This window comes from Arachis hypogaea, chromosome 11, assembly GCF_003086295.3.
Source record: "Arachis hypogaea cultivar Tifrunner chromosome 11, arahy.Tifrunner.gnm2.J5K5, whole genome shotgun sequence".
In the NCBI taxonomy this organism is placed as follows: Eukaryota; Viridiplantae; Streptophyta; class Magnoliopsida; order Fabales; family Fabaceae; genus Arachis; species Arachis hypogaea.
Window position 1 is genome coordinate 34,440,452 of NC_092046.1, and position 72,089 is coordinate 34,512,540.

The window sequence follows — 72,089 nt, forward strand, 5'->3', positions numbered from 1 at the left end:
TCTGGTAGAATAATCCATTTAAAATGTCTGGTCCTAGAGCTTTCAGGCTGCCCATGTTGAATGCCGCTCTCCTTATTTCTTCATCTGAGACCTGTTGAGTCAGTTTGTTATTCATATCTTTCGTGACCTTTTAAGAATACTTTTAGTGCATTCATCCATATTCACTTTTTCTCTTGATGTGAACACCTTGGAATAATGCTCTTCAATAAGATTCAGGATCCAATTTTGGCCTTGTACCCAATTTCCATCTGCATTCTTTAGCATGTCAATTTTATTCTGATCCCTTCGATGAATGGTTGAAACATAAAAAAATGATGTGTTCCTGTCTCCACACTTTAGCCATTTAAGTCTAGATTGCTGGCACCAAAATTTTTCTTCCTATATCTAAGGTCGAGCAAGGGCCTGTTGTGCTTCTTTTATCTGCTCTTGTGAAAGATTAGAACTTTAGAGTTTTGTAATGGTGTTCTGCTATTTCTGAATCTCCTTATCCACTCTCTTGAACGTTGATCTGCTCTATTTGTTTAGTTCCTCTTTGCAATTTTTTATTTTTTCTAGAACTTTGTTCTATTCACTTATTTTTGTTGTATTTCTTTCCCATCCTTTTTTAACTGTACTGCTGCAATTCTCATCATATTCCCAGTACGCCTCGTGTTTGAACATTTTTGGGACTTTTAGCTTTGGTTTTATAGTTAATACTAGAGGGCTTTGTTCTGATGACACTACTAGAAGCATAGTGAGCGTAGCGTGCTCGTACATTTGCCTCCATGGCCAATTCACCATAGCTCTATCTAGTATCTCTCTTATGATGAAGCCATCCCTCGGGTTGCTAAACCATGTATATTTATTTTCTTTTAGCTCAAGGTTTATGAGTGTCTTCTTGTTTACGAAATTCCTGAACTCCTCAATCTGAATTTTTGGTTTGTCTTACTTCCCTATCTTCTCGTCTTGGTAAAGAATCTTGTTGAAGTCTCCAATTATGTATTCAGGTGTGTCTAGGTCCAAATTGATGTTTACTAATTCCTTCCATAGGCGCCTCCTTTATTTGAAGGCTGGGTTCCCATATAAAAAAGTGCAATTCAACTTGTTACCATCATTATCAGCAATATGAGACATAATATAATTTTGAAACCAAGAGTAAATATTGATATTTAGATTTACTTTCCAAAATATACTTAGACCTCTGGACAAGCTCTGAAGTTCTACACAAAAATGATTATCGAAACGCAACTTACTAGATAATTAACTAATCATATCTACTCTAACTCTAGTTTCAATAAGAAAATCAATGGCTGGCTTAAAAGTTTTACATAAATTTTTTAGCTCAGCAACTGTCAGGGCACCCGCCACACCGTGACAGTTGCAACTCAAGACAATCATGGTAAGGTTGTGGGCTTGCTTAGGCCTGTCTCCTCAGCCATGTGTCGGTGATCTTTTCATTAATGCACTGCATTTTATGTGCTCCTTCCTGGTATTCTTCCCTAGCTTCATCCTCATGGGTGGTTTAGTGTCTCTTGACTTCTTTCCTTTCTTGATTGGTCTTCTCTTGATCAATTGTGGTCCCTCATTCCATAGTTGCTCTTTTTTTTTAGCTGACGTCTGTCCATACCATTAATTCCTTTTCCCATATTTTGATCTTGTTGGTGCTAGATTCTTGTGTCTTCTCCTCCTCCTTATCCTCTGGGACCAGCTCTACATAGTACTGATTTTCTGTCAAATTGGCGTGTATATCAATTTCCTTTTTCTTTTTGTCTCTGATTTCTATTTTGTCTCTTAGCATCCAGATTATCTCCCTACTTACCTTGTTGTCTCAGTTTCTCCTATTTGGGTAATTAAGCATTTTTCACATATTTCTCCAAACAATTCTCTTTCTTGGATAGTAGAAAGATTTGTTTTCGATGGCCCATGTGCTAAATTCAATTCCATGTCTAGCACAATTTTTTCCAGCCCTGTTGCTATGATTTGTGAGCTGCTCCCATTACTTACCTTTGTAGTTATTGGGCTGGTGTCTTGTATTGGGTCTTTTTCTTTGTCTTTGGCATTTTGGTCTATTTAAAAATACTGTTATGCTTTTGGATAGGTACTGGCCTTCCTTGATTTTTGCCTGTGCTGCCCCACTTTATGCTTAGGGTATTTTCTCCCAGGCCTGCTACACATCCATATAACTATATAACCAAGTTGGCCCAAGCCTAAATTGATTTAGGCGCATTAAATGGAAAGTGAGAAACATGCGCCAGACACAAAAAAAGTCTTGTTTTCCATTCGCGCTTTATTATGAAAGAACGTTACATCTTCAACATGAAACCAATATACCAAAACACTCATTCTCCTCGAATCTCTCTGAACATCACACAAACTTCAATCACATTATTTGCGGAAACCACTACTGCAAACGAATCGGAAGAAGATTTCGCAAGCAACAACTAGAAACAAACAAAAACAGCAACAAAGACTACAAAAGGTATGAGAAAACTACTGTTCATTTAAAATCTTTCAATCTCGCGTTTCGCCTAGTTTCATTTTAGGTTTACTGGTTTGATTTGCTTCGTTTAGTGGATTGAACTATTGTGAATACATTTTTACAATATAACTAGGGCTTTAAGATATAGGTGCTTGTTCTTATTGGTGTGGATAGTTTAACTAGTGCTCTGTTACTATCTTCAGTACTTCTTTTGCATTGAAGAACACTATTCTTGTTGATTAAAAATTGATAATGATTTATTAACCACATGAACGTTTTTCGGTTCGGTGGCCTTTGTGATTTTAGTTCTGTGCATGAAGGATTTTCGGTTCGGTGGCTTGTGGCATATTAATTAACTTGATTAAGATATACATGCTTGTGATTGTTGATGTATTGAATGAGTTTTTTTAGGACAATTGATATTAAAGACAAATCTTTCACTTTGATAAGCCATACTTCTGTAAAATTGTCTCATTATATTTGATTAAGATATATGTAGTTGTTCTTATTTGTGTCAATAGTTATATGCATCTTTCGGTTCGGTAGCCTTTGTGATTTTGGTTCTATGCATGAAGTATTTTCGGTTCGGTGGGTTGTGGCATTTTAATTGACTTGTTTAACATACACATGCTTGTGGTTGTTAATGTATTGAATGAGTTTTGTTTAGGACAATTCACATAAGAGACAACTCTTTCACTTTGATAAGCCATACTAATATAATAGTATTCTTGTTGATTGAAAGTTGATCATTATTTATTAAACACATGAACATTTTTCGGTTCGGTAGCCTTTGTGATTTTGGTTCTGTGCATGAAGGATTTTCGGTTCGGTGGGTTGTGGCATTTTAATTGACTTGTTTAACATACACATGATTGTAGTTGTTTATGTATTGAATGAGTTTTGTTTAGGACAATTCACATTAGAGACAACTCTTTCACTTTGATAAGCCATACTACTGTAATAGTATTCTTGTTGATTGAAAGTTGATCATCATTTATTAACCACATGAACATTTTTCAGTTCGGTAGCCTTTGTAATTTTGGTTCTGTGAGTGAACAATTTTTGGTTCGGTGGGTCGTGGCATTTTAATTGACTTATTTAATATATACATGCTTGTGCTTGTTGATATATTGAATGAAATATTGACCAAAATTTTTTATTACAGCAAAACACAACAAGAAAATGGCAACAATGAAGGAGAAGGCACATTATAACGTAAGTAGATTAAATATATTTATTCACTTTCATTTGAATAATATCTATTTTGTATTATAAATATATCCTCACATTCTGTTTCAAAACTTGTAGAAAACTTACTATTGCAGATGCCAAACAAAGGCAATAGCAACAGTGTATAGGGAAATGAGTCAAGAAAAGAAAGATATTGTGGAAGAAATGGGATTTGGTGCCCTGGCACATGCGCCAGGAATGAACGTCTCTAATACACTGTTGATAGAATTGCTTGACCAGTTTGATGTGGAGAGAGGATACCTGAAAACTCTATAGGGGACAATATACATAACTCATCGGAAAGTAGCAGCTACCTTAGGCATAACCAACGGAGGTAATACATTTTTCACTTACTTCTTATTTTCAGTTCATTGGTGTCTGGAAAATTAAACTGATCATTTTTGTCTGATTTTTGCTATTAAAATATTGTAGGGAATCTTTTTCCTGGAAAGGTTGATTACAACAAGCTGAATCCAGCAGACAAGAAAATATTTGATAGCATAAAAAATATTTCCTTGGTGACTTGGCAAGAAATGTGCTGGATATGAGTGTAGAAGGGGAGGAGAACCAGAAAAATTCAAGAGGACTTTTGTTATCTTCATACAAAAGTGCTTCTTGCTCCCCACAATAGTAAGTGTGGCCTCCCCAATCCACAAGCCACCGATCTTTCATGTGGACAACATTAGGGAATGGGATTGGGCAAAGCATGTTCTCAACTTCTTAATGAAATGAGTTGAAAACAAGAGAGAGGGGAAGAAACAGTCTATTGATGGCTGTATTTTTGTATTAATGTTGATATACTTCCATGAAACAAAGTTTCCCCGCCCGTTTGCACCTGATGCTCCCCCTGCATCATGGGTGGCCTATTGGACAAGGGAAATGATCATTGAACGGATTTCATCCGAAACAACACAACCATTGGTAAATACTCTACCAAAATTCCCCGAATAATTTGCTTTGAAATGCTTTTAGGTTATAATTAAATTATTTGTTCTACTTGCAATTGTTAGTTTGTTCATTTGAATGTTTCTACATTAAGAAACATTTTTCTTGATGAATAAATAGTTGTCATGTACTATTCACTATATGAATATTTTTCAGTTCGGTAAGATTACTTTATTCGGTTCACCGTATTGTTAATTTGTTATTTTGATGATTAAATAATTGAAACTTTGTTTCTATTTTAGGGACTTCTGTATAGAAAGCAAAAAAAGAAATAAAAACAAAAATAAGTAACTTGGACAAAAAAGAAAAAGGAAAGAAAATAAAAAAGAAAATTGTTGAGATGGATTCTTCTTCAGAAGAGGAAAGACTTTCCGAATCTGAATCCGAAAGGCAGTAAGTTTAATTTTCATATCAATTTCATTTAATTTGTATTTGCTTAAATTTGTTCTTATGCGCTTATTCTTATATATTGCAGAGAAGAAGAAATAAAAAAAACCACAACAAAGAAAAGAAATCAACCATTTAAGGTGGTTAAAAAACAAACCAAAAAAACAAAGCCTGTGCCTATAGATTCAGAGAGCACAAGCGAATCTGAAAACGAGTAAGTATTGCATAATTTCTGTGAGACGTTTTGTTGATTGCATATATATTTATTTTCGGTTCGGTTGGCTTCTAAGTTTCGGTTTAGCAATATAATTTATTTCGGTTCGGTGGTATCTGTGGGTTTGATTGACTTCATTGTTAGTGTCTTTTCTCCGGTATAAATTCAATATGTTTATCTATTTTACAGAGAAAATGAAATTGAGAAAACACCCATAATAAAAAGAAAACAACCAGAAAGGGTGGCAAAAATACCAACCCAACCTAACAATGAGTAAGTTTCTCGAATCATATTTTCTTTTACTGATACTTACATTTTAGGTTCCTCGATACTTATTTTATGAACTTTCAGAACTGAACAAGCAAAAGACAATGCTGCCGAAAAAAGAAAACGAGCATTGGAGATGATAAGGGAAAAAAGATCAAAGAAAAGAAATGATGGAGCTCAGTCAACAAACATTGCTCTGGATCAATTTGACTCTCCACAGGCACAAAATGATTTCTCTCAGACGTAAGATTCAGTTTATTATTCCAGAATTCTTTTTCTTACTTTGCTTACTTTTGCTACAACCTTTTCTAATTCCTCTAGATTCAATTACAAATATTTATTTATATTGTTTAGGGTGCCGACTGTAAATATGGATAGTGAGCAAGTCTTACAGACTCAAGGAAGCTCTACAGCTTCTGTAAATGCTGCGAGCAATACCAAGTAAATTGGTTCACTCCATATTGTCGGTTCGGTGGTTACCCAAAAATGAATTTAATGTCTTTCTAGACCTCTGCTTTTAATCTTAGTTTCTAATTTTAATTTGTTATTTTTTTTAAGAAAAATACCCCGGACAGCCCGGTCAAATATTTTAGAAAAAAGAAAATCTTCCCAAGAAAGACGTCCAAAACTCCACGAGTATAAGTTAAAAATATTTATGTTACCCTTTTAGATTTAGTTAATAATTTTTGTTTAATTAATCACAAGGAAATTGTGTTTAAATGTCACTAGAGCTACACCTGAATCTGAAGTACAAATCGTTGAGTTTCAACAACAAACTCGTTCTGAACCTTTGGAAGTGTGAGTTTTTCAATATGTAAATTCCTATTTTTCAAAAGAAATTCTAATTATTCAACATTAACTTTATTTTTGTTTACATTCCTTAGACCTCCTCTTGTATTGTCTCTTCCAAGTTCAGTTTAGGAAGAGTTGATGAAGGATGACTTCATCTATGTCCCTCCACAAGAGGAAACACAACAAACTTCTAATAATGAGTAAGTTAATAAATATTTATTCACCACATGAATTTTGTTCAATATTTACTGCTTATAAATGGTTTAATTATGGTTCAGTTGAAACCAGAAATGACTTCAATGTGTTCTTGTCTTTGGATTCTCTTTTGCTTATTATAGCTCCCCTCAAGAAGCTGAAAAACAGGGTGTTACAGTATCTCTTACGAGTTCTGTAATTGAAGACTTATTCAAAGATGACTATGTGTATGAAGTTTCTAATGAAGAGTAAGTTTCACATAAAAATTCTTTTTATTAATTTTAATGGTTGTTATTGAACTGTTTTCTATTTAATGCAACAGCCCTGCAAAAGAACAACAGCAACAAGCCCAAGAATCACCGGTGCAACAACAATCAAAATAAGAAGCACCTGTTAATGTGTAAGCATTAAATTCTTTAATATCACTTTTGTTTAATATAATTTTGGTTCGCTGTAAGTTTGGATTTTGGTTTAGTATACCTTTGGTTTTCGGTTCACTATAATGATTAGTGTAATTTCTGTTAAATATCATTGTTAAATATGATAATAGTTTGGGATAATTATAGAAATATTTACTGTTTAATGAAGCAGACCTCTGGAACAGCCCTGCGAAGAACCAACAGCGCAACAATCCAAACAAGAAACACCTGTTGATGTGTAAGTTTTACTGCTTATATAAATATCGATAATGTTTACTGCTTATACATGGTTTAATTATGGTTCGATTGAAACCAGAAATGAATTCAATGTGTTATTGTCTTTGGACTCTCTTCTGTTTCTTATAGCTGCCCTCCAGAACCCAAAAAGCAGGCTGTTACAAGGTCTCTTACAAGCTCTGTTATTGAAGAGTTTTTCAAGGATGCCGATGTCTATCAAGTTTCTGATGAAGAACAATCACAAGAACCTCAAGTGGCACGGCAATCAGAAAAAGAAACTCTAATCTTGTCATCATTTGACAGGTATGTTACTTGCTTTTCTTTAATATCATTTTTGTTTAATCTAATTTCGGTTTACTGTAAGTTTGGATTTGGGTTCACTATTTGTTTAAATTTTGGCTCACTATAGTGATTAAATATCATTTTTATTTAATATCATTGTTAAATATCTATCATCCTGCAGTGCTACTCAACATAAGGAAAGGGAAGATGAAAGGCCTTCCTTTAGCCTTGGGATAAGTCCACCAGCATCTCAACCAACTCAGCCCTCTCAAGAGAGTGATTCACAGCTTGAAATCCTGGCAGAGGCAGTGGTAGATACTGGAGTGGCAGCAGCATTAAAATTTGCTGAAGGAACATCTTTAGAACCAACCTTAACAGCGGCTCAAGTTTACAAAACCCCGTAGAAAAAGACAAAAATCACAAACGAGCTGATCGAAAAGTGTTATCATTGGATGACACATGTGAAAAAGACAAAAGATGGTACCAATGAATATGAAACAGTATTTGTCTTGAAATATGAGAGACTTTACGAGGGATTAAGAGAATATTTTATATCTCTAATGCCCAAAGAAGATGTGCATGCCGTGGTAAATTCTTTTCCAATTGCGTTAATATTAATGATTTTTTTAAACACTCTTATATAGTATATCTCATAAATTTTCATCCTGTAGGTGGTTAGTATACACAACATGATTCTCAACGAAATAAAAACTAAGCGGTATCAGGAACAAATATGTATTGTGCCGCAGGATATTGTGGTAAGCTAAATTTCCTATTCACTGCTGATTACTTTTTGGTTCGGTCAGAATGTAAATATTGGTTCACCTGATTCTTATGTCTTCTGTTGAGTTCTTTTGTATTAAAAAAACTTTTCTCTTGATGATTGAATGTTTTTCATGTTTTATTCAGCATATGATTTGTGTTCGGTTCGGTAGAAATGTGATTTAATTGATGTTCATTTTGCAGAATTTTATGTTTGGAAGATATGGCATGAAGTACACTGATGAGAGGACAAACAAAGCCTACAGGTTTGATATTGACCAGTATGCCCACCACCGCCAGTTTCTTGACAAAAGGAAACTTGCATCGCATCCATTTTTAAGTTGTAATTTCTAAAAATTCTTTGATAATTCTCTTGTTTGCTATTGTTTCGACTGAAATATTCTATAATTTTCCAAAAATTCAGCTATTTGTCCCAATTTGCAATGGAGGGCATTGGTGGTTGTGGATTGCTGATGTAAACAAAAAGAAGTTCTATGTCCTTGACCCTATCAACAAGAAGCCAGAAGATATACCTGATTCGAAAAAGGAACTGAACAAATTTGTTGTAAGTTATTTTCTTGTAAATTATTCAAATTATTCTGTACATGAAAGGAGTTTTGTTGATTGTTTTTGGTTCTATTTATTTACTTTTTTTTGTCTCTTTCAGGGTTTAATAATTTTCCAGATGAGGGTGTACGCTAGGGCGAAACCCTTAATGGAGGATGGACTGGGAGAGGAAGCAGAGTATATCCAATTGACTGGTCAACGTACAAAGTAAGAATCTTTCTCTTCTATAATACTATTTTTAATCTGTTTTATTTTAGATACTATTGATCGTATTATACTCAATTCTTGCTTAGCTATGATTGTGGAATATTCGTGATGAAATGGCTCGAAACAATAGATCCACAAAAAATAAAAAGCGGGAAGGGATATAAATATAAAGCTTGGACACAAGTAAGTACTTTCTAAATTAATAAACTTTTTTCTTTTCTTATTTCATTCAGTTAAGTTGATATTGTAACTAGAGCTTTGAAGTTGGTTGTTACTCTGTTCAATAGTTTTTTTTCCATGCATAAAACTATTCTTGTTGATTGAAATTCATCAACAAAATTCACCACATAAACAATTTTCGGTTCGGTAGCTCATATAATTTTGATTCACCAAGTGAATGTTTTTTGATTCGGTGGACTCCTTTTAATTTGTTCAGGATTTAGGGTAACTGTGATTGTATTTTTACAGTATGACTAGGGCTTTGAATGAAATTTGTTGTTATTTAATGTGATTTTGATTTACTTGATATTTAATGTGTTTAGGGTTTATGGTTATTGTGATTGCATTTTTACATTATGATTAGGCCTTTGAATGATATTGTTCTTATTTCATTTGGGTTCATTTCTTATGTAACTAATTCATTTCAATTAAAATGCAGAAAGACATTGATGACTTCAGATACCAATATGGTCCAAATCTTCTCTTGCATGAAATGAACAAAATCAGAGACCAAGTGATTTCGAAATCTGAAGCAATAAGACTCACCAAGCCATCTGCTTTCTTCTCCAACCCTTATTGTAAATACACATCTGGGGATTTAGATAGCAAATAACATATACTAGTTGTAATTAACAATATTTTGTTTAACTTGTTTAAAAAGCAAAAAATGCATACTTCAAATGTATATATGTCAATGTATGTATCAAACAATGCATATAGTAGTTGTACATATTTTGTATAACTTGTTAAAAAAGCAAACAATGCTTCTTTCAAATGTATATATGTCAATATTAATGTGTATATCTATTCTTATTATCAATGTATGTATCAAATGTTAATATTTATATAACTGTTCTTCAAATGTATATATGTCAATGTATGTATCAAACAATGCATATAGTAGTTGTACATATTTTGTATAACTTGTTAAAAAAGCAAACAATGCTTCTTTCAAATGTATATATGTCAATATTAATGTATATATCTATTCTTATTATCAATGTATGTATCAAATGTTAATATTTATATAACTGTTGGAACTGTTTGGCTGCTGTTTTATTCCATGTTCTCAGTGATTGCAATCACTGTATTTACCAATACATTAGAACTCCAAAAGAACACAGTGAATCGAAATTCATACACTGGGCGAACTGAAAGTTAGAAAAACACTGAACCCTTAAACTCTAAACCCTAAAAACTAAAACCAGAACCGTGAACACTAAATCCTGAACCCATAAACCCTAAATTCCTAAAACCCTAAACCATGAATCCGACCCTGAACTCTGAACTTGAACCCTTAACACTGAACTTTGAACCCTAAATGCTAAACCCTAAACCCTAAATCCTGACCCATACGGTAAACCCTAAACCCCCAAAACCCTAAACCCTGAACTCTAAACCCTAGACCCCTAGATTTTGAACCCTAAACCCTCAACCATGAACATAGTGAACCAAAATTAATACACGGGGCGAACCCAAATCCCTAAACCCCCAAAACATACTGAACCCCTAAATACTGAACCCTGAACCCATAAACTCTAAATCACAAGTTGACCCAAGCCCAAATAAATTTACCCACCTCCAACGTCACTAAAATAAATGTGACTTCCACACGCTTCATTATAATAAAACATTCCTTTTTCAAAATGCATGAAACCAATCATTCTCTTCGAATCTCTCTCAAAATCACTGAAATTTCAGTCACGTTCTCTGTAAAAATCACTACTGTAGAAGAATAGCTAGAAGATTTGGCAACGAACAACCACAAACGAACAAAAAAACTACCAAAGGTGTGAGAAAACTACTGTTCACTTGAAACCTTGCAATGTCGCGTTTCTCCTAGTTGCATTTTAGGTTTACTAGATTGATTTGCTTTTTTTAAAAGATCGAACTATTGTGAATGCATTTTTACAGTATAACTAGGGCTTGGAATAAAATTTGTTGTTATTTTCAATCAGTTCAGTGGATAGTGTAACTAGGGCTTTAAAATTGGTTGTTACTCTGTTCAGTACTTCTTTTACATGGAGAAATACTATCATTTAGCAACATTGTTCAAGAATATGAGTCAGGAAAAGAAAGATTTAGTTAAAGAAATGGGATTCGGTGCCCTGGCACATGTCCCAGAAATTAGGGTATCTCACGCCCTCTTAAGAGAATTGATTGATTGCTGTGAGGAGTATCATGGTTACCTGAAAACTCTCCCTGGAAAAATATACATAACACCTGCCAAGTTAGCAGCTGCGCTGGGGATAAGCCATGGCAGTAATACACTTTCCACTTTTTGCTTATTTTCAGTTCATTCCTCCCTTAAATTTCAGTTCATTGCTTTCTTTAATTTCGGTTCATTGGTATATAAAAAATTAAATTGAACCTTTTTGGCTCATTTGTTGCTATTAAAATATTGTAGGGGATTGTTTTCCTAAAAAGGTTGACTATCGCAAACTGAATGAGGAAGACAAGGCAATATTTGACAGCCTCAAATGTGTTACGTTAGCGACTTTGACAAAGTCTGTCCTAAATATGAGTGTTGAAAGGGAGGAGAACCAGCAAAAATTTCACAGGACTTTTGTCATCTTCGTACAGAAGTGCTTCTTGCTGCGGACGACGGTAAGCATGGCCTCTGGGATCCATAAGCCACCTATCTTTTATGTGGACAACATCTGATAGTTGGATTGGGCAAGTCATGTGCTCAGCTTCTTGAAGAATGGAATTGAAAACAAGAGAAAGGGGAAGAAACAGTCCGTTGAGGGCTGTGTTTTTGTTTTGATGCTAATATACTTCCATGAAACCAAGTTCCCTCGCTTGGATGGACTTGATGCTCCCCCGGCACCGTGGGTGGCCTATTGGATAAAGAAGATGATGCTCGACTGGATTTCTGAGGAAGTAACAGACACAATGGTAATGTGTTTATTTGAATCATTGTACATGCAGAAATATTTTTCTTGATAATTGAATGTTTATCACGTATTATTCATCACATGAATTGCGTTCCGTTCAGTGTTTATGGTCATTTTGATTCACCTTATTATTTTTGTATTTCCTCATTTCAAATACTATGCTAACTAAATAATTTTGTGTTTTAGGGACTTCTGTATAGAAAACAAAAAGAGGGAAAAGAGAAAAGAAAAAGGGAGAAAGAAGAAAAGAAATTTTTTGTTGTGGATTCTTCTTCGGAAGAAGAATCCTTTTCAGAATCCAAATCAGAATCGGAATTCAACAATATAACGCTGGCAGAAAGAACAAGACAAAAGAGGCTCATGAAAAAAGAAAAAATTGTTCTGACGATTTAGAAATATCAAGTGAATCTGATTAACAGTATTTTGTTATAACTTGTTTTCAATGCAGTTTGAATGGTTCTAATTAACAATATTTTGTTTAACTTGTTTAAAAAAGCAGACACTACTTCTTTTGAATTTATATATGTCAACATTAATGTAAATGTTAATATTAATGTATATATCTAATGTTAATGTATATACTAATTCAAGATGGATTACTCCTTGTCTTGTTATATACCTGTTGGAACTGCCTAGCTGCTGTTTTGTTGCAGGTTCACAGTGAAAGAAATCAGGGTGATTACCAATACATTATGAACTCTAAAAGAACATAGTGAACCAAAATTAATAAACTGGGCGAATCGAAAGGTAGAAACACACTGAACCTCTAAACACTGAACCCTAAACCCTAAACACTAAAACCAGAACCCTGAACCCATAAACCCTAAATCCCTAAAACCCTAAAAACTAAACCCTAAACCCTAAACCCTGAACCCGAACCCTGAACTCTGAACCTGAACCCTAAACACTGAACTCTGAACCCTGAATGCTAAACCCTAAACCCTAAACCTTAAACCCTGAACCCTACCGTAAACCCTAAACCCCTAAAACCCTGAACAATGAACCCTAAACCCAAGACACCTAAACCCTAAACCCTCAACCATGAACACGGTGAACCGAAACTAATACATAGGGTGAACCGAAAGTTTGAAACACACTGAACCCCTGTACACTGAACCCTGAACCCAGAAACCCTAAACTCTAAAACTCTAAACCCTGAAACCCTAAACCATAAACCCTAATCCCTAAACCCTGAACTCTGAACTCTGAACCATGAACCAAAAAACAAATTATAATTATTCAACTTAGAAATTAATACACTAGATGAATAAAAAAACTGCATATATCAATATAGAATTTCACAAAAAAGTGACTATTCATTAAAGACTATCAACATTTAGAAATTAAACCTGCTATAACCATGGTGAACCGAAATTTGCTCATGGGTGAACAAAAATTTACATTAATAAAAAATAAAACTTGTAAAATCCTCTCTTGAATAATTCATATCTGGTGTATTGTAAAGAGTGGAGCTTGACTAAATCGATGATCCAGAGTCTAAAAGGTTCAATTACAAAAGACATAATTGTGTATTAGCAAAATGAACATTTAAATTTTTAACTAATCAAAATCAAGTCAATTTTACCTCGCTTGGAGCTGTCTTTTTCTTTTTCTTCAAGGCATTTGAGATCTTTTTTTCCAGGTTTGATCCAAGTCTGTTCTTGGGCCGACCTCTTGTTTTGACACGTGGTGGGCTTTGAAGGTCATTCACATTGCTTAATGTCGCTTCTTCGTGGTTTAACAAACTTTTTCCTTTGCTTCTCCCTTGATATTCTCCCATCTCCGCCATGACCTTGTCAAATGCTCGGTGCAAAATTTCGGTCAACTCTTCAGAATCAGATGTAAATTCACATATATTGTGTGACCGAAACACCAATTCGTCAAATCTCTTACTTCTTGGCTCTAGTAGAGGTTCATCTTGGCTACTCTTACTGTGTGTATGCCTCCTCTTTATGTTCTTGCTCCAACGTTCCAATATGTATTTCGATGCCACGTTATCCACTCGCTCAAAGCTTAGGACACTTAGGGGATGGCGGCACAATATACCCCTAGACTCAAACAGCAAGCAATGGCACTTTACATCTTGTGATACTGCGTTGTAGGTGACAACAAACTTATTGAATTTGGAGTTGGAAACCTGCTCTATTACTTCATATGTTGTAAAACCTGGGGTAGAATGCATTGATCTTGTGATATAGTTTACTTTACCTCTGAATTGAGCTTGAACTTTCTTGAACTTCTCATGGGTATATACATGCTGAAACTGTGCCTCTATTGCTGATTTTGTTGCACACGGTATCACGATGTGAAAATCTGCAGCATCGAATTCTCTCTCTGCTTGCTCTCTGCTTGCTAGGCAATTGTCGTATTGCTTTACAAATTGTCTCAACGAGCTATTCCGTGTGATGAACTTGTTGAAAAATGAATGCATACTCTCGCTCCTTTGCGTGCTTCTCATCCCGGCCCAAAAGTGGTGCTCCAAGTAAACCGAAATTCATATATGGCGATCCTCGTACAGTTCTGTATACCAAACCGAAACTATAAGGTCTGGTGAACCGAAAACAGTGCATGCTTTGGGAAAATAAATATGAGCATAAAAATAATTGAAATTGAAACCTCAATTACCTGAAAGCCACTTGTTGCCTCCAAGGCCACACTTTGTAAGAAAATCGTTCCAGTTTCTGTCAAATGCGTCTTTTGTGTAAGAGTTTCAAACAACATGGCTCATCTCTTGTTCAATATCAATGTGCCCCTTGTAGCCATTTAATTTTCTTAGAATCTTCTTCATAATGTTCCAGATGCACCAGCGGTGAATTGTTGTTGGCATGCACAGCTCAATTGCCCTTTGAATCGATGCGCATTGATCAGTAAAAATACCTTTTGGTGCCTTCTCTCCCATGCAATGTAACCAACACTCAAGTAGCCATTTGAATGATTGGATGTCCTCTTTTTCATCAGCGCGCATCCAAGAAGTGTCAAGTGATCGTGGTGATTCATGCCAACAAAAGAACCTAAAACCAAATTGTACCTGCATAAATAAAAATCACAAGATGGTGAACCGAAATATATACACTCACTGAACATAAAAAATATGTTTGAATGAACCAAATACCTGTTTGTGTTATAGGTGGTGTCAAATGAAACCACGTCTCCGAAATAATCAAATGCAGGCTTACTTCTTGCATCAACCCCGAATGCATGTTTAATGCAGTGATTGCCTTCAAGGTTGAGCTCAAAGAAGAAATTTTGGTTCTTCTCTTTCATTCTAACTAGGTACTTCCCAAATTCTTTGGCATCGTCTTCTTCGGAAATATTCCGTACTTCCCTTGTGATGTAATTTTTTAAGTCTTTTTCTATAAAACCTAGTTCACGGTGGCTGCCAGCTGCTACCATAAATGATTGGTAAGTTTTGCTCGATCTGATTCCAGCTTCTTCGTGGGTTTCAATGGTGCGACGCACGAACATGCTAAGTTCCCTGTGTTGTTTGAGCATCTTAGCCTGGTCTGGACAACAAGGATATGAGTGATTCAAAATAACTTTGGAAATTGTCCAAAGACTAACATCCTTCATTATAAGTACGTAAATTTTGGCCGGGCAATTTAACCCAGCTGAAGGGTTTGTCTTCAAAGTTGGAGATATCTTTGATTTCCACCTCCCCTCTCTCAAGCATACAATTAGTTGATTCTTAATCTTGTCTCCGTCCCGAGTCGTGTTCCTTATTTTGGTAAAAAAAAACTAACAAGTTTGGAATAATGTTTGTAGAACTTTCCAGCTTCTTCTAATGTCTTGAAAATCATTCCCACCTTTGGAACAAATTTTTCATCCACAACACAGCTGGTCTACATAGTGAACCAAAATCTTAATTATGGTGAACCGAAATCTTAATTACGGTGAAACAATTATATAGTGCTTAGGGAACAAAATAGAATATATTCGTCCAATTTTTTTTAGACTCCTTTCTGCTTACTAAACCGAAAACATGAACATGGTAAATCAACTCTTTAGTACTCACCGAACCGAAAAGTTACTCACAATTACTCACAGTTAGTAACAGTTACTCACACTCACAGTTACATATTATCAATTTAATTCAATTCAATTCAGATAAAGATCACCTCAATCCATTCAATTCTCTTCAAATAAAATTAGCAATTTCATTCCATTGAATTAGATTCAAAATTCAATAATCCAAACCTCATCAAATTGATACGTTTCGGAAGAATTGTCCAAATTGCACTCATTCAACTGATTTGAAGTTGATTCATTCATTGTTTCAATTCAGAAGTGCAGATCGAAGAAGAAAACGAAGAAGAAAATAAACGGCAAAGCTAATTACGTTGAAGTCAATCCAAATCCATAATGCAGAGAAGAAAAACGCGAATAAAGGAGAGCAATGAATTTAATTAGGTTGAAGAAGAAGAAGGAGAACATAAAGAAGAACGCGAAAAAGGTTGACGTTGTATGGAAAGGTTTACGTTGAGAAATGTTAGTCTCGCAAAATAAGGATTAGGTTATATACGTTAGGATTAGGCGCGTGTCACACAAACCACTGTGTAGGGCGTGGAGTGAAAAGAATTTGGATAACATGCATGTAATTTTTACATGGATGTAGAGCTTTTTCGATTTTCTCCTACCTCACTCTTTTCAATATTTTTTTTTTACTCTCTCTGATGTTAAGTATGACTTCTTTGAGATGATTGATGATTGCTGCATCTCCCTCTCCTGCTATTCTTCCTTGTGGTAGTGGATTAGCTATACCATCGCCTCTATTTTCCTTTTCCCCGCCCCGAATAATGACCCCTGTACCTATCCATATTTTCTTTGAGGTAACTTCTTCCCCAACTTTCCCTCTTAACCACTGGATTTTTTCACTGTCCTCGCTTCCTTTGTTTCTCGCACTTTCAGTGAACAATGTTTGCCTTACACGCACTTGTTCTTCTTCCTCTCCCACTGCATTCTCTGTATCTTCATCCTTATCTCCATAGCTGACGTTCAGGGCTTTTACATGCTTGGTTCCAATCCCCATCGTGTATCGAGGCTGGCTGGGGTCCCACATCGCCATCGCGGTTGGTTCTGGCAGCTTCTCTTATCGTGGCCTATTATGCCATAGTTAAGGCAATATGCATCTAGTAGCCTTTCATATATCAAGCTAATTCACGCCTTAAGACGCTCTCCTCTCTTTATCCAGAAGCCTGTTTGTAGTGGTTTGGTGACATCTCTCGCTTCTTCGAACTTGAGAAACTCTCTCATTAGTACACTATCCACTATTGGGTTCTCGACTTCTGCCAATATTCCCATCATATTGCCTATGGCTCTAGTTGTTTCCACTCTCATGTAATCAACTGGAACTCTATGTACCTGAATCCAGAATTCCATGTATTCATGACTTACCTCATAGATTGAAACATCTTGAGACCAATACTGTAGGTTTATTAGACTATCCCTGATATTCCACAAGCCGTTGCGAAGAATCTTTAATCCATAGTTAATGTCTTTAAAGCTAATGAGCATTTTATTTCTCCCCGCTTCTGTGATAGCCACTCCAGTCGGATTGTCCCAGAGGCCGAGTAAGGTATTTTTGCATATCTTAAATTTTACTTCCTTATCTGACAACACTTTCCCCACTAAGTTGAGCTGGTCTGGAACATATCCTGCATTTTTGTTGAGAATCAGACAGATCGTCTTCCCTTCAATTGGATGTATTCCAAAGTTGTCCATTTGACTTGGTTAACACTTTGATTTTGCTCTGATTTGTAGTGATCTGCTCCTTGGAACAATGCCTGGCTGCTATGATGGTGACACGATAGTGTTATGCGGTTGTTACTGCTGTGTTTTGGTGGTCTAACAAGAAGCAATGCTGGCGACGAATGTTACTTGGTGAGGGTGATGATGGGTGGAAAGTCTATGGGTGAAAAGCTCTCGGTGAAGGGCTTTAAGTAAAGGGTTATTGCTATTCTTCCTCTATCCTAGTATAGTATATGGTCTAAGTGATGGAATGGTAGAATGGTTCATGATTTGGATATGTTTGTGTTGGGATTGTGCTTAATTTGCTTGTTTAGAACCTGGCGTTCTGGGTTGACTTTCCAGACGAGAGAAAAATCTCTTCAGCTGAGAGTTGCATTACCAGCTTGTATCCCTTGTATTACCATGCGGATTTCTTCTGGGCCTTTAGCCCTGTTATTCATAAAAAAGAAAACATTTGAAGTATAGAGCCCCTCGTAAAAATAAAGATAAAATAAATAGTATAGAAATTATGTGTTTGTTTTGGTGTCATTATTTTGATAAAAAAAAATCTTTTTTCATATCTTTTTTCAATGAAAAAAGCTTTTTTTTTTATTTTTTAGCATGTTTGGCAAATTTTGAGTAGTAAAAGTAAAAGCACTAAAAAAATCAAAAAAATATTTTTTTGAGAAGCTATAATTTACATCTTTTTTTAAAAGATCTTTTTTCTTTAAAAAAAATATGTTTTTCATGTAATAAATAAACAAAAAAATATTTTTATATTGTTATATCCAAACATAATTAATAGATAAAAAGATCTTTTTGCATGAGATACCCAAACATAAAATTACTTATACTTTTTCATAAGATCTTTTAAAAAAAAATAACTCGAAAAAAATCTTTTCTTAAAAGATCATCCAAACAAACCCTATATACAATTCTCTATTTCTTTTTCATTTATATAAAAGTGTAAAGTTAATGGTCCATTTATACAAATCCATAAGACTTCTAACATTTATATTCTTGTAAAGGGTGTATTTAACTATTTAGTTAGTTACATATCACCTTTTTTTTCATCCTGAAGGACATTTTGTTCTTCTTTCAAAAGCATAATATATTAGAATCATAGAAATAAACGGGAACTCGATCTATTTCAGTTACATATGGTTTTTCTTTCTCTTCAGGGTTAGATATTTTATAGAAATATTATACAATTTTGAGATTAAAAGAAAGGATAAATTACACCCATATATATCACGCTCTCCGCACTGTACTTTTTATATTTCAACAGAAAAATGCCAACAATGTAACTTTAAGTCATGAATTAACATTGCGGTCAAAGGTAAAGATAGATTATTAGGGCTGGAAAAAAAAATAATTACTCCTTTACAATTTAAAATACAGTTAAAAAGTAAAAACACATTGAATCTATGCTATACTGGATGACAGGAATTTCTTTTACTGAAATCCTCTTTGCCCAAATTATTAGGTTCTCATAATATGCTACTTTATTTTCTTTATTATTACTGCAACTCCCCAACCGGTGCCTCATTGAGCCACAAGAAATGAATGAAGTCATATAACTTTGCACTTACACTAACCTGCTCATAAACGAGGAAAAAGGAATTCAGATTCAAAATCATTCAAGAAGAAAAAAATAAAATAAAAGAAGCATATAATAGTTTCTGTGACCTTGTATGGAGTTGGATTAAGCCTCCTCATGTGATCAGGTCGCATTTGTTCGAGTTGCTGGATGCATCGCTCCCTAATGTCCCTTAGAGTTGGCAAAGTTTCCCGTCTTTTATCTTCAAAATAAAATCATTAAGTTACTTAATTGCATATCTGAAATGCAGATGAATGAATGCTCATAAGCCATTTCAAATACTTTTGAAAACCTGATAACACATGATCATTTCATTTCATGTGTGAAATGATACATTTGACAACTGTATCATTGCCATATGAGAGAATATCTTTCATAAAATTCTTTAATGTCTTAGCTTATGGTGTAACAGCGTGTAGCAAATGTAGCATGCAAACAAATTACAATAATTAATAAGAAATCATTGAAGTGGAAAGAAAATGAGGGGAGGAAAATGGACAAAACTTCACATTTCAACCTCTATTTCCCTCCAAAATCAAAACTCAAACATAGCTGAGCATACAGAGAATTTTAGTTATCAATGACCACCAAATTGATATCCAGATTTTTGGTAATTTGTTCTCACCTGAATTACCAGGCCAGTAGCACCTTAGAAGCTCCTCAACTTGCTGTGGCACCACATATGCTCTCTTGGATTCTTGGAAGGGATGACGGCACAGGATCCTTTCTCCCACCTATGAATTATAAGAATAACTAAATTATGTTTGTGCCGCCATTTTTTAACTACACATGGCTAGCCAATAGGATTAAACCATAGTGTTGCAAGGGCATGAGACAATTCAATAATGCAACACTTCCTAATCATTAATTGATTTTAGACTAAACTTGCTGATAGTCCCTCAAAGATACATGTGATATGATATCAATTGAGTACTCAATATTGTAACATCAATTTACTCCCTCAAGAATTCACGTCGTATCAATTTAATTCTTAAAAGATTTTTTACATCAATTTAGTCGATGAAAAAGACACCAAGTAGATATCATATTCATTCTTTTAAGGACTAAATTGACGTGGAATTTACTTTTTTCAGGGACTAAATTAATGTAACAAATCTTTAAAGAACTGAATTGATGTGATGTATTCTTTTAGGGACCAACTTAACGTCAAAAATCTTTCAGGGACTATACTGAATTCGCATGTATCTTTACAGAACTAAATAGATAATTTAGTCTTGATGATTTATATTATTCAACAGAGTGAAGAATAGCCACTGGATATGGATTTACATGAATGAAAGTTCACTATCAATAATTGCACAGAAAAGGGGTATTCTTTGTCCAGCTCACCCTAAGGTAAGGCTGGACCAGAAGGGACCTTATCAGTGTGGCAGAGAGACGAGAGTAACTCAATAGATAAATAAGTATAGGCTTCAACCCAAACATTACAATTTTCTCGTTCTTCTCGTACAATAGTGTAAATAAGTATAGGCTTCAACCTAAATAAGTTGGTTATTGTACCCAGGGAAAAGAAAGAATATAGTATGACCCATAGTGTAAAAAAAAATACCTTAGGAGATGGTTCGTTTTCCCCAGTCATGATGTCTACCAGGGGATAACCTTCTTTACCATACAACCTATAGCTTCGTTTCTTACATGGAATAGAGACCTAGATTGCAGAAGGAACAGAGAAAAGGATTATAATTAACAATCAACATGTGATTACAATAACATTTACAATTCAGCATATTCAAACCTTCGACACATCTTCAGAAAGTTTGATACGAGGCTGATTATTTATGTCAACCAACTTGAAAACTACACCTAAAGCAGCTTGAGCATAACATGTGACCAGGTATGTACCAATTCCAAAGGCATCGACCTCATGACCCTGTAGAGTAAATCAAAAACAAATGCGAAGGGTAGGATGATTAATCATTTACCTTTGTTAATTTTTCAAGACACAATAACCAACTAAGTCCCATTATTGAGGCTAGACCTGTTGTTAATCCCCCCGCCACTTTTTTCCAAATCACTAAATAAAATTGTTTTCATTACACGTAATGATACTTGCACAACCAATTTGGGGTAAATTTTACCACCTGAGATCTAAAGGTAGAGAGAGTGGGTAAGTGAGAATCAAGTGGGGTCCATAATTAATCTAATGGTGATAAAGTTGGTGTGCAAATGAGAAACACCTCTTTGAACGTAAAGATATCATTTTCCTTCCATTACATCATCCACTCTCACACAAACACAAACAAAACCAATCAAAGAGAGGATATCTTCTGAAGAAAGTAATGACCTCTATATTCTCTTTAATAAGTCAGCATTACACATTTGGATTGAGAACTATCACTTATTTTGCCAGTAGACTCACCAAAGAGACTAGATTTTTCGATTTGGGCTATCTGGCTGGGGGTTACGGTCTATTCACCTTTAACTAGTTTTGTTTAGTTGCAGATTAAGGACTGGATAAATCAAAAAGTAAATTGAAGGAGGCAAATCAGATAGTATACATAGTTCCTGAGCACTTATTATAGTAACCAAATGTCCAAATTCAATTCTATATTATTAACATCATCTGGTGCTAGGAATCTAGGATACAGCTTCCCATTTGATAAAAAATTGTAAGTTCTACACTTAAATAACGAGGTTTTTAATCACACCTTAATTTATTGATCTTTTGGTTAATAGACAAAATATTTCTAGCACTTAAAGGTCCATTTGGAAGTTTTAAGGAGAATGAAAATGAATGATGAATTATGAATAATGAAATGGCATGAACATATTGAGGGAGTAAGATAACCATCATAAGATTGTGCCTCAATGTTGTAAAACATAAACCCAGAAACTAACAGATAACCATGGTACACAAATATGCAACACTAAAATAAGCATACTTTTACAATATTACTATATTACTGCATTTTATGCACACTAGTTATCTCCACAAACATGTTATATGTATCAATTTACTAGAATTTATAATATTGAATATAACTACTGTCAATCAAATTTTCACCTATATATTTTTATTTAGGAAAAAAGCATTAGAATAACTACCCACCCAATTTAATCTCTAACTTTTTAGGATAGCATTTACATTGTTAGTAATAGGCAGAAAGGTACAGGTTCAAGTTAGTAATGAATACTTACCTGTTTGTTTAAAGCATCTATAGTTTCCTCATTGAGGTCATTACTAGCAGTGATAGCCATCTTCCCAAATTCAGGCACTGCAAATTCCTTCTCAATGGAGCAAAAGAACTTCCTTGCCTCACAAGACAAATATGCAAGGTCACCAGAGTCCAATCTAATGCCTACAGCTTTGTATCTGCACAGGAAATCATCCAAAACTTAAGTACTGAATGACAAGGGGGATCACATGGTTATTTTCTTTTCCTTTTTTTTTCCACTCCCCTTATTTCTTTTGTAAACAGGAAGAGGCAAGTTAATATAATACTATTTGAACCAATGCATTATAAATTACTACCCAGTGCATGTAAGAAGGGATATTACAGTCAATTAACAGCTACAATATTTCATATTGAAAATAACAAACATCATAGCAAGCCATAATCTACCTATAATGTCTGGAATACCTTAAGCTAGATACAGTTTTGAGAAAACTATAAGGAAATACAGTTCCTTCCGAAAAGCTATAGTTTTTGGCAAAGTGCCAAGTGCTTGATCCAACGAGAACTATGTAGAAAATGATTTTAAACTTTACAAGGAGATAATAGCAGTAATAGACAAGAGAAACTTTCTCTCATACCCTAAATCCTGGAGAGCTAACGCTACTGCACAAAAATTAGGGATTCCACTTCTCATGACCTGTCAAAAAAAATGAAATTATCTCAAGAAATAGCTTGTCTAAGAAGAAACAAAAGGAATGAACAAAAGAAATAAGAAATTTATGAGTTGCTTTAAAACATTATTAAAAAATAATAAACATTTGATGAGTAATATAATAAAAAGAAAAAAGAAAAAAAGCTTGTCCAATTTCAAATTTAAGATAATATCGCAATAAAAAAAAATCGGTATGAACTAGTAGGCAGACGTTGAAGAGTCAGATGTGTTAACAACATTTAAGTCAGAAATAAGTATCAGTGTATCACATCACTAAGGTAACATTTGGAAGGGAGATAGAGACTAAGAGACAAAAACTAAATTAAGTCAACTTAGTCTCTGTATTGTATTTAGTGTAAAGTGTACAAAACTGAGTTATGCCTCAGTATCTTGTTTGGTTTAGGATAAAAATGAAGACTTATAAGTGAAATTACTAAAATACCCTTACTAATTAAAAATTCAAAATAAAACCCTACCTGGCCATCCTCCTAGCTCCTTCCCCTTTCCCTATCTCTGTTTTCTCACTCACTCACTCTCATTTGTGTCCTCCTCTTTCTCTGGCGAACTGGCAACGGCGGTTTCCTCCACGGCAACGGCAGCAGCAACGACAACACCCACCACCATCGTGTCTGCCATCATGTTCGTTCCGTCCTGTCGCATCGCAAGCACTTAGTCGCGTCACTGCTGGTCCACCATGCCGCCTCTGTTCCCTGTGCTCACCGCGCCGCCTCTGTTCCAGTTCCGGGCTGAAGGGAGTTTGAGTTTTTGATCTGGGCTCCCACCGGGCTCCCTCCTCTCGAGGAGCTCCAAAAACTGAAAATTCTCGCCAGAGCACCTAAGCTCTAGCCTGACACCGTTCGCTCCATTCCCTATTCGGCGGCGCCAGCGGCTCCTCTCTCTGTTGTCGCCGTCTCCTCTTCCTTCCTCTCTTCTGCCTCCCTCTGTTCTGTTTTCTGCCCCAATGTTCTCTTTTCTATTTTGATTTTGAAATCCTCTTGTTTATTAGATTGTTGAATCTGATTTTGACATATGTTTATGAGATTGTTGTTTTTGGTATTATTGTTGTTGGTGGTGGTGAAATTCGGTAATAGCAGAGTTGTGGTGATGTGGGTGAGAGGTGAAGGCTGTGAAAGTTTTGGTAATGGATGGATTGTAAAGAGTAGACTTGAAATATGAAATTTCAAATAAGGACATTTTAGGAAAGAAATATTAATAAAATTTCAGTCTCCATTTCCAAAAATTCCAGTCCCGAGTCCTAACTTTCTGGAGATACTGAATGGACTAAAATTTTGTACACCAAGACTGAAATTTTAGTTCTAGTCTGTAACTACCAAACATAATACGAGTCCCAGTCTTAGTCCCAGTACCTCAAAACAAACGCAGCCTAAAGGACCTTAAAGTGACTTTTACACCAATTTAAGAATGTCAGCATTTGTCCGATGTACCCCAATGTTGAGTCTTACACCACCCAATCTTAAATATGAGAAGTTGGGCAAATTGAAAATCAATATCATACATATGTTTAGAGGAAATAATGAGGCGCCTACACACAAATGTCTTAGAACAGATCTCATTCATTCATATTGCAGTTATTTGCCCTCAAAAATCATGCAAGCTATGTGATTCGCCTATTATCTCTCAAGCCAAATCGATACAGACCCCAGAAGAATTGATTCCCATCATTTAGCTTATAGCAAATTCTTAGTTTTATTCTCAATCATTGCAGACTAAAATATAAATCATGATTGGGAAACAGATGCAATTCATAGTATCCCAATTAAAACATAAACATTTTGTTTTCGTTTCACAAAAGATATAAAGGAAAGATAAATAGAAACAACACCCTAATCTTGTCCCATTAGGTGGAGTTGGCAAAGAAAGAGTAAGCAAGGTACCATAAATCCAATTCCATACTTACTGGACATTGCTGGATAAAAGGATGCTCAGATGATATATATAATGTCCAAGAAACAGACTGTTGCAAATAAGATACTTACATCGTATGTATCCACAAGGGCAAGAAAGCTATCTGGAAATGCCAGTGCATATGATATGAATGCTGCCAACTCGCTTTGATTGGTCTCACCAAAAATGCCATGCAATGAACTTGACCACTGCACATTAGGAACACGGATTAGTGAACTATGAATCTTTCAATCTACAATTATAAAAAAGTATAAATATTAGGAATATAATATTATTACATCACCTTTGATCTTTTAAGAGTGCATAATATAAAATATTCTAGAATAATAATAATAATAATAATAATAATAATAATAATATTATTATTATTATTATTATTATTATTATTATTATTTGTGGAACATTTCCAAAGCAGAAGCGTATATTGCCCGTGACATAGGCATGATCTGAAAGACTAAAAGCATCTTTTAGCCACTATACTAGATATTGCTTTATTTTAATCATGTGAACCTAATATAGTGCTAATCAGTTACATTTGCCAATTACCTTACATATACAAAGGCATAAGTCTTTCTATAACAGATTGCTATGCGTACATTCATGCCATCACCAGTTGAATGTTTTCTTTTAATTTCATTGGCCTTCTAAATAAGAATTCTTTAGTTATATTAAAAACACAACAATATTTTGGCTTCCAAAATTCATGCCATAACAAACCAGAATAGGCAAAATTCTCTAGAACAATGCTAGCATGTGCAGTAGTTAACATGAACATCCGTTGTGTGCAAACATTGACTTTTACATTACAGAGTTCATGTATAAACATTTGATATGCATTGATTTAGTAAAGAAAAGAGCCTAGCATGTTTATATCTTGGCATAAACGACAAAAAAAGAACTATAATATAAAGGCAACATTATGATCTAAATGTTTATATCCTGGTGGCACCTGTATTTTGTTCAGCCATGTTTGAACAAGACTAACGAAATCTTCACAAGTACTTGAACCATCTTTCCTACTAAGTGACTTGTCTATAATCTCATCAAGGCTCTGCACATGACAGCACAGACAAGGTACACATAGAATTAAGTGAAATTATATATCAAAAAATGTGACAGGTCACATAAAATAATGCCAACAAAAGTAATCACATAAAGATTAACCTACCAAAGGCAGTTCAGCTTGTTTGGTAACGATATTTATCAAAACAAACTAGATTGAAACTCCACCATTAAAAAGAAAAATAAACAGTTTAAAGTTTCATCTATTGTAATTTTGCAGTTTTGCTTTGACTGCACATTGTGGAAGAATAACATTTATATCTATATTCCCACTAAACAACAATTCTCCGTTAGCTATCATGGACTTTTGCACCCACTAAAAATTTGGAAATATTCTTTCACAAACTAATTGAAAGAGAGAAGAGAAAAAGGCTATGCTGGGATTGCCTTTGAAAAATCTCTTAAGAAATATCAAACAAATTTATAAAGCTTCAGTGAAATGGTTACACACCATATATGAGCTAACAAAGGCATGGGAATGAGTACCACGTAGGGGTATCCCAAATAACTTTCCAGCTGCAACATTGCTGTTTAGGACACATGAAAAGGTCACAGAAGCAAAGGTTAGAAACCAAAATAATAATAACTAAGAAGATCAACACCCCCCCCCCCCCCGCTTTTTTTTTTTTTTTCTCTTATGTTTGACTTTCTTTTGAGTGCCCTACCCCATACCCGAAGGTGTATAGTGAGGCCTGCAACTGCAAGGGTGACTTTCCCCTAATATTCCATACATTACCACATTGTGCAAACACAATTTATGTGTTCAATTGGAAGTAGCTGAGCATATAATATTCACCAAAATGTACACATGAACCTAATTAGACTATCTCTCAATATTGGGATTAATTTACTTTATTCATCTGCAAACCACACCGATTTAGATGAACAATCCAAGTGCAAATGATCTCAAAGGAAAGAAAACAAATTAAGGGTTCCTCCAAAACCAATAGAAAACTTCACATGATAATGTTACATCCATCTCATCACATAAATAATGACTTAAAATAGTAACAAAAGGAGATCAACAATAAAATGATATTTTGGTGATCAATTCAAGTTCTCTTAATTGGATTATCTAACAAGCCAAATAGTCATGCAAGGTTCTGTGCCATTTTTAACCAAGAATTTCCTCGTCATAATTAAACTATTACATAGAAATGCTGGTATAAAAAGAATGTCATGATATTTTGATAGTTAATGTTTAATTGCAATCTCTCCCTCCCCTTCATACAAGTTTCCCATTTCCCTTCTACATCTCATTCATTTTCATAATTGAGATAATTTCTTAAATCTTGCAACATGATAGTTTTAATTTTGACAAAATAAAGTGATTTCGGTTAGAGATGCCACTCAGCAGATTTAGCACTACTGCAACACTAAACTCTTCAGACCTGTGATCATGGATTTATCAACATTGGAACTATACAACAAAGAGTTTACCATGTTGATCTAAATGCTCTAATCAAATATTCCAGTTAGAATTATATTTGATGATATAATTGAAAACATATTGGAATATACTAACATGTTTTTTAATATTGTAGTTCCATGAAAACTCAAGAACATTAACGGTTAGAACTACATAGTATAATGAACATTTCCACATTGAAATTAAAAATGCAAATAAATGCTGCTAGGAAATATAGGAAATAATTGCTTAATTGATTATTGATAGTATAATACCTGGTTGCATCAAATCCACCGATATAGCAGTACTTTGATGCACTTAATCCCCCATCAGGACCCTGAGTACAATACAGTCAAAATGAGAATTTCATTAATTTAATAAACACAAAAAGGCAATTTTTCCTAAAATTACACATTCAAAAGTGGTTTTAAAAGACTTTATAACCTGAGCCCTTCGTAGTCCAAATTCAAGTAGAGTTTTGGATTTTCCAGCAACATTACGGTGTCTTGCGGCATTTGTAGAAACTAATGATGCATAATTAATAAGATTCACAAATGGTGTTTCTAGCAATTGAACCACCTGAACAGTATAGAAAGTCAACGTAAGGTAAGAAATAAGTTGTCTAAAAGAAATAACTATATAAAAAAGAATTTAGAGTGAGTATTTGATGGTAGCATGTACTCACGGCAATTGGACCTTCAACTCGCAACAGGGGTATCTTAGGAAAAACAACAGATCCCTCAGGAATAGCATACAACTCAACATCAGAACAGTCAATTCCTCTGAGATAATCAAAGAATCCATCCTAGAATAAATAATAGTTATCAATTATAAATAACTTATGGTTTATATATAAGGGTTCCATACTACAAAATGCCAGCAGCATTAAAACTTTTAACAGAATAACGGTGAATACAGTCATCAACCATGTTGTCAAGACTTAAGCATAGCCCAATGCTATTATAAGAAATATTTTATAAAATTGTAAAAGAATGATAAATATCCCTTTAACAACCAACTGAAGAAATTGCCTTTGTCTTAATTACTCACAATACAAACAGTTCTAATCTATCTATACCTAGTTATTATTGCCTACACAAGTTCTACAATCTAATTGGTAATTACTATAACTATCATTTCCTTTATTGAAAAGTCTTCAACGTAACATCTGAAATGATAACAAGAGAAAAACTTTACTCAACACCTAAGATGAAATCATCCTACTCAATCCCACAATGAAACATTAATGTCATGGCCAAGAAAATAATCATAATTTGGTCTACCTCACACGAACCAGGTAAACTTTCCCTGATAAAATTGATCTCATCCTCTGTGAGTCTGAAATTAGCAATGAACCTGATGCATTCCTCCAAACCAGCAAAGACAGTATACTCTCCACCAAATGGATTCTTCCGAAAATATAAATCAAACCTGAAATCAAATTCAAATCTTCTAACATAAACACACACCACCATGCATCTAAGACAAATTAATACTACCAAGTCCAATCTAATCTCCAAAATATGTTGACTATCCAGTGACTAAAATACAAACACTAACCCTAAAGACTAAACTCAGAAATAAATCATTTCCAGCAAACTCAGAAACCAAAACACCAAGCATCAAAAGAAAATGCAAATTTAAAGAAAAGAAAAGAAAGGAAAGAACACTTACACAGCACGTTCTTGATGCTTGCCAGCTTTCCAGTAAGCGTAAGCCATGGTGAATTGATAGAGATCCGTGAGCAGAGGAGTGACCATGGGATTCGTTGGTCCATCTATGGCTCCAACACTGTTCTCCGTCACCTCCATTCTTCTTTGGAATTCGTGTCTCTCTTTCTCTTGTGCTGCTTCCACGTTTGTTCAATTGTCTGTGATGTTTTATTTTATTTTACTATTTTCTCTCTCTATTGGGCCAAACGCCCGGCGCTAGCTCTACTTATATAAATTGAAATTACGAAGCGAGCATATGCGTGACGCAGAAATTAGAAGAAGAAACAAAGATGAAAGAATTGAAGACATAATACAACTAAAACCGGTTTGAACTTTGAACAAGAACAAGAAAAGAGAGTGAAGTAAAGACAAAAATCAAAGACTCTGGAATATAAGAGGAGAATAGCGAAGTGTTGTTTGGGTATTTCCATGGTTCTGAAAACCGGACCGGATCGGCCGGTTCAACCGGATTAACCGAGAACTGGTTACCAGGCCGGTCCGGTTGATCTTAAAAATCAGTCTACAAAAAATCAGTGAAAAATCGGTCGAATCGGTGGTTAACCGGTGAATCGGTCAAACTGGCCGGATTTTTAACCGTTTTTTACAATGGCGCAAAAAAAAAACTAAACGATCCCAACCCACTTACTAGCTGACCCGGTAACACAATTACCCAACCCCTTATGCAAACAGCGAGACCCAGTTCCCTCATTCACCAGCCACCACACCTCAACCCTAATTTCTCTTCCAAGTTCCACCATACCAGCCTCATCTTCTTCTGCGATCTCCTCCCAAATAGGTTCCATAATCCCACGCGCCAGAGAAGTCCGCTTGCTTCCTCTCTGCAACGATGTAGTTGCCGTTTGCTCATCTCGGTTTTCAGAGCATTGCACCACTGGTGTCGCAGATCAGATCTAGTGGAGTCGCGTTCATCATCTCCATCACTGCAACCGCCTTCCCTTTCCCTTCTGCAGAGGCATTGACCGTGACGCTGCTACTAGCATCGTTAGCGACATCACCAGTGAAGATTGGAGATGGTGGTGGAGCACCCTCAATCTCCTCCTTCCTCTGCCTCTTTTCGCCAGGCACCATTGCAGATGCGTGTTCCTCACCGCAATCGCCATATCCTTTTGCTTGCATGTTGTTGTGTTAATGATGAGAGAACTTTTGCGTGGTCTAGAAACCAAAGTATGAACTATTATATATTGCTGGAAAGCCCTGGATGTCTACTTTCCAACACAATTGGAAGCGCGCCATTTTGAGTTCTGTAGCTCCAGAAAATCCACTTTGATTGCAGGGAGGTCAGAATCCAACAGCATCAGCAGTCTTTCTTCAACCTCTGAATCTGATTTTTGCTCAGGTCCCTCAATTTCAGCCAGAAAATACCTAAAATCACAGAAAAACACACAAACTCATAGTAAAGTCCAGAAATGTGAATTTAACATAAAATCTATTAAAAACATCCCTAAAAGTAACTAGATTCTACTAAAAACATACTAAAAACAATGCCAAAAAGCGTATAAATTATCCGCTCATCAGAGAGCTAAGGGTATCAACATTTATTCAATAAAATCTAACTAAATGCACCCTACCTATATGCAACTATCTACATGAATATAATTGCTTGGTCAAAATAAATTAATTCCCAAGGATACATATATGCACAAGGGCCAAAGGTATTAACAACCGTGCCAAACCACAATCGAATTGAGCTATTAAGTATTTTTATAAACTTGCATGAAGAATGATAATCACAGGTGAAAACATGTAATTGAGCATCAAACCCTCACCGGATGTGTTTGCACTCTATTCGCTCCAGTGTTTAGGGTTGATTCACTCAATTCTCCCCTAGTCATGCTTTCCAAGATTTGTTTTTCTTCTAACAATCAACATTTATTTCATGCATGCATACAAGTATCATGAGGTCTTTTTATAGGTTGTAATGGGGCTAGGGTCAAGGTAAGGATGCATATTTGGTCAAGTGAGCTTGAAATTTGAATCTTTGATAAGCTTAGACTTCCCACCTAACCTATGACATCCTATACAATTAAGTTCTAACCTAACTACCCATTTTTCACTTTTTAACATACTCATGCATTTTCTTCTCATTTCACAACTCATATGCATTGATTTTATTGAGCTTCGCTTTGCTTTGGGGAAGTTTGTCCCCTTTTTATTTCTTTCTTTCTCTTTTTTTTTTCTTTCTTTTTCTATTTCTTTCTTCTTTTTCTTTTCTTTATTTTTGTTTCTTTTCCTCTTTCTTTTGTTTTTCTCATTTTTTTCTTTTCTTTCAAACTATATACAAGAACATCAATGCATAAGGTTTATACATTTTTATCAATACATGAGCATGTACCCAATTTCCAATAGTTTCAATAAAAATACAAAACTACCCTTTTATTCTCCCAATGTCCCAAGATTCCCACACTTGAATGATACACACACTCTAGCCTAAGCTAATCAAAGATCCAAATAAAGGACTTTTTATTGTTCTTTTTTTGCTTTAGGGCTTGTAATGTGCTAAATTAAGAACAAGTGGGTTAAGCGTAGGCTCAAAGTTGCTAACAATGGATGATAAAGGGTAAGACTTTTTGGGTAAGTGAGCTAAATAAAATGATGGCCTCAATCATATAAGTGCATGAATACACAAAATAATGGACATAAAGAATCAAACAAATCAAAGATTACAAGCATAGAAAGAGAATAATGCACACAAGAAGGAAGAATAAGTGGTTATAAGATGTAACCACACTATTAGGCTCAAATCTCACATGCTTGTGTTCTTAGCTCAAAACATGTTCCACAATATATGTAATTCAAGCAAGTTTTAATGAAAAGTTTTCACTCCAATCAATTGGTGCCCTATAGATAGAATTCTTGAAAAATCTCATTATTTTGACTAAGCTTATTGTGTATATATATGCAAAATTAAGAAAATGAAACAAAAATCCTAAAAGACCTAAAATGAAATGCAAAAGTGTTGGGATTATAAATTTGTCACCCAAAATCACCGATCGGTCGGACGACCTCCCCACACTTAAAAGTTTGTACCGTCCTTGGTGCACTCAAAGATGAGCAAGGGGGTACGGCGACTCTCCGGGTTGCTACCTTCAGCTGGTAGGTCAACTGGTTGCTGCGTGCTCTTTCTTCCACTTCTATTTTTTGCTTGCGGTGCATCATTCATGAAAAACAAAAATATAAAACCATAAGATGAGAAAACAAAAGCAAGGAAGCATACATTGTTGGGAATGAGGTAATAATCACTAGAATTAAGTGAGTGAATTGGTGTGACATTAATGACAAATAAGTGTGTGAATTCTAAATTGCGCCGTTTAGAACACACACTAGCATAAAAAGCGATGTCACAAAAGAAGCATGTACTTCACTTATTCTAGTGTGCTTGAGATGCTTTAGGTAAACTTGTAAGGTAAAACAAGCATTAAAAAAGCATGAAAGCATTCAAGCTAAAAGCATGAAAGCATTCAAGCTAAAAGCATATGGATGCATACGATTATGAAACACAATGCATTAGGATGAATGCACAACATCCAATGTCAATAGATTGCCTAATCAAAGAATAGGGTTCAAATCACATGGTGGCAAAATCATGCAATTCAAGAAGAATTACAAGCTCGAAGGCAATTCTCATCACTTGGTATTCTCAAGATTAAGCATGAAGAGCTTAAGATCAAGTGGCAAAATATAACCTCAACAATAGAATCCAACAAAGATTATAAACATAATGATGTTAAGATAACATCCCTTTTTAATACTCAGCATTAATTAATGGTAAACAAGAATAACAATCCAACACTTACAATGAAAAAGAGAAAATGAAATGAAAACTAACTAAAATTAACTAATCAACTAACTAACTAACTAATTACTTAACTAAAATAAATGGTTATCAATGGTGTTTGGGAGTGTTTGATAAGGGGTAGGAGAAGGGAGGAAGAAAGGAGAAGGAAAGAAATGGAAAGAGGAGAAGAAAAGAGATGTGTTGAGGAAAGGACATCCGCACTGACGCGCGCATGGCGCGTGTGCGTGGATGGTGGTGCAATGGACGCGACGCGTACACGCACATGGCGCGACCGCGTCGATGGCTTATTTCGAGAGTGGCGCGTATGCGTTATGTACGCGTACGCGCGAGTTGGTTTGTGCGAAAGGCACAATGCGCGCGCAACGTTCGCACAACTCTCGGGTTTTTGGCTTGGGGGTAGAATTTCTCAATCCACGCGTATGTGTACATGGCGCGTCCGCGTGGATAGGCGAAAATGCTTGATGTACGCGTACGCACGCAGTGCGCATACGCGCGGATGGTGCTCTGTTTTTCAAATTTTTTTTCTATGTTTTTGCACCAATCCAAGCATTCCAAACCTCCAAACAGCTACCAAAATACCATAAAACCTTTTTTAACATACTAAACTACCAATTAGACTCAACAAACTTAACAAAACATGAAATTAAGCTAATTCTATTAGTATGTACAAAAGAGAAAAAAATGAAAAGAATTTACCATGGTGGGGTGTCTCCCACCTAACACTTTTGTTTATTGTCCTTAAGTTGGACTTATGGGGAGCTCCATCAAGGTGGCTTATACTTGAAGCCATCCTTGAACATCCACCAATGCTTGCATTTCCAATGAGCTCCATTCTTCAAGTTCAATTCTCCCAAGCTTTGATGGAGTTCTTCATAGACTATGGGCTCCCAAAGTTGATCCTCATGTATGCTGGGATCCCATATCTTGTTTCTACACCCATCCTTAAATTGATCATCATTATTCCATCTGGGTGGCATGGCCTTGGAATTCTCAAAGAAGCTTCCAAACAACTTCCTAGACCCATGCAATTTGGTTCTCCACCAATCGTTACTATACAACTTTGAGCATGCAACCATCATTAGCTTAGAGTGATGTTTCCAACCACTACATAACTCTCGTCTACTTTTAACTCCACAAAGAGCTCTAAGTTGACCATCATTTTCAATCAAGTCATATTTAAGTGAGAAAGTAAAGTTTGAAGATAAGAATTTTACCCACTTGAATTTCACATTGGATGGTGACTTGGGGAGGTGAGCCTCCCCACACTTAGACAATGCAAGGTTGACTTCCTTAACTCGGGAAATTGTGTGAGACCTTCTTCCGCATCAACTTCACATTCATTGAGAGAGTCTTCAACAAGGTTACCAATAGCACTTGGTGTGGAGTTGTCTTCAATAGCTACATTTTCATGTCTCAAAGGAGAGTATTCCATTTTTGATAAAAATTTATTGATGATTGAATCCATCTCTTGATCAACCTTTTCATATTCTTCAATTTTGGTATGCTCCGGAGGTTGTTGGGATTCACATGGTGGTTCCGCATCTCCTAAATCTTTAACCACTTCTCCCCTTTCTTCAATAATCATAGGTTTCTCCAATTGCTCCAATACAAAGTTTGATTCCTCCTTGTCCACCGGATTTTCCAATTTCTCCTTTATACTTTGCTCTTCTTTTGCTTTTTCACATGTAGCCACGGAAGCACCTTGAGTGTTCAAACATTGGTAGGCTAAAGTGTGCACTTCCTTAGTCAAATTAGTCACAAACTCTAGGGTGTTCCTTTGCATATCCGCTTGTCCTTGAAGTAGCAAGGTGAGAGAGTCATCTATTGGGGCTTGGGGTGGATAAGGGGGTTCATTATTTTGGAGAAAGGGTTCATAGTAGGAAGGTGGTTCTTCTTGGTAAGGGTATGGAGATGGTGTGCATTGAGGTGGTTCTTCATAGTAGTCATGATAAAGTTGTGGTGGTTCTAAAGGTTCTTGCTCATAATGGTCATAAGAATATGGTATGGGTGATTGGTCATGTGATGGATATGGATCATAGGAAGGTGTTGGGTAATGAGAGGCTTGTGAGAATGGTTGAGGTTCATGTTGAGGATAAGAGTTATAGGCATATGATGGTGGTAGTTGATTTTCACATAAAGTTTCACCATAGCCATTGAATTGACATGCATTAGGATGGAAATTATACCTATACGCATCCGGAGGTTGTTGCCAATAGGAGTGATCAATTCCTTGAGGCTCCTCCCATCTTTGTTGGTTCCATCTATAATGAGTGTCATCATTGAAGTTCACATTTCCTACAACACAATTAGGACCAAACTTAGCCAAAGTGAGAATTCATGATAGCAAGAGAAAATGAAAATAAAATCAAATAAGAAGTAAGAAAATCAAATCCTAAAACTAGCAAGAACTAACAAAGAAGCAAAAGGCAAACCTATTCACAATATTCACATATATACAATAACCAATAACACAACACCATTGCAACTCCCCGGTAATGGCGCTATTTTGATGAGATGAAAATTTGTCGTGTTAATCCTAAAGCATGAATTAAAACCTAGATCTAGATTATTGAACTAAACCTAATGTTAATTCTAATCCTAGAGAGAAGTGAGAGCTTCTCTCTCTAAAACTAACTAAAGCATAATAAAACTAAAATAAAACTCAACTAATGACTAGATGTCTCATCCCTCTTCAATCCTTGGGTTAAATAACATCATAAATGAGTTGGATTGGGCCCACAAGGCTTTAGAATTCGCTGACCACTAATTTGCTTTTAATGAATCACGTGCAAATCGGCGCGTACGCGTACATGCCGCATGCGTACCCCGTAAACGTAATGCAACTATGGCAAATCTTATATCATTTTGAAGCCTTGGATATTAGCTTTCCAACGCAACTAGAACCGTATCATTTGGACCTCTGTAGCTCAAGTTATGGTCGATTAAGTGCAAAGAGGTCGGCTTGACAGCTTTTGCGATTCCTTCATTTCTTCATGAGTTCTCCATTTTTTACATACTTTTCCTTCATTCCCTTGATCCAATCTTTGCCTCCTAAATCTGAAATCACTTAACAAATATATCAAGGCATCTAATGGAATCAAGGTGCATTAAATTTAGCTATTCTAAGTCCTAAAAAGCATGTGTTCACTCTTAAGCACAATTAAAGGAGAATTTACAAAACCATGCTATTTCATTGAATAAATGTGGGTAAAAGGTGATAAAATCCCTTAAATGAAGCATAAGATAAACCCTAAAAATGGGGTTTATCACCTCCCATCTTTGATTGTCCCATCCTTGATACAAGCCTTCATTGTAATCTCCACTTCCTACAACATAATTATAACCACACTCATAGCCAAATGGGTGAGAATTCATAGTAGCAAATAAAAACAAAAACTAATAAAACTAAGCAACTAAGTCCTAACTAACAAAAACTACCAAAAAAGCAAAAAGCAAATATGTACAATAACCAATAACAAGGCACACGTTTGCAATTTCCCGGCAACGGCGCCAAAAATTGATGGGGGAAAAATAATCGTCGGTAAAGATTTTCACAAAAATAGTCGTGTTGCAAGTATAGATCTAAACCGACAATTAAACCTCAATCAAATTTAATTTGTTTGTCACTTAAGCAAACCCAATAAAAATCAACCGAAGTATTTAAACCTCGGGTCTTCTCTCAAGGAATTGCAGGGAAGTGTACTTATAATTGGTTATGGAAGAGTATATTTTTGGGTTTTGAAATAAGTAACAAGTAATGTAAATAACAAGGAAATAAAATAACAACTAAGAAAAATCCTAGCAAGGATTGAGAATTGAAATTCCTACCCTCATTGTCATTGTCAATTATGATGGTAATTGCAAATTGCTCTCACTTAGTTAACCTCTAACAATTGAAGGTAAGTCAAGTGAGCAATTCAACTTAAGTTCACAAATCCTAATCAAAGACTAGAGTTAGTGAAGCTCAAGTTCACTAGCAACCTTCAATCACCAACCAACAAAAGACCTTGACAATTCAAGAGTCTCAAATTAATCAATCCAAGTTAAGAATAGGAAAATCTAATTCAAAATCCTACCAAGCATTTTATCAAACACTTGGAAGGTACAAAATAAAAACATAGAAAAGCAATAAGAGGATGTTAAATCTAAACCAATAATTGCAAGGCATCAATAATAACAATTGAAGAAACAAGAAATAAACATGAAATACCTCAAATTGCATTAATAAGAAATAAAATCTAACATGAAAAGCTCATAAACTAAATTGGGAAAATAGGAAAAATTAACAAGAGAAAATAAACTAAGATGCTAGAATAATAGAATGTAGAATAGAAACCAAAACAAAACAAGATGGAAATCTAAATTAGAGAAGGGATAAATCCAAAAACCTAAAACCTAGAGAGAGGGGAGAGCCTCTCTCTCTCTCTCTACAAAACTACATCTAAACCTAAAGTTGTGAATGAATGATTGATTCCCCCTTTCAGCTCCACTCTGTAGCCTCTAATCAGTATTTTTGGGCTTGAAATTGGGCCAAAAATAGCCCATAAATTGCTCCCAGCGATTTTTGATACGTACAACATGCGAGCCTCTGTCACGCGTACGCGCTGCTGAAAATTTCTGGTCACGCGTAGGCATGATCCACGCGTGCGCATCATCTAACTGTATGGCAACTATGGCAGATTGCATATCATTCGAAGCCCCAGATGTTAGCTTCCAACTCAACTGGAACCGCCTCATTCAGACCTCTGTAGCTCAAGTTATGATCGATTTAGTAAGAAGAGGTCAGGATTGACAGCTTAGTAATTCCTTTAATTTCTTATATTTCTTCCACTTTTGCATGCTTCCTTTCCATCCTCTAAGCCATTCTTGCCCTAGAAAAACTGAAAACACTTAACACACATATCACAGCATCGAATTGTAGTAAGAGAGAATTAAAAATTAATAATTTAAGGCCAAAGAAGCATGTTTTCAATCATAGCACAAAATCAGGAAGGAAAATGTAAAACATGCGATTTCTATGAATAAGTATGCGAATAATGGATAAAATCCGCTAAATTAAGCACAAGATAAACCCTAAAAATGGGGTTTATCAAAAAGCCCTGTGTGATCTTGGTGCAGGCATCAATCTAATGCCCTTTTCTGTAATGAAGAAGCTCAGAATCTAAGAGGCGCAGCCAACAAGGATAGCACTACAAATGGTAGACAAGTCTTTGAAACAAGCATATGGAATAGTAGAGAATGTCTTCGTCAAGGTTGGAGAACTTTTTCTCCCTGTAGATTTCGTGATCCCTGACATGGAAGAGGATGCAAATGATTCTCTAATCCTTGAAAGACCATTTCTGGCCATTGGGAGAGCTTTGATTGATGTGGAAAAATGTGAGCTAGCTTTGAAGATGCATGAGGATTACTTGATATTCAAGGTTTTTAGACCATTCCACCACTCTGATGAGGGAGGTACCTGCATGAAGAATGAACTTACTAACCCAAGCCTCCAAGGGTGCCTAACTGAAGTACAACAGAGTCCAAAGCTCAAACCTCCTTTGGTTGGAGCCAATAAAATTTCCCCTGACACCCAACCTATGTTTAGTGTTGGGTGTGCATTATTGATGTGAGAGTTTTTAGTTGATGTATAGAATTTCACAAATAAAATCTCGTTGCAAGTATAGTTCTACACCAACAAACAGTCCTCCCAATAAAAAATTTGGTTGTCACAAGTAACAAACCCCAAATAAGAATTAACCGAAGTATTTAAACTCCAGGTCGTCTCACAAGGAATTGCAATGAAGTGATTAATTATTGGCTATGAAGAACAAGGGGGTTTGATTGGTAAAAGGGCAAGAAGGTGAAGGGGCAAGAATTTAAATGACAAGAAAAGTAAATCACAAACAAGCAATTAAAGGAAGCAAGTAATAAAGAGAGAGACATTCATGGCAAGGATTGAGAATATAGGCTTTCTATCCTAGTCATACAATGATTAATTCATCTTATTTAGTCAACTCCAACAAATGGAAGAAGGTATCATGTTATCTTCACATAGGGAGAATGTCAAACAAGACTATTCAATCATATCGCAATAATAAACAAGAATTTATCTTACTACGTCATCTTCGATGATGGAAGAAGGTATCATGTTATCTTCACACTCGAAGAAAGTCTAATAAGACTAGCTAATCTTAATCCAATTGTCCTAATCAATTCACTAAGTGAATTAACAAGAGATTAGAGTTAATGAAAACAATACTAGCTAACTCTAGATCACCAACAAAAATTGGGTATTCATGACTCAAGATTACCTAATTACTCTTTCCAAGCCAAGAATGCTCAAAATCTACTCTAACATCCAACCAAGCATTTTGTCAAACACTTGAAAGGCATAAAAGGAAAGCATAATAAATGTGCAAGAATAATAAATCTACCAACTACCAATTGCAAGGAAAGTAAGTTCATAACTCAAATCAACAATAAAAGAACATCAAACATTAAATTTCATTAACAGGAATTCAAATCCAACATGAGCATTCATAAACATAAAAGAGGCATAAAAGTAAAATTAACATCACAAACTTAGAGAATAAAAATGTAGAAGCAAGAAATTATAAAGAAAACAAGATGAAATCAAGAAATCATGCCTAGATCTAAGATGGAAATACCCTAGGAACCCTGATTCTAGAGAGAAGAGGGAGCTTCTCTCTCTAGAAACTAAGCTACATGATGCAAAAACTCCAAAACAATTGCTCCCCCCTTGACCAAGCTTGAATTCTACATGAAATAGCATCAGAAATGAGTTGGATTGGGCCCAAAATACTTCAAAAATTGCTGGCCAAGAGTTACTTTTAGTGAGTCACGTGCAGCAACCCACACGTATACGTGATGCACACGTACGCATCCCTAAATGTAGGCAACTAGGGTAAATTTTATATAATTTTGAAGCTCCGGATGTTAGCTTTCAAACGCAACTAGAACCGCATTATTTGGATCTTTGTAGCTCAAGTTATGATTGATTAAGTGCAAAGAGGTTAGGGTTGACAACTTTGCCGTTCCTTCATTTCTTCATGAGTTCTCCCACTTTGCATGCTTTTCCTTCATTCCTTCAATCCAATCTTTTCCTTCTAAACCTAAAATCACTTAAAAAATATATCAAGGCATCGAATGAAATTAAAGGTGAATAAAAATTTCCAATTTAAGGGCTTAAAAAGCATGTTTTTACACTTAAGCATAAATTTAAGGAGAATTACAAAACCGTGCTATTTTATTGAATAAATATGGGAAAAGGTGATAAAATCCCCCAAAATAAGCACAAGATAAACCACAAAATTGAGGTTTATCAAACCTCCCCACACTTAAAATAAGCATGTCCTCATGCTTAACTCAAGAAAGAAGCAAAGGGTATCAACATTTATTCAATGTAAACTACCTAAATGCAATCTATCTAAATGAATGCAACTACTTGGTCAAAATAAGTCAACTTCCAAGAATACATATATAAGTACAAAGGCTAAAGCCATAGCAGTCAAATCAAACTCACAATTGAATTGAATTATTGAAAGATTTTACAAACTTGCAAGAATAGATGATCATGGGTGGAAACATGTAATTGAGCGATCGAACCCTCACCGGATGTGTATCCGCTCTAGTCACTCAAGTGTATGGGGTTGATTCACTCAATTCTCCCCTAATCATGCTCTCCAAGATTTGTTTTTCATCTAACAATCAACAATTATTTTATGCATGCATACAAATATCATGAGGTCTTTCCCATAGGTTGTAATGGGGTTAGGGTCAAGGTAAGGATGCATATGGTCAAGTGAGCTTAAAATTTGAATCTTTGATTAACCTAAGCTTTCCACCTAACCTATGACAGCCTATACAATTCAAAGCAAACCTAACTACCCATTTTTTACTTTTTCACACACTCATGCATTCTATTTTTGGTCACTACACATATGCATTGATTTTTATTGAGCTTTACTTGGGGTAATTTGTCCCCTTTTTATTGCTTGTCCTTTTTCTTTCTTTTTTTTGATATATATATTTTTTCTTTATTTTGTATTATTTATTATTTTTTTTTCTTTTTGCAATAAAGTATATGCAAAAGTATCAATGCATATGGCTTTACATTTAATTAACACATGAGTATGTACCCAATTCCTAAAATTTTGACAAAAATACAAAAATACACTTTCATCCTAACCAATGTTCCCAACTTTCTCAAACTTACATGACGAGCACTCTCACTAGCCTAAGCCAATCAAAGATCCAAATAAGGACATATATTGTTTTTCGCTTTAGGCTTGTAATGTGCTAAAATTAAGAACAAATGGGTTAAGAATAGGCTCAAAATTAATTAACAATGGAAGAAAAAAGGTAAGGCTATATGGATAAGTGAGCAATTTGAAACAATGGCCTCAATCATATAAGTGCATGTATACAAGGAATAATAGACATATAGAATTAAGCAAATCAAGGATCACAATCATAGAAAGAGAACAATACACACAAGAATAAAAATAAGTGGTCATATGATGTAACCACACAATTAGGCTCAAATCTCACATGCTTGTGTTCTTAGCTCAAAAATCATGTTCCACAATATATGTAATTCAAGCAAGTTCTAATAATTTTTTTGAATCAATTGGGGTGCTCTATAGATAGAATCCTTGAAAAATTTTATTATTTTGACTAAGCTTATTATGTATATATATGCAAAATAATAAAATGCAACTAAAAATCCTAGAAGACCTAAAATGAGATGCAAAAGTGTTGTGATTAGAAATTTGTCACTCAAAAATGCCGACTGGTCGGACGACCTCCCCACACTTAAAAGTTTGCATCGTCCTCAGTGCACTCAAAGATGAGCAAGGGAGTACGGCGACTTTCCGAATTGCCACCTTCAGCTGGCGGATCAACCGGTGCTGCGTGTTCTTTCTTTCTGCTTCCATTTTTGCTTATGGTGCATCAGTCATGAAAAATAGAAAATAACACCGTAAGATGAGAAAATACAAAAGCATGGAAGCGTGCATTGTTGGAATGAGGTGAATCACTAGAATGGAGTGAGTTAATTAGTGTGACATTCGTGAAAAATAGGTGTGAGGGTTCTAAAATTACTCGCGGTTTAGAACACACACACACACTAGTATAAAAAGTTATGCCACAATTACACAAAAGAAAGCATGCACTTCACTCATTCTAGTGTGCTTGAAATACTTCAAAAGTCTTGTAGGTTAAGTTAACCAAACAAGTAGTGAAGAGGCATGAAAGCATTCAAGCAATTAATCAAGCAATTGTGAAATTGGATAATGCATGGACATTGATTGATGTGTAAGTAAACTTAGTGAACAAGACGGTATATGAAACTTACACAACAATCAATGACACATATTGGAGTTGTTGCAACACCTAAGTGACATAGAGGTGAATGATGCCAGGGCATTTTGGCCAGTTTTACTGACCTTTTCTTTACTGTTTTAGGGTAGTTTCATGCATTTTCTTAGTAAATAAGCAAGTTTTGGGTAGAAATACACTTACATCTTGATTCAAGCAAACATGGTGAACTTTACATGATTTCATGAGAATTATGCATGAATTAAATGATAAATTGGATAATGCATAATCTCATGACTTGGAATAGAGCTTTGATGCACTTTATTTGCTTGATTTCAGGACAAAGGAAGCAAGGAAGAGCCACGTTAGTAGCCACGTTAATCTAATTAATGTGATCACTAACGTGGAATGGGCATAAGCTTGTAGCGTTAATGAGAAAAGTGATCGCCAATAACGCCTTCGAAGCCATTATAGCCCACGTTAGTTGCCACGTTAATTACATTAACGTGGTAGCTAACGTGGAGGAAAAAAGGAGCTCCAACGTTAGTGGTAAAAGTGAATGCCACTAACGCCCCAAAATGGCACACTTAGCCACGTTAAGAGTCACGTTAATTCAATTAACATGAATTCTAACATGGGAGGAGGAAGAAATTGCCACCACATTAGTGGCCACGTTAATCTAATTAACGTAAACTCTAACGTGGGAAGGAGGGGCGTTTGGAGCGTTAGTGACAAAGGTAAGTGTCACTAACGCTCTCGAAGCTTAGGAATGCCCACGTTAAGGGTCACGTTAGTTATACTAACGTGAACTCTAACGTGGGGAAAAGAGGCAATTAGCAACGTTATTGGAAAAGGTAAATGCCAATAACGTTTGCGAAGGACCAAGAGGCAACGTTAGTGGTCACGTTAGTGCCACTAACGTTGAAGTTAACGTGGATCATTTTGGTTTGGAACGTTAGTGAAAAAGGTGATCGTCACTAACGTTCTCGAACCCACATTTTCACTTAACGTTAACACCACTAACGTCCATGCCTAACTCACACTTTTTCTGCAAGCAAAGCTGAGCCCACTGAAGACTATAACTGCTTCAACTCAAGATTAAAGGCCCATATCCAAGACTTGAAGAGCCAACTAGAAGATCAAAAGAGTAGCATATATAGGAGTAGTTTTGAACTAGTAAGGGAGCTTTTGGGAATTTGGAGAACTACACTTTGTATATTTTACTTTCTCTGTAATTTCTAGTTAATTTGAAAATGCATTCTTCTTTATCTTCTTCCATTTCTAGAGCTATGAACAACTAAACCCCTTTTCATTGGGTTAGGGAGCTCTGTTGTAATTTGATGGATCAATAATAGTTTTTATTATTCTTCTTCTTTCTTTTCTCTTGATTTTACTAGAAGGCTTTCAATCTTCATCCAATTGGGTAGTTATCTTGGAAAAGAAGCTATTCATACTTGGATCTCTTTGGAACCTTGGAAGAGGAATGAAGAGATCATGCTAGAAATGCTTTCTCATGTTGGACCAAATTGGGGTTTGGATGGATATAGTGACATATAATCCTACCAACACTTTGATTTGGGAATACATGTGGTATAATCAGTGACCATACTTCATCTCTTCTCATGAGCAATTAGACCAAGGAATTGGCTATTGATCAAGATTTGAGAGATTGAATTACCAAGGAATTGGAATTCAATCACTTAAGATTGCCAAGGAGATCAATGAATGCATTGATTGAGGAAGAGATGAGAATGAACTTGATCCGGAGAATACAACATCTCCTGAGCCCAATGAATCCCCCATTTCTGATCTTACCCATTCTCTTTATTTTCTGCCATCTACTTTTATGCTCATCCTCCCAATTCCCCATTTAAGATTCTGCAATTTACTTTCCACCATTTACATTTTGATCTTTATTTCCAGCATTTACATTTTCTGTTATTTACTTTCCCGCCATTTATGTTTCTGCAAATCTCAACTAAATTTCTGCTTAGCTCAACTAGAACATTCTTCTGATTAAAGTTGCTTGACCAATCAATCCCTGTGGGATTCGAGCTCACTCTATTGTGAGTTTTTACTTGACGACAATTCGGTATACTTACCGAGGGAAATTTGTTGAGAGACAAGTTTCTGTGCATCAGTGAAACACATGGATGCTATGGAACTTAGGAGAAAGAAGATAGAAGTGGAAATCAATCCATAGCAATCATGGTCCACAAAGCTTTATAAAGCTCAAAAATATGTCACTAGGTAAGCTTTCGATCCAACTTCACAATTCAAAAATTTCAATGCATGAAATAGGTGATGTCAATAAAGGTAAATCATAAACAAGCATCACCTAAAAAAATGCAATGATAATATACAATTACCTAGCGATAGATGATGAATGCATGGTGGCCAAAACATGCAATTCAAAAGAGTTAAGAAGCTTAAAAGCAATGTAACATGTACTTGGTGTTCACGAATGTTAAACATGAAAACTCAAAATCAAGTAACAAATTGTAACCTCAACAAAGAAATCCAACAATGAAAAATAAAAACAATTATGCTAAAATAGCATTCAGTTAATAATAGGCAGCAAGAATTAGCAACAAAATTAGTAATCCACACTTATAATGAAAAATAAAAGATTAAATAAAAAATTAAACTAATTAAACAAGTAACTAACTAACTAAAAGAAATAGTTATGGATGGTGTTTGGTAGTGTTGGATGATGAGTAGGAGAAGGGAAGAAGAAAGAAGAAGGAAAGAAATGGAAAGAAGAGGAGAAAAGAAGTGTAGTGAAGGAAGGGCTTCCACGCGTACGCGTATGGTGCGCGTGCGCGTGGGTTGAAGTGAAATGGACGCGACGCGTACGCGTGTATCATGCGTGCATGTGCATGGCAGACCAGAAAGGCGACGCGCGTGCGTCCCTCACGCTTACGCGTGGGTCGGTTTGTGCCTCAGGCACAATGTTGGCGCAGTGTAGGCACAACTCTCGGGTTGTAAGCTGGGGGGTCAAAATGTGAAATCCATGCGTAAGCATGCATGACGCGTGCGCGTGGATGGTCGGAAATGCTTGATACACGCGTACGCGTGCATGGATAGTAAAGCTAAGAGTTAGAAGTTTTACCCACTCAAATGAAGGATTGGATGACAACCTAGGTGGAGGAGTTCCCAATGATCTTGACAAGGCGCGCTCTACTCCCGTCCATCCTCTCCTAGAGGCTTCCACCACTTGGCAAGGTTCTTCAAGCTTTACTTCTTGCCAAACTCCTTCAAGTTCCCATGCTTCTTCACCAAGTTCTTCAAGCTTTTCCCCATCACTCAAATCATAAATGGGTGGTTTAGTGAGGTCCACCTCATCATTAATCCCAAGCATAGTGGGGAAGGATACCTCAAACTTAAAAGGATCATATGTTGATGCGAAATCATCATAAATAGGAGGGCCTATTGCTTGGGACACTTTTTCTAATTCTTCAATCACATTGTGCCTTGGAGGTTGTGCACTCTCCTCCTCAACATCAACTTCAAATTCTATGGAAGAAGGCTCTTCAATTTGTGATTCCTCTATGTACTCAACATATCCTAAGGTTCCAACCACTACTTCCTTTGGTTCAATCATCTCTACCTTCTCCTCTTGTTGCACTTCTCACTTTAACTCTTCTTCTCCACCTTGAAGCTCCAATTCTATTTCCTTACTAAGCTCTTTGGTTGCTTCTCCATATTCTATTTCCTCTATGTACTCAACATATCCTAAGGTTCCAACCACTACTTCCTTTGGTTCAATCATCTCTACCTTCTCCTCTTGTTGCACTTCTCGCTTTAACTCTTCTTCTCCACCTTGAAGCTCCAATTCTATTTCCTTACTAAACTCTTTGGTTGCTTCTCCATATTCAACAATGGGAGTGCTTTGATCGCGCAAGCTTAGGTAGGATGAGACTATGTTGCCAATGGCTTCTACCATGATAGCCGTCTTGGCTCTTAACTCCTCAAACTTCTTTTCATCCCTCTTGTGTTTCCTTAAGATACGAGATTCAAGATCTCTCAGTTCTAGCATGAGGGCTTCATTGGGAGGTGGTGGTGGAAGAGAGGGTTCATTGTTTGAGGGAAGGGCATTGTAGTTGGAAGGTGGTTCATATTGGTGAAATTCTTGAGGTGGTGTGTATGGATTTTGTGGTCCATGGGAGTATTGGTATTGGAATGGTGGTGGCTCTAGATATGATTCATATGGTGGTTGGTATGGTGGATATGGGTTGGAGTCATATAGAGGTGAATGGTGGTATGAGGCTTGTGAGTATGGTGGAGGGCTATATTGCGGAGTGGGATCATACGCATATGATGATTATGGTTGATAACCACAATTAGGATCATCACACACATTAGATTGGTATACATCTTGGTATGGCTCTTGAGCATAGTACATTGGTGGAGGTTGTTGCCATGAAGGTTGTCCATAAGCTTGCAGTTCCTCCCACCTTTGGTTGTTCATTTCCTTGATGCATATCCTCATTGTAGCTTCCATCTCCTATAACATAGATAGAACCACACTCATAGCCAAAAGGATGAGAATTCATAGTGAAAGAGAAAATAGAAACAAGAATTAATAAGAAACAAAGAGAACAAAATCCTAAAACTAGAAAAACTTAACAAACAAACCAAAAATTAAGCCATTCACAATATATACAATAGCCAATAACATAGCACCATTGCAATTCTCCGGCAACAGTGCCATTTTGATGTGAGAGTTTTTAGTTGATGGTATAGAATTTCACAAATGAAATCTCATTGCAAGTATAATTCTACACCAACAAGCAGTCCTCCCAATCAAAAATTTGGTTGTCACAAGTAACAAACCCCAAATAAGAATTAACCGAAGTATTTAAACTCTGGGGTCTCACAAGGAATTGCAATAAAGTGATCAATTATTGGCTATGAAGAATAAGGGGGTTTGATTGGTAAAAGGGCAAAAAAGTGAAGGGGCAAGAATTTAAATGACAAGAAAAGTAAATCACAAACAAGCAATTAAAGGAAGCAAGTAATAAAGAGAGAGACATTCATGACAAGGATTGAGAATATAGGCTTTCTATCCTAGTCATACAATGATTAATTCATCTTATTTAGTAAACTCTAACAAATGGAAGAAGGTATCATGTTATCTTCACATAGGGAGAACGTCAAACAAGACTATTCAATCATATCACAATAATGAACAAGAATTTATCTTACTACGTCGTCATCTTCGACAATGGAAGAAGGTATCATGTTATCTTCACACTCGAAGAAAGTCTAATAAGACTAGATAATCTTAATCCAAATGTCCTAATCAACTCACTAAGTGAATTAGCAAGAGATTAGAGTTAATGGAAATAATACTAGCTAACAACTCTAGATCACCAACATGAATTGGGTATTCATGACTCAAGATTACCTAATTACACTTTCCAAGTCAAGAATGCTCAAAATCTACTCTAACATCCATCCAAGCATTTTGTCAAACACTTGGAAGGCATAAAAGGAAAGCATAATAAATGTGCAAGAATAATAAATCTAGCAACTACCAATTGTAAGGAAAGTAAGTTCACAACTCAAATCAACAATAAAAGAACATCAAACATTAAATTTCATTAAAAGGAATTCAAATCCAACATGAGCATCCATAAACATAAAAGAGGCATAAAAGTAAAATTAATATCACAAACTAAGGGAATGAAAATGTAGAAGCAATAAATTGTAAAGAAAACAAGATGAAATCAAGAAATCATGCCTAGATCTAAGATGGAAATACCCTAGGAACCCTAATTCTAGGGAGAAGAGTGAGCTTCTCTCTCTAGAAACTAAGCTACATGATGCAAAAACTCCAAAAAAATTGCTCCCCTCCCTTGCCCAAGCTTGAATTCTGCATGAAATAGCATCAGAAATGAGTTGGATTGGGCCAAAAATTCTTCAGAAATCGCTGGCCACGAGTTGCTTTTAGTGAGTCATGTGTAGCAACCCACGCGTACGTGTGATGCACATGTACGCATTCTTAAATACAGGCAACTATGACAAATTTTATATTATTTTGAAGCCTCGGATGTTAGCTTTCCAGCGCAACTAAAACCGCCTCATTTGGACTTCTGTAACTCAAGTTATGATCGATTAAGTGCAAAGAGGTCAGGGTTGACAGCTTTGCCGTTCCTTCATTTCTTCATGAGTTCTCCCACTTTGCATGCTTTTCCTTCATTCCTTCTATCCAATCTTTACCTTCTAAACCTGAAATCACTTAACAAACATATCAATGCATTGAATGGAATTAAAGGTAAATAAAAATTACCAATTTAAGGGCCTAAAAAGCATATTTTTACACTTAAACACAAATTTAAGGAGAATTACAAAACCGTGCTATTTTATTGAATAAATGTGGGAAAAGGTGATAAAATCTCCCAAAATAAGCACAAGATAAATCACAAAATTGGGGTTTATCAATTATCCAACAAGGAGGGAGTTCCTAAGAAGAAGGTGCCTAGAGGTTGGAGGAACAAGAAGATTCCCACTAAGGATTTCTCACCCGGACTGAAGGTTGTAATCACTAAGAATCCAATTCTGCCTCATATAGTGAACAAGATCTTGTCTCTTAAGCACATTGAGTTAATCCATGATAGCACAAGAAAGAAGTTTATAGTGAAGGGTGATGAGCTAAGCCCCTATGATCACCCCTTCCCTATGGGAGCTGACTGTCAAGCTAGTGATGGTAAAGAAATGTTTATTGGGAGGCAACCCAACACTAAGTATCCTTTGGTTTTTCTTTTAGTTTGTTTTTTATTATCTCTGATTTTTCATTTTTCTTATTATTCATAGTTTTTCTTGGTTTAATCTTGTTTGTGGTCATGAAAAAGTGTGTAGAACAGGGATAGGAGGACTTCGAAGGAGAAACAGGACACTCTGGAGAGCAATGAACTCAAGTGCATTGGTGCTAAATGCCAAACTGGCATTTATCATTGAGATTGGCAAGCAGAAGCTAGCATTAAACACCAGGCAGGGCGTTTAACGCCCTGAAAGGCAGAAGGACCTGGTGTTAAACGCCAGGTGGGCATTTAACGCCCATAATAGGCGAAATTTTCATGGTACCATACCTCCTATGGCGCTAAACGCCAGCTGAGCGTTTAGCACCAAAGTGACTCGTACCAAAAAAAAAAGTGCCAATTCTGGCGTACTTGCCGGTTAGTTTGTGAATATTCAAAATCCGTATCAATATTTCTCTCACATTTTTCTCTGGTTGCAAGGTGAGACGGCACTCTCCGTTGCATGAAACGACACTCTCTATTATTTTTGGCATGGTTTGGAAAAGGTGGTAGGGCACTCTCCTTCAGAATTATTCCTCATGGGAATACGCAATAGAAAGATTGATCCGGGAGTTGCCAATTGGATTTGTGTCGGATTTGGCAGAATAACCGACACGTGAGCTCGTGCCTAGTAGGACAGGCATGCATCATGTGCATTTGTTTGCTATTGTTTGGGTGTGCATATTGCATTTGGTTTGCCTGACTGTATATTTCTATTTAACTGCTAATTGTTTTACTTACTATAATTGCTCTCTAATTGTGTTTACTTTTTTATGCTTATTGATTGTGTATGATTTCACCATTGAGACTTGGGATTCATGATAATTATGATTATGCGAATGAATGAGATCGGTAGTAGTTTAAAATATGTTAAATATAGCGAATTAACCCCGTATTGATTAATGTTTGTGATTTAAATTACTGAACTGAGCATTGGACTGAATAATTGGATATTGAAGTAATGGTGAGATTTGATTGGAAATTATTGAGGCTAGAAATGGTTAATGAAGGCTGAGATATAGTGAAGAAACCCTGTTTGGATTAGAAAAAACCCTAGACTTGAACCTTGTGATGCTTGGAGACTAAGATTGCCTAGTGAATTCATGTGGTTTTACATAGTCTCTATTTGGAACTATTATGCTACTAGGAATCTTTGAGTTCTCACCCGTCATGGAATTTTTGTTTTTTAGATACAGGACGTGATGCACCTCACTGAGCATGCAAGATTCTCTTGGATAGAGCAAATAAGACTTTTGTTATGCTTATTTTGTTGCTTAGCTTTTCTTCGCTTTTGAATACTGTATTGTATATTCCTCATAGAGGTTTTGGTTTGGAGAAAAAAGATGTATTTTGTACACTTTGGTCCTGTCGCCGTCTTCGTTGCATCAGAAGAGAATTGTCCTCGTTGCCATCCAGCAAGGCCGTCAGAGGCATAATCGTCATCCTCAAGGCAGAATCGTCGTCTTAAGCTCTCCGCCTGTAGTGAAACTCATTCCTCCCGCATCGGCAGCAAGCCTCGCCTAAAGCTCTCCAAGACCACACACTTCTTTCAGGTTTAAGTCCTTGCCTGAAGCTGTTCACTGTTCTCTTATTGTCTTACGTTTATGTTTTGTGTTTTTAATTTAAATGAAATTTGTGTTTTTTCTTAGAAATCAACTTGAAAGAGTATTATTTATCTTTTTTATATTAGTTTTAATTTTTTTCTGTAACAACTATGTTAATTGAAAGAACTTTTTCAACTATGAATCTCAATAAGAATTGACTTCTAATTGTATAAGAAGTAATTTTTTAAATAATAAGTATTTACTTATATATATATATATATATATATATATATATATATATATATATATATATATATATATATATATGTAAAAGAAATACTACACATCCAAGTCTTTTTATGAGCTAAGTCTAACCAAGTTAAACAATAAAACTTAAAATAATATTAGTCATAATTGATTTTTGTTGTCTTAGACAAATTTGATTGGACTTGGTTAACAAAAAAATATGAATATGTAGCATTATCCTATATAAAAAGACAGATATTTATAAGGGTAAAGTATATTTTTTGTCCCCGAAGTTTGGCAAAAGTTTTAAAAATATCCCTAAGTTTTATTTTGTTTCAATTTTATCCCAAAAGTTTTCGATTTGCATCAAATATACTCTTGGAGGCTAAATTTTCAAAAAATTTAAGACCAATATAACAATAATGCATGAAAATTATGCTTGATTTACTTATGTTAAGGGGTTGTTCTTATGAAATTGTTGTTGAATCGATCTTAAATTTTTTGAAAAATTAGCCGTCAGGGGTATATTTGATGCAAATCGAAAACTTTTGGGACAAAATTAAAACAAAATAAAATTTAGGGATATTTTTGAAACTTTTGTCAAACTTTAAGGACAAAAAATATACTTTACCATATTTATAAATGATTATTTTAGTGTTTTAATTTGTAAAATTAGATATTATAAAAACTAATCATGTTATATTTACATTGAAAATAACTACCTGTATATATATTGAAATAAAAAATACACATTAAAAATAAATTAAACAATAGATATATTTATATACAAATACATAATGATTAATAAATAATTTGATAACTAATTTTTATGTACACATAATATTTTTATTATATATATATATATATATATATATATATATATATATATATATATTTTGCCCCCACTATTAAAATTTTCTGGATCCGTCATTGCTTGGCGCTAAACCCCAGTTGGGCGTTTAGCGCCCTAGAGAGGGTAGCAACGTTTCTGAAATGTGGCTTTATCGATGCTAAACTCCTACTTGGCGTTTAGCGACCAGAGGGGTGTTACCAACTACTCAGTTTCACCTCGAAACTTTGCCAAATTGCTCCGAATTTCACCTGAAATCATAAAAATACAAAAACAACTCAAAGTAGAATCCAAAGAGGATTTTTGCACTAAAATCAAGTAAAACTAAATAAAATCTAACTAAAAACAACTGAAAAATGATAAGAAAAAGAGTACAAGATGCTCACGCATCAGAAGGAGAGGCTACAATGCAATATTTCTGAAAGGTGTGGATGTATATGGGTATACTTGGCTGATTTGCGTGCATTAGAAGGAGGTTCCCATGTACATTATAATCCTTTTTATGATCCACTGAAGCACAATGGTCCTTTTTCTGCCCCCAGCAGTAGCATTTGTCGTAACATTATGGCTCCAATTCCACCTTTGTTGGGCTTGCCCTGAAGAAGCACAAGCTGGGAAAATTAAAGCAATATGTAGGAAGATAATCACAACATACACCAAGTTGCAGAAGTTAGTGACTTTCCTCCCATTTTCATATTATTTCTATCAGATTTGAAAGCCATGTCATCCCTGTTTTTCATAGCTATTACACTAATATGTTTTAGTATGTCCTTACTTTTGGTGGTTTCCTCATTCTTTTCTATCAGCTGGTCATTTATTAACTATAAGAATGATTATCTATTTTTTTTACTGACCCAAATGCTTTGAACTGTTGAATGTTGACATGTCCGGTGATCCTTTTATTCTGCTATGTTTACGAGCTAAAGAAGTGGTAGAATGTAAATCAAAAGAAATTTCAAATGCCATGGAATCACTGAACACATAATTAGAAAATTTAAAGTTTGAAAAAGTCACTAAGAATTAAATTTTTAGTTTTGTTATAGATTTTTTTTTTGTAAATTTTTTTAAATATTTTTTGGAAGTTTAAGAGAATCATTTTTTAAAATATTTCACTGATTATAATTATAGCATGTAAATAATTTATGTAAATCAACAAAAAGCCAATTCTTTTTATACTTTCTTATTTTCTCCCTTTTGTTTTTTTTTTATTTGACAAAGGAATAGGGCACGCTTTGAATGCGTGGCAAATGATTCTAGCTGGCAAATCACGCTTTAAAAGCGTGATGAAAGAATCCACTAGGTATGCTTTAAAAGCATAGCCATAGCTCACTAGGTACGCTTACAAAAGCGTCGCTATAGGGTTATGCATAAAGCCACGTTTCATAAGCGTGGCAATAGATAATAGTGTGGCAACAAAGTAAGCATGGCCATAGCTCAATAAAAGCGTGCCGATAAAGCAATGGCTACAAACTCACATGTGACCCTTGCAAAAGCATGGTCATAGCTAAAAAAGCTTGGCCAGTATCCGTGGATACGCTTTTTTTTTTCACTTTGAAGGTTCTCAATGGCCTAGAGAAGGAGGTTGAATCTAGGGTCATTTTTTATCCTTTGAGACTTGAACACCAAGACAGATTGAAACTATTACTACTTAGTCTGGGTTAACGATTAGGCAGGAGACAAAATTATTTTATCTCATAACGAACAAAATAAGACAAAGTAGAGAAGAGAAGCTTGTACCACCATGTATCCTAGTTCAACTACCTTATGCAATGTGTCCTACATCCATTCTCTACCACAATTATGATAGAATTTTCACTATCTTTTTCAAGATTACAAACACCAATTTTCTAGTATTCTTCCTAATCTTATCTAAGAACTCACAAGCTTCTAACCAAGCTTGTTTCGGCTACGCTCACAACCTAGACTCTCAACACTAAGTGCTAATCCAACTTAGTAAGGGGAACTTCTCAGGATCATAAAACAAAACAAAAAATACATCAAAAGATATTGACATATTTAATGGCTTTTTCTCCAAGTTAAACTCTCTTTTCCTTTTCTCTCATATGACTTTTTCAAATACCGCACTTAATACCTTTTTCCATGACAAAACAAAGAAATATAAATTGAGAAAAGAAAATATTCAATAAAACTACAAGAATGAGAAGATAAGTGTAGCTTGAAATCTATGAAAAGCTCAGATATTTAGTTCTTACTCCTTACTTCTTTTATTAATCGGTAATGTTTCCAAAGCTTGAAACTATCCTTGGAGATCATTTTTGTACCACAAGGACTATGTAGAGTTGTCTTCTTCTCCTAAAATCAGAGCAGAGATGTAGAGGTAGTAGAGGTACAAAATTATAGAGGAATATTGCAACTGCAACAGAGGGTTGTGCTTGGAGAGAGTATTGGTCTGCTGTCTATGTTTGCTAATTTTTCTTCCATTTGGTGGAGGCCATTTGATCTTGCTGTACTTCTTGAATCAGAACCATTTGATTCTTACTTTGGCTCCAAGTTGTGATCTTTTTTCTTTCCAACCATTAGATGAAAATATTCATTTTGATTTGGATTGAAGAGAACCCATCTCAGCAACTCCTTCTTTTGTAAAACCCGGTTAATTAATGGCTAATAACCCATAAATTAAAATATATTCTAGAAAGTGAGAAATGAGGTTTTCATGGTTTAATATGGTAGAGAAATTTAAAACGAGAATTTCAACACCAATTTTAAAAAAATCGGCCCAATATTGAGCCCAAGGGCCTAGCCAAGCCCTCATTTATTAAAGAGAGCTCAGCTCTCTCTCTCTCCCTCAAGAACACACTCACGCTGAAAATTAGAAAGGGGAAGGGGAAGGAAATATAAACCCTTGTTCCAACTTCCATTAATCATAACTTTTGATCCGAAACTCCGATTAACGCACCGTTTAAGGCCACGCGACCGCGGCGTCGAGCTCTACAAAACCCACACAAAAATTCTTGAGGTAAGCCACAGTTTCTTCTTCGAATCCCAACCCTTGATTTCGAATTTATTGGGTAAAAATGTTGAAATTTGTGAGCTCCTTGTGTTGTAGGCTCAAATTAACTTGAAGAGAAGGCTTGTTCTAGCTCCCTTGGCCCTTGGGTAAGGTGAGATTCTCAACCCTAAGCTAAAGACTTAGAATTTTGTGACTTAGTAATTGAGTTATTGTGTTTGGGTGTGATATTGTGGCTTAGGCCTTGTATATATGTGTATTGGAGCTTGATTGGTGGTTTTGGAAAGCTTTGGAGTGGAGCACCAAGCTTGGAAATCTGTTGGTGAAGTTTTGGATACCTTGGAAGTTGAATTTGAGAGTGTTCCGGGTGGAACGGAAATCGGCCAAGGTATGATTTCGGTTTTCTGTATCTAAAATGTAATGTGGTATGAAAACTTAGGCTAGAGACCCTAAGATAGGAGTTGAACTATTAATGTTGTTGACGGATTGAAATGAATTGTGTTGTTGTGTATGAATTTAGTGGATATGTGAAATGTTGAGGTAGTTGTTGAATGAATTGGATTGCATTGAATATGTAAATAATGGTTGAATGATTATGAGTGGTGATGATTATTGGCAAAGCATTTGAAGTTGTATATGATATGGATTGATATGTTAATTGATGATAAGGTTGAAGCCTTTGTTGATGAGTATGTTTTGGAGTGTGATATTGAATGTGTAAATATATGGTGATTGATGAAATTGAATGTTGTTTGGAAATTGAGATTTGATACATATGGAAGAATTGGTGAGTTGATGATTGAATGAGGTTTGGAAATGATGGATGTTGGAATGGTTGGGTTTTTGGTTGATTTTGAATGTGTTTGGAAGTGAATTTTTTAAAATTGGGAGTTTGTGAGTTTTGGTAAAAGTGGGATTTTGATGAATTTCAATGGATCATATCTTGAGCTATTGTTTTTGGAATTTGATGATTTTTATATCAAAAGAAAGATAATTTTATAAGCTTTAAAATGGTTTAAATTTTGTGGAAAACTGATTTTTTTAGAAGGAGATATGATCGTTGGAAGTTTGAGCCAAAAATATAAATTCTACAGATTCTGCAGAATTTGTGATTTCTGGTTTGTGTACGCACGCAAACCCCGTGAATTCTTGAACCTGTGCACATGCACATTCTTGTGCGTACGCACACACGGGGGAGTGCTAGCTGATGAGAAGGATTTATACCGATTCGGAATTCCACAAATAATTCCGTTGTTAGTATATCCCAAACCGATAATCAATCCTCAAATCAAATTTCGAAGGAATTGGTTGTCACAAGTTCAACTCCCAATAAAAGTAACCGAAGTATTCAAACCTCGGGTCATCTCACAAGGAATAAGCAAACATGTGCTTCAACATTGGTTAGAATTCCGGGGTTGTAAGTCATGAGCAAGAAATTAAACTAAGAATCCTAACAAGCAAGTAATCTTGAAGTGCAAGAAACTAATTCCAACAACTAAAGTAAGATGTGAGCAAGTCCAAACTAATAAGATAACATCAAATATAATTCTACTCTAAGACTAACCAAATAACTATGACTAAGACAAGCAATTAGGATTTTTGGATTTTCAAATATGAATGATAAAACAACTCTTGGCTAGACATGGGAATTGGGGTCACTATCCTTGTCTAATAACCATATCTTGACAATTATGAGGAACTAAACTCATTAAGTCTACTTCTACACTTGATGTATGTTAAATGGTTTAGTCAACATCAACCCATAAGGTCCAACCTAGCTACTAATTGACTTAGTAGTAGGCTAGTGTCAATGGCTATCAAATTGACCACTAAGGTTTCCCAAATCATCAAATCCATTAGATCCAATGACTCAAGTTTACCCAATTCCCTTAGCCTAGGCTAAGAATAAAGAGAACTACTCCATAATCAAATGAAACATTTCATCAAACACATGGTAAGCATTACTAAAAGACATATTCAAAGTGCAATTAAATTGAACTTAACAAGTACCCACTAACAATTATCAGCACACAATCACTCAAACAACACAATTAACCATGAAAATCATCAATGTAAGATTAGCAATTCAAGATTCACAAGATTCATGAAATGGGTATAAAATGACAATTGACAAGAAAACATAAATCTAACACAAGATCTAAACAAAATTATGCTAAGGAATTCAAATTAAGCAATCAAAACTAGTAATTAACAAGATCCAATTTAGAATTCAACAAGGGAAGATCAAATAAAACTAGATCTAGAGAGGAACAAGGGTTTCTCTCTCTAGAAGAACAAAAACCAAAAACTAGCTAAAAATTGTGTCTAAGTGTGAATGAATGATCCCCCCTTTCCCCTAGCATCCTTGGGTCTTTTCCATGCAGAACCAGCTTGATTTTGGGCCTCTTGAGCCTCAGAAATCGCCAGGCACGATTTCCTTTAATGAGGTCACGTGCAGCTTATCGCGCGTACGCGTCATGCGTGCATGCGCACCGATTTATTTTTGTGATCCACGCGTGCGCGCCATGTACGCGTGCACGCCGGTGTGGATTTTTCTAATCCGCGTGGATGCGTCGATCCTTGCGTGCCGCTTCCAGCTGTCCACATCCACGCGTGCGCGTGAGGTGCGCGTGCGTGCCCATTGCTGAAATTCTCAAAATCTAAATCTTCATGTTCCTTCCTCTTGTGCATGCTTTCTTTCTCTCTTCTAGGCTATTATTGCCCTATAAATTCTGAAATCACTCAGCAAACACGTCACAACATCGAATAGAAATAAAAGAGGATCAAAATATAGCAATTTTAAGGCAAAAGAAGCATGTTTTTCATCATGAGGCAATATTAGGAAGAGAACACAAAACCATGCAATTCTTGTGAATAAGTGTGAAAAATATTGACAAAACCCCCCAAATTCTACACAATATAAACCACAAAATTGGAGTTTATCAAATCTCCCCACACTTAAACCAAGCATGTCCTCATGCTTAAGAATAAAAAGACCAAAGATCATGGTAAGAAAGGGTTTATGAAGTGCAAATTTCCTAAATAAATGCATGCAACTAATGTAAAATTATCTATCTACTTGGTCAAGGGTAAATCTATCCTCTAAGAACACATATGAGCATGCGGGGTGAAAATGATATGTAGTTCATAAATCCTACCAAATTGAACATTACTATGGAGTGCATATAACTTGCTAGATGAACGCTTGTGAAAGTCGGGAACAAAGAGTTGAGCATCGAACCCTCACCGGAAGTGTATCCGCTCTATTCGCTCGAGTGTATAGGGTTAGTCACTCAATTCCTCTCCTAATCATGCTTTCCAAGATTTGTCTTTCATCTAACAGTCAACAATTACTTAATGCATACTTACAAGTATCATGAGGTCTTATTCATGGGTTGTAACGGGGCTAGGGTGAAGGTAAGGATGTATATGGTCAAGTGAGCTTAAAATTTGAATCCTTGATTAACCTAAGATCCCACTAGACATATAGAACAACCTATACAACTATAATACGATACCTAGCTACCCATGCGTTTCACTTTTTGCATACTCATGCATTCTTTTCAATTCACATCATATATGCATTGTTATTGTTACTTTGTCTTGGGGCCTTTTTGTCCCCTTTCATTGCTTTCTCTTTTTTCTACATTTTTGTTTCTTCTATTTTTTTTTCTATTTTTTTTACATTCTCATATATACACACAAAAAAAAAATTTTTTGGTCCCCTTTTCTTGGGGTTTCATGTACAAAAGTTTCAATGCGTATGGTTCAATCATTCAATACATGAGTATATTCCCAAATCCTAGAATTTTCAATTACAATTACAAATACACCTCTTTACATCTACCCAAGTTCCCAAGTGTACCCTCCCATTTGAATGATACACACCTCCACTTACCTAAGCTAATCAAGGATCCAAATCTAGGGGCATTCATTGTTTTTCGCTTAGGGTTGTTGATGTGCTCTATTTAAGAAAAGGGTTTATCATGGGCTCAAAATTGGTTAGCAATGGTAGATAAAAGGGTTAAGGCCGTTTGGAAAAAGTGACTATTGAAATGATGGCCCCAATCATGTAAATGCATTCATACACAAAGTATTGGACATATAGAATCAGACAAAGCAAGGATTACAATCATAGAGAGAGAATAATGCACACAAGAATGGGAAATAGTGGTTAGAAGATATAACCACACAACACGCTCAAAACTCACATGCTTGTGTTCTTAGCTCAATCACTATGTTCCAAAATACATTCTTGAAGCAAGTTTACCGCAAAAAATTTTTCAAAATTGGTAGGTACCCCGAAATTACAGTTTCTTGGGGAAGAAGTCATTATTTTGACCAAGAAACTCTATAGAGACTAACTATCATGCAAAGGGTATTTACAAGCAAGACTAACTACAAATGCAATGTACTAACTACTATACAAAAGATAAATCCATGGGTGTTGAAGGGAAGAGATTGTTACCCATGGAGATCGGTCGAATGACCTCCCAACACTTAGAATTTAGCACAGTCCTCCATGCTACCAACAATGCGCAAAGGGCGGTCGGGATCGGAACCTTCACTATTCCCTTCATCAGAGCTCCCATCACTTGGGTTTGAGGTGGATGTGAATATTTCAGGTTCCTCCATGCTAGGGGTAACACAACGCAGAAGCTTCTTGATGTAAGTGTATCGGCGTTGGTTGCGCCGCTCATATCTATCAATCTTTCGGTGTAGATCTTCTATCCTTTGATGGGTGGATCTTTGCTGTGGTGGTGATGATGAGGTGGAAGGAATAGTAGATGGGAGGGCTATGTCAAGGCTTGGGTTGTTCATAGGAAGATGGAAGTATTTTCCGCTTGGGACCACATCGCCCTTAGCTGGAATTATAGCCTTCGTGTCCATGGATTCCCAAGGAACACCCGCAGCAGCAACTAAATTAGATACCAATGCTGGAAATGGCAAATTACCCTGGGCGTGGACTTGACCCATCGCTTGCTTGATAAGAGGCGGAATGTTCACCGGTCTCTCCATGAGAACACACCAAACAAGCAAGGCGAGATCCACCGTGAAGGACGACTTGTGGGTGCTAGGTAGCACATAGTGGGATAAGATCTGGGCCCAAGATCTAGCTTCTACAGTGAGAAAACGTGCGTCAATGCACTTGGGCCTCATCCGGAGTCGACCATAGGTCCAAAATGTCTCTGGTTCAGCAATGACTCGGAGGATCGAGTCCTAATCTAACCCAAACGCTTCTCACTGACGTAAGACCTCTTGGTAGCCATCCATGTCACTTGGTACTGGTAAGATATTAAGCACTTGTTGAATAGCCTCTTCTGAAACTGAGACTTGCTTCTGGCGCACGTATACCGATTGAAGAGAGGGAAGATGGTAGTTAGTGTAGAATTCTACCACCCACGAGAGGTTGACCTCTTGCGGTTTTCTTAGAAGAAACTCTCATTCTCACCATTCAATGCGGGGTAGAATATAAGGAGCCACCTTGTCCGGCGGGGCGAGTAGATGCTCGGCATGATAGTTCCTTTCAACCATGGCGGGGAACACAAGTTCACAGAAGCGGTTGGGGAACCTTGAAGAATCCTTTGCCGGTTTGCTCTTCTCTTTTTCATCAATAGGAGCGGGTGCCTTGGCCTTCTTAGATAGGGCTTTAGCTCCTAATGTAAGGTGTGCCTTAGAGTTTGACTTTTAGGGTGCTCTCTTTGCGGCTGGTTTCCTGAAAGCTTTCTCCTTGCCTTTCTTGGTGGCCATCCTAAAAAAGAAAGGGAAAGAAGGAAAGCATTAAACCCAAAGAATCATCTCAATAAAAACTTGCAAGTAAAAGGTAGTGCCCAAAAGAGATAGTGCAACAAAGTAGTCATAGAGGTGTGGGTCACAACACTTGGCATGGGATGGAAGAGGGAGTAAAGCATGCAATATGGCATGAGAAGAATAATCTCAAGCATCCATAGCAAAGAGCAAGTCATGTTCAATGAGTATATAATTAGCAAGCATACACTCTAAGCAAGCAAAGTGGACTCAATGCATTCAGAAGAGAGCAAGTGAATGAGGAGGAAGCACCAAATTGAAGGTATATGATTAAAATAAACTAAAATGGAATTCGTGCATTTCCTCGAACACTTGGTGTGCAGTTATCAAGCAATGAGAAATTATGAGATACTTAACCAATTAGAAGCCCAAAATGAAACATTAATCATCACATAACATCACCTTACTGACAAAGATAATGAAAGATAATAAGATCTACTAAAGCAAATGAAAACTCAAATTCAACATCCATGGAAAAGCAAGAAAAAGAGACGGTAATCAAAGAAAAAGGAAGTAGTGTAATCATGCAACTAAAAGAGAAAATAAGTGAATCAATAAGAAACATCTAACTAGAAAAAGAGATTATGCAAAGAAAGTAATAGATGAGATATAGGAGAAGTAGAACCTTGAGAAGTGTAAAAGAATCAAGGTAGAAATTTCCTTTTTGTGAAAATGAGAGAGAGATAGAAGAGATGTGGTGCCAACGGAGGTGGCGGTGGTCGCCGGTGAGTGGCCGGAGACGGTGGTGAAGTATGGGAGAAGAAGGAGAAGAGAAGAAAGATGATGGAGAAAGATGAAGAAAGAAACAAGAAAGAAGGTGGGAGAGGGACAGAACAGGGCGCGCTAGCTTTAAAACTAGTTCGCGCGACCGGCGGCACGCGCACGGTGTGCTGGCGCATCGGTGAGGGTTGAGCGAGGGACGCGTACGCGTCTAGGGCGTGTACGCGTGAAGTCAGTTGGGCTCCTGGCACAAAGTTGGCACAAAGTAGGCCTAACTCTCGGGTTATTTGTACCAAGTTGGCATGCAGCACATGTGGCGCGGACGCGCACAGTGCGCAGACGCATGCCTGGTGAAGGTGGCGATCGGCGCGGACGCGTGAAGTGCGCCTGTGAGTCAGTCGCGAGCACGAAATAGGCACACCTTTGCGACAACTCTTAGGTTTTTGTACCAGGGAGGTCAAATTGCACAATCGACGCGCGCGCACAGTGCGCTTGCGCGTCGATGGCCAATTTGCAAGGGGCGCGCAGGCGACATGCACGCTGGCGCGTGGGTACCTGGCACGAAGTGGGCACAAGGTGGGCATCACTCTCAGGTTTTTGGACCAGAGTATGAAACGCACCACCGGCGCGCGCACACAGTGCGCTCGCATGCAGATTCCCCTTTTTCCTTGTTCTTTTTTTTTCAAACAACATAGAAAGGTCTATTCTAACATATTCTTGGCAGGTATTTAAGCTAGTAGTCAAGAAAACACTCACAAATTTATGTACTATTCAAAACATAGCATTCTCTCTACTTCAACAATTCATCCATACCAAAATGATGAAATCTATATGAACATCCTAGTTATCCAACAAGATCAACAAAACTAGCATTCCTATGCAATCAACAACATCAAGAGGTCACAAAATGTACAAAAAATCTAGAGCTAAAAACAAGAAGGTATACACAAGGAAGATCTTACCACGGTGGGGTGCCTCCCACCAAACACTTTTCTTTAACGTCCTTAAGTTGGACAGTCAGTCGCTCAAGCTTCACCTCCTCTAGGTGCATCCGTTAGTAGGAACACCTCTAGCTCCTTTGGGAGCTTATAGCCATGGTACTTCTTCACTCTATGTCCATTCACCTTGAAAGCTGCTTCACTTTTAGGATCAAACAACTCCACCACCCCATAGGGTTTTATCTCCTTCACCTTGAAGGGTCCTTCCCATCTAGAACGGAGCTTGCCAGGCATGAACCTAAGCCTCGAGTTGTAGAGGAGAACCTCATCACCTTCTTGAAAATCCTTCTTCTGGATGTGATGGTCATGAAATGCTTTAGTCTTTTCCTTGTAGATCCGGGCATTCTCATATGCTTCGTTCCTCAAACACTCGAGTTCCTCTAGCTGTAATTTCCTGGCCACACCCGCCTTGGTTAAATCCATGTTGCACTGCTTTACCGCCCAATAGGCTTTATGTTCAATCTCCACCGGAAGGTGGCATGCCTTACCATAGATGATCCGGAAGGGACTCATCCCCAACGGAGTCTTGTAGGCCGTCCTATACGCCCATAGTGCATCTCCTAACCGGAGGCTCCAATCCTTCCTTTGTGGATTGACCACTTTCTCCAAGATTCTCTTAATCTCCTGGTTGGACACTTCCGTTTGTCCGTTGGTCTGTGGGTGATAAGCAGTGGCAACCTTATGCAATACTCCATAGTGCTTGAGCAGTGCCTCTACTTTCCTGTTACAAAAGTGAGATCCTTGGTCGCCACGAGCAACCCACAACCGCATACAATGTGATTCTAATGAAAGAAATGACGGTGTTGGTGTCGTCAAGGTGGGTAGGTATTGCTTCTACCCACTTTGACACGTAGTCCACCGCTAACAGAATATACAAGTACCCACTTGAGTTGGGAAACGGTCCCATAAAGTCAATGCCCCATACATCAAATATCTCACAGAACAACATAGGTTGCTGAGGCATCTCATCCCTTTGGGACGTGTTTCCTGACTTCTGACACTAATGGCAAGACACACATAACCAGTTAGCATCCTTGAATAAGGTTGGCCACCAGAATCCACAATCCAACACCTTTTTAGCGGTCCTCTGTGGGCCAAAGTGGCCACCACATTCGGACGAATGGCACGCTTCAAAAATGGGTTGGATTTCAGATTCTGGGACACATCTTCAAATTACTTGGTCCACTCCCCTCCTCCACAAGTGAGGGTCATCCCAAATGTAGTATTTGGAATCACTCCTCAACTTGTCTCTTTGGTGTTTAGAAAAGTTAGGAGGGAAGATTTTTGCAACCAAGTAGTTCTCCATTGGTGCAAACCAAGGAAATCTATCTGACACAGCATGCAAACTATCCAATGGGAATGAGTCATTGATCGAAAATGGGTCAAATTTTAAATTCTCCAGGTGGCTTAAATGATCTACAACCAAGTTTTGAGACCCACTCCGGTCCCTAATCTCAATGTCGAATTCTTGCAAAAGAAAGATCCAACGGATGAGTCTAGGTTTTGACTCAATCTTTGTCAATAAGTACTTTAAAGCTGCATGATCCGTGTATACCACTATCTTGGACCCTAGCAAATAAGATCTGAATTTATCTAAAGCATGAACAATAGCTAGGAGTTCCTTTTCTGTAGTGGTATAGTTGGATTGTGCTGCATCCAATATTTTAGGAGAGTAAGCAATGACATAAGGGAGTTTACCGTCGCGATGTGCAAGCGCGGCACCTACAGCATGGTTTGACGCATCGCACATTATCTCAAACGGTAGCGTCCAGTTGGGGCCTCGCACAATCGGTGCTGTGGTAAGAACTCTCCTTAGCTCTTCAAATGCACTCACACATGCATGATAAACCCCATTTGGAGGGTTTATCTTGTGTTGAATTTAGAGGGTTTTGTCAACCTTTCTCCCATTTATCCAATAAAATAGCATGGTTTTGTAAGTTCTCCTTTAATTGTGCTTAAGAGTGAAAACATGCTTTTTAAGTCCTTAATTGTTTAATCTTGATTTACCTTTGATTCCATTAGATGCCTTGATATGTGTGTTAAGTGATTTCAGATTTAGGAGGCAAAGATTAGATCAAGGGAATGAAGAAAAAGCATGTATAAATGGAGAACTCATGAAGAAATGAAGGAATCGCAAAAGCTGTCAAGCCGACCTCTTCGCACTTAAACGACCATAACTTGAGCTACAGAGGTCCAAATGATGCGGTTCCAGTTGTGTTGAAAAGCTAACATTCGGAGCTTCGAAACGATATAAGATTTTCTATAGTTGCTACACGTATGGTGATGCGTACGCGCACTGTACGCGCATACGTCGTTGTTGCCATATGATCCACTTAAAACAATACGTGGCCAGCAAATTCTAAAGCCTTGTGGGTCCAATCCAACTCATTTCTGATGCTATTTAAGCCAAGGATTGAAGGGGAATCAACATACTTTACATACTTTTGATCATTAGTTTAGTTTAGGTTAGTTTTAGAGAGAGAAGCTCTCACTTCTCTCTAGAATTAGAATTAGGATTAGGTTTAGTTCTTAGATCTAGGTTTTCATTCATGCTTCCCTCTACTTTTGCTTCTTAATTCTTTGTTGTTGCAATTATCTTCTTCTATTCTTTTGTTGTAATTTCCTTTATGTTGCTTCTATATTTTGTTGTAGATATACTTTTGTTGCTTCTCTTCTCTTTCAATCAATTAGAGGTAATTCATAATAATTGTGTTCTTTTTGATTGTTGTTATTGATTTCTTATAATAATTGTTGTTAGATTTCATTGTTGTTATCCATTTACTATGCTTTTCTTTAGTGCTTTCTAAGTGTTTGATGAAATGTTTGGTTAGATTTTAGTGTAGATTTTGTTCCTCTTGGCCTAGGTGGAGTAATTAGTGATGCTTGAATTATCTAATTCCTTTGTTGATTGACAATTAGGAGTTGCTAATTGATTTGGATACAACTAAAGCTAGTCTTTCCCTTGGGAGTTGGCTAAGACTTGTGGAATCAAGTTGATTCATCCACTTGACTTTCCTCCATGATTAGAGGTTAACTAAGTGGTAGCAATGGACAATTTGTGGTCACAATTGAGGAGGATAACTAGGATAGGACTTCTAGTTCTCATACCTTGCCAAGAGTTTTGTTAGTTGTTAGTTTATTTTCTTTGCAATTTATGTTCCTTGTCTAAAATCTCAAAACCCCAAAATACAACTTATAACCAATAACAAGACACTTTATTGAAATTCTTAGGGAGAACGACCCGAGGTTTAAATACTTCGGTTTATAATTTTAGGGGTTTGTACTTGTGACAAACACAATTTTTGTATGAAAGGACTAATGCTGGTTTAGAAACTATATTACAACGAGACTTATTGTGAATTCTAAACCGTCAAAAGTCCAATCATCAATGCATTGTCAAACTCAAAGTCCATATCTTTTTGGAGTAGGCGCGACAATGGCAAAGCAATCTTGCTGAAATCTTTAATAAAGCGTCTGTAGAATCCTGCATGTCCCAAAAACGAGTGGACCTCCTTCACAGATGAGGGGTAAGGTAAAGTGGTGATAACATCGATCTTGGCCGGGTCTACAGAAATGCCTTCACTAGATACTACATGTCCCAACACTATGCCTTGTCTTATCATAAAGTGGCATTTTTCAAAATTCAAGACAAGGTTAGTGTCAACATATCTAGCTAAGACCTTGGCCAAGTTCTCTAAGCAACAATCAAATGAAGTTCCATAAACATTGAAGTCATCCATAAAGACTTCTAGACAATTCTCCATTAGATCGAAAAAGACACTCGTCATACACCGCTGAAAGTAGCAGGTGCATTACATAGTCCAAATGGCATCCTTTTGTAGGCAAAGGTGCCAAAAGGGCAAGTGAATATGGTCTTTTCCTGATCTTCAAGAGCAATGTGAATCTGGAAGTAACCAGTGAATCTATTAAGAAAGCAATAATGGGATTTACCCGCCAAACGGTCTAACATCTGATCGATAAAGGGCAAAGGGTAGTGGTCCTTCCTTGTGGTGGCATTCAATCTTTTATAATCGATGCACACTCGCCACGTGTTTTATATTCTCTTGGTGACCACTTTACCATCATCCTTTTTAACTGCAATGATGCCCGATTTCTTGGGAACAACCTGGACTGGGCTCACCCACTCACTGTCAGAAATTGGGTATATGATACCCGCATCAAGTAGCCTAGTGACCTCCTTCTTTACCACATCGAGGATGGTCGGGTTGAGCCTCCTTTGCGGCTGCCTAACCGGCCTAACTCCCTCTTGGAGAAATATACGATGCATGCACGTACAAGGGTCAATCCCCACAATATCAGCTAGGCTCCAACCAATTACCTTCTTGTACTTTCTTAGAACATCTAGGAGCTTCCATTCTTCTTCACTAGAAAGCTCACTAGCAATAATGACTGGAAACTTTTGGTTGTCCTCTAAGAAAGCATACTTTAAATGAGATGGAAGAGGCTTCAGTTCACTCTTTGCCTCAAGCTGAGGTTTCTTTTCATCAAGCTCATGGAGTTCATTCTCAACAACTTTCTCTTGTTCATCCTCTTGGTCATCCGTCTCTTCAACAATAGGGTAGCATAAATTGTTGTAGTCTTCTTTTCGCACTTCTGCTACCACTTCATCGATTACATCACATCGAAGAACAGAATTCTCTTCGAGAGGATGCTTCATGGCTTCCTCCAAATTGAACTTGATAGTCTTGTCTCCGACCTCAAAAGAATATGTGCCAGTGAAGGCATCTAACTTGAATTTAGAGGTCTTAAGGGAGGGTCTACCAAGTAGAACAGAGGATGAGCTTCTATTTTCTGTTGGAGGCATTTCAAGGATGTAAAAGTCAACTGAAAAGACCAAATCCTTGATTGCCACAAGTATATCTTCTGCTATTCCCATCACAGTGATCACACTTTTGTCGGCTAAGGCAAACTTCGCCGCCGACTTCTTCAATGGAGTTAAATTCAACTGCACAAAAATGGAAAGCGGCATGATGCTTACGCAAGCTCCTAGATCACACATACAATCATGAAAAGTATGCCCACCAATACAACAAGACACCAAACAAGATCCAGGATCACCACATTTTTTTGGAATAGGCTCCATTAAGGAAGAAATCAAACTACCCAAGGATAATGTCTCCAGCTCTCCTATCCTATCCTTGTGTGTACACAAGTTTTTCAAAAATTTTGCATACTTCAGAATTTGTTGGATAGCATCAAGAAGTTGTATGGTTATCTCAATCTTCTTGAACACTTGAAGCATGTTCAAATCGAATTCCAGAGTCTTCTTTGCTTTCTTCAGCATGGAAGGGAATAGGATAGGAATGGACTCATCCACTATAGCTTTCCTCTTGGGTTCCTTAAGGCTTACTCCTTCTTCCTCATGCCTTTTGTCTACCTCCTCTTCTTCATGCAGAGCTTCAACAACCACTTCTTCCTTATGAATGTCTTCTATGACCCTAGGAGGTATCTCTGATGTGTGGCAAAAGCTAACCAATTTAGAGATTTCAATTAAGAGATAGCGTTGCATGTATAGCTCTTAACCAGCTAAGATCTGCCTCACCAATTTAAAAAGGGTTGTCATAAATTTTAGAAATAAAATACAGGGAGTATGAGTCCCAGGTCGTCTCCCAACGAGTTGCAGGAAAGAGTGCTAATTTATTAATCAGAAAATTCCCAAAAAGTTGAGTTTGATAATGAGCAATTTAAAATAATTGTGAAATAAGGCAATAAAAATAAACTAAGAATAATTATTGATACTCTGAATAAAAGGCCTTGACTGGGGGAATAATTAAGTGGAACTTCTATCCTTGTTGGGATCTTCTCAAGTGTGGTGTAAAAAGGTTGTTGTTCTCACTCGATTTTCACTTACTAAATAAGGAAAGGTATGGTGATTGAACTAACTCTTACCCTCAGATCCTAGCCTTCTTCCTTGGGGAGGTCTAGTGTTAGTAGGTATGGAATCAGCCAACAACGTCCAGTTTAACCAAGCACTTGAGTATTCCAACTCAAGTATCACCTCTTAATCAACCCCCATGTCAAGTAGAAATTCTACTCCATTGACATGAAATTAATAATCATAAAAATATAAGAAGACATAATTAATTAAAATAAAATAGAGAATTAAAATTAATTAAAATAAAAATAACTTCATATATTAATAAATTCAAAATGTAACATACTTAATTGAATAGAGTCAATGAGTAACTAATTAAAAATAAAGGAATAAGGAAACAAACTAAAGTAATGTCTTCAACGGAGGTAATGACTTTCAGCATCCAAAAATCCAAGCAAAAGCATAAACTATCAATGTAATGCAACTCTAAAAACTCAGATCTGAAACTAAGTGTAATCCTAATGTGATGAATCTCAATGTGTGTGGATGCGTCTTGAGTCTCTACATATTTCCTAGGTTTAGTCTATGTTTCTGGGCCGAAAACTGGGTCAAAAAGCGGCCCGAAATCGCCCCAGCGTATTCTGTTATTTTGCAGATCGCGCAGGTCACGCGTACGCGTCGTTTACGCGTTCGCATCAGTCAGCGATTTTCCTTGTCACACATTCGCGTGGTTCACGCGTTCGCGTCACTCGTGCAGACTCCAATCCACGCGTTTGCGTTAGGCACGCGTCCGCGTCGCTGCGAATTCTTCACTTCGCGCATTCGCGTGGACCATGCGCTCGCGTCATTACTCGCTGGTCATCTCCTTAGCTTCTTGTGTTCTTTCAATTTTTGCAAGCCTCCTCTCCAATTTCCAAGCCATTCATTGTAATACCTGGTCTAACCAAAATTAATTAAATAATGAGTTAAATAGGAGCGAATATGCTTAGAAGATTTGGCAATTGGAATTTGATAATTTAAATATGATATTTGGATTCAGCGAATTTTTCCGAGTCGGAAAACATAGTTTTCTGCGTAAAAACGCGCAGTAGAATTTTGACCGGCAGTACCGGCTAAAATCTGTCTGGTACTACAGTTGAGGAAATTTATTATGATTAAATAAGATTAAGGAATGCGGAATTATAATTAGAGCGCTAATCTTAAAGGGTTTTGGCCCAAAAATTGGGCCAACGGACAAAAATTAGTGAACCGGGCCTAAGTGGGCCCAAGACCCAACATATATAAACATTAGTTATGAGTATTTCAGCTCATTTTTCCCTAAAAGGAAGGGTTGGGGCGCTGATTTGGGAAGAGAGAAGAGAAGAGAGAAAACCTAACTCTCTTTGATCTTCAAACCACCATAACTTGAGCTACGGAGCTCCGATTGACGAGCCGTTTGAGGCCACACGTCGCTCTTCTCATCCTCTACAATTCTATCTAATTTTTGTAGTGAGTATTCCATTCATATCTACCCAATTTTCGAAATTCCCCACTGTTACACGTTTCTGGGTAGTTAGTGTTGAAATCTTATGATTTTGGGTGTTTAGGGATACTCCAACATGGATACTAAGCGGGTTATATCCCTACTTCATATGGGCTGAGGTAAGAAGTGCTCAAACCCTTGTGATTTGTCATTTTTATGAGCCCTAGGTTGATGTATGTATGTGATATTGGTTATGTTAGTGTATTTGGTGATGTTGGTGCACAATTGGGAGATTGGTATTGCTTGAGGAGCTTTGGTGAGGCTTGGAACTAAGGTTGGTGAAAACTTCCAAAGAAGAGGCTCAATTGGTTTGGCTACAAGAGGTACGGTTTAAGTTTCATTTAAGTACCGTGTGGTGTGATGAGAATTTCTAGGCTAGATGCCCCTAGGATTAAGTTTGGATTGTGTAAATAGTTGGTGCTAATATGCATAGTTGGTATGTAATATGAATTTAATGATTGGGTTGAGAGTTGTGTGGCCTTGTATGCTTGGTGTATTGAAAATTTGATGTATTGGGTAATGAGTATTGATTTGTGGTTTATGCATTTAAATTGTGAAATTGGGCCGGAGGCCGTGAATTTTGGGCCGGAGGCTGGAAAGAGGTAAGGAAGGTAAGTTGACGTGTGCATTATATGATGACACAAGTGATTGGATAAATTTCAGATAATGAATAAATGAATGATTGGGTTGGTTATTGAATAATAAGGTTTGGGGAGTTAGAGTGTGGAATTTGGTAATTTTGGGTGAAATTATGTAGATGAGTTATGTTTGGTTTTGGTTGAGATATATTATGTGGTCATACATGTGATTATGATTATTAATGCCTTAGCTTGATGGTATGATGATGCATTAGAGATACGTATGTTGTGATATATGCTTGAGGAATGATTAAGGTTAATTTGTGGGTGAAACCACGTGATAGTGAGTATGATATTGATTATGTATAATGATGGTTGATCGGAAATAGTGTTGTTGAAATTTGGCATGTGGAAGAGTATATGATATGTAAATGTGTTTGAGTTTGAGCCACTTGGGTGAAGTGGCTTAAAATGGTGGGATGATGTTTTGTGAATTGTGGTAAAGTGTTAATGTGTGAGTTGAGGAGGCTTGATGTTGATTTTGGTATATTTTTATTGATTTCAAAGAAAGGGATGAAATTGGCATGTTTTGGTTGATTTTGAAAAGAGTTGGAAATGGCTTGTTTTGAAAATGGCACTTTGTGGTTTTGTGTGAAAACATGGTTTTCGGGCATACTTTGACGGGACATAACTTGTACTGTGGATTTCTATTTTGTGCCAAACTTGTTTAAAAGTAAAATTGGATTCCCGATGTCCATGCCGTTCAAAGAACGGGCGAAAAATGATTTAAAATGAGAAAGTTATGTCCGTCGGAAGATTGGGGGTTGAATCTGTAAATTCTGCAGCTTTTAACTTAGAAAACTTTTAGCAGAATGACCCTCCACGCGTAGGCGTACTTGGCGCGTACGCATCGTTCTTCAAGAAGGCACCATCCACGTGTGCGCGTGGTGTGCGCGGGCGCGTCGATGCGCTGCACCAAATGTCCAGCCATTTTTCCGAGAGTTGTGCCAGAATTGTGCCAGTTTTGTGCCTGGGGCGCAAGTGCACCCACGCGTACGCGTGGCTGACGCATACGTGCCGTTTGGCTATTTTTCAATCCGCGCCGTCCGCGCGTATGACGCTGGTGCGTTGATGAGTTTTGTGGCCATCCACGCGTGCGCGTGGAGTGCGCATACGCGTGGCCCTGTTTTCATGCCAAAGTTGATTTTTGAGTTTTAAAAGCCAAATCTCATGCTTCTAAGCCTCCGATCTCACCCCTTATGTATTAAATCATTATGATATGCCTAGCAATGAGAAAGGATCTAGGGGATGTGGTAACTTGCGAGTGAAGCAAGGGGAAAAGTTATGATCAATGATGATCGAAGATGATTATATGAGATATGGAGGATGACGGTGGAAGTACCGTGTATGCCATGAGCCTAAGGGCTATATTTATTGATAAATGGCTGGTTCTTAATTGAACCATGAGCCGGATGGCTGAGTTATTGCCGGGTTATGGCAAAGCCATTATTGGTTATGGTTGAGTATAAAAGCATATATGATTAATGAATGAATGTGTTAAATGGATAATAATGGAGAATGTTGAAATGTGATGTGTGACCCCGGGTAGTAGGCAGTGGCGTTGTCCACTTGCTCCGTCTAGACGGGAAAGGATGTTTATGATAAATGAGTTAAATTATGGAGTTTTGAATAAATGAGTATTTGTGATACTTGGGTAGT

The 72,089-nt window shown here is 36.5% G+C and overlaps 2 protein-coding genes and 1 long non-coding RNA gene across 3 annotated transcripts; 1 reads left to right on the top strand and 2 right to left on the bottom strand.

The window, feature by feature from the left end:
* Nucleotides 1-13,555: 13,555 nt before the first annotated feature.
* Nucleotides 13,556-15,342, bottom strand: LOC140176091 (protein FAR-RED ELONGATED HYPOCOTYL 3-like). Its single transcript, XM_072205958.1, has 7 exons — nt 15,191-15,342; nt 14,956-15,106; nt 14,704-14,759; nt 14,512-14,598; nt 14,333-14,355; nt 13,750-14,244; nt 13,556-13,575 (listed from the first exon to the last, which is right to left on the bottom strand). Exons 1-7 carry the CDS (start codon nt 15,340-15,342, stop codon nt 13,556-13,558), a joined length of 984 nt encoding a protein of 327 aa, XP_072062059.1.
* Nucleotides 15,343-16,710: 1,368 nt separating this feature from the next.
* LOC140176344 (uncharacterized) lies at nt 16,711-18,285 on the top strand. The gene is made up of 2 exons (XR_011867482.1): nt 16,711-17,650; nt 17,836-18,285. It is a non-coding gene; the product is annotated as an uncharacterized lncRNA (long non-coding RNA).
* A 766-nt stretch (nt 18,286-19,051) lies between these two features.
* Nucleotides 19,052-29,752, bottom strand: LOC112720667 (nicotinate phosphoribosyltransferase 2). The gene is made up of 15 exons (XM_025771699.3): nt 29,322-29,752; nt 28,931-29,078; nt 28,333-28,452; nt 28,092-28,226; nt 27,923-27,984; nt 26,691-26,766; nt 26,127-26,228; nt 25,249-25,365; nt 23,178-23,236; nt 22,562-22,736; nt 21,159-21,293; nt 20,973-21,071; nt 20,028-20,136; nt 19,492-19,604; nt 19,052-19,400 (listed from the first exon to the last, which is right to left on the bottom strand). The coding sequence occupies exons 1-15, from the start codon at nt 29,456-29,458 to the stop codon at nt 19,323-19,325; spliced, it is 1,665 nt and encodes a 554-aa protein (XP_025627484.1). The 5' UTR covers nt 29,459-29,752; the 3' UTR covers nt 19,052-19,322.
* Nucleotides 29,753-72,089: the final 42,337 nt, after the last annotated feature.

Excerpts from the sequence above, each read along its gene's own strand:
- LOC140176091 (XM_072205958.1), bottom strand. The coding sequence starts at position 15,342 with ATGAAAGAGAAGAACCAAAATTTCTTCTTTGAGCTCAACCTTGAAGGC. Across the intron at positions 15,107-15,190 it reads ACCACCTATAACACAAACAG|GTACAATTTGGTTTTAGGTT; the intron begins GTATTTGGTTCA and ends TTATTTATGCAG. Across the intron at positions 14,356-14,511 it reads AAGCACGCAAAGGAGCGAGA|CAATAGAGGCACAGTTTCAG; the intron begins GTATGCATTCAT and ends CAACAAAATCAG.
- LOC112720667 (XM_025771699.3), bottom strand. The coding sequence starts at position 29,458 with ATGGAGGTGACGGAGAACAGTGTTGGAGCCATAGATGGACCAACGAAT. Across the intron at positions 27,985-28,091 it reads TTGGACTACGAAGGGCTCAG|GGTCCTGATGGGGGATTAAG; the intron begins GTTATAAAGTCT and ends TATTGTACTCAG. Across the intron at positions 21,072-21,158 it reads TTTCTGAAGATGTGTCGAAG|GTCTCTATTCCATGTAAGAA; the intron begins GTTTGAATATGC and ends TCTGCAATCTAG.